Source organism: Arachis ipaensis, chromosome B2, assembly GCF_059453495.1.
Source record: "Arachis ipaensis isolate K30076 ecotype BB chromosome B2, ASM5945349v1, whole genome shotgun sequence".
In the NCBI taxonomy this organism is placed as follows: Eukaryota; Viridiplantae; Streptophyta; class Magnoliopsida; order Fabales; family Fabaceae; genus Arachis; species Arachis ipaensis.
Genome location: NC_142437.1, coordinates 24,328,206 through 24,400,294, shown reverse-complemented (window position 1 = coordinate 24,400,294; position 72,089 = coordinate 24,328,206). Strand labels below are relative to the sequence as shown.

Genomic DNA, 72,089 nt, shown 5'->3' with positions numbered 1-72,089 from the left:
AATTTTTTTTCCCAATATTTGTGTAGTGTCCTGGAGATGTGGTTCTTGACCTCTCTAACTTGACAAATCAGACAATTAAGCTTGGAGGAGGTCTATATCAGGTATGCTATAGCTTTTAAAAAACAAAAATGCACTTCAAAAATCAGCCACCATGTATCTGTTATAAGCTTCTTAGAAAATTAGCACGCTACATGCCTCCAATGCACACTCTCACTTATTATGGTTCTTTTTTTTGTTTTTTTTGGGGGGGGGGGGGTTAATTTTGAAGATTGAAGTGTAAAATTTCTCTATTTGGAAGTGGCTTTTCTTCTTCTGATAGTGGATATCAAGATTAGGGACCTGACAACAGTGAAATTGGTGGGATTTTTACCTTTTTATTTGATCCATTAGAGCTTCACTATGCATAGTAAATGATGTAAATGTCACTGTAATAATGTGAGTACTTAGGCAGTTTTTGTTCTTACCATCTTTTCCTGTAACAATTCTTCTAGGACTGTGATGCAATTTCGGTAATGAAGGCTGGCAAGCTAAGGTTCTCGAAACCTAATAAATATTGGGTTGAAAGTTCTCAGAAAAGGGTGAGTGTGATCTTGTTGTTTGATGTTGTATATGTGTCTGTAAAGGCATGCCTTCTGATTTTCATGTTTAATCCTTAGAATGATGATTGCCCAGTATTATCGGTTCACTTCATTTTGGGATTTTTATTTTGTATACTTTCTCTATTTTTGTCAAACATTGCTATACTTTATGGCAGAAAATCAAGCATGTGTTTCTTTAGTTACAGCGATTTGTTTATCTTGCTTCTTTTAATAGCTAGGTAAATCTGATCTGCAGAAAGAGTATTAAGCCGGTTCATCTATTGTGGTTGTAATTCCATTTATCAGTGTTAACTTTTATTTTTGTTGTGTTTGAAGTTCATCATTTGTATGAAATTTGTGTACAACTTTCTGTCTTGCTTGCTTTGGATATCCTTTATCATGCTTTTATCACGATTTGCTGCCACCCACAAAATTTGGTTATAGCTTAAAAACATTGCTTAATTTTACATTTTCCACATGGTGTCTTTTTGATACTCATATCCATGCATGTTCTTCTAAAAGCTTAATAGTTGAATAGAGGCATTTTAGTGATTTTATAACTAACATGCCATTTCACAGAGTCTATTGGAGTTGAAGCTTAAGTAATGCATATGTTCACTTTAACTTCTTTGAAGTTTAATTTATATATTTAATCTTTTTTCAAGAATGGTAGGCAACAATAATTGAGTTCAAGATTAATTGGTCACAGAGACTTTGATACTATGTCATGAGTCATCTCTTGGTTTAGGCTGTAAGCTAAAGTCTCAAGAATGAATTTAGTATGTAATAAAGTTAGTACTTGTTTGCATTCAGCCAGTAGACTATCTCCTACTGCATTTGGATTTCCTTTTTTTAGTTATCTCATGTCAGTAAAATTTTATATAAGTTATCTTCTTTTTCTGTCGTGCACAGAGTAATAAAAATTTCTATCTGCAAATAATGAAACAATATATTTTCTTGTTTAAGATTCTAGATTTCTGATCATGTTATTTCTGCAGTATGTGCCCCATGCAGAAGATTCTGTCCTTGGAATTGTTGTAGACTCTAGATCAGATGTAAGTTGACTTTCTGCTGTTATCTTCAAGCTTTTAGGTCTTTTAGTTTGCTAGTCAAACTGCATCTTTTATGATTGCATATGTCCTCCCACCATCATTTTCCATGCTTCAAAGTTTAATGTGAGTCAATTCTTGAGCATTTGTTTCTGATTGCGAGTCTTAATCCATTATTCTTGAATAACTCGTAAGAAAAGAAAATTAACAACATCATGGTGGTGGTCCCCTTTCATTGGAATTAGTTTCCAGATATTATCAGGTACAGGTTGTTTGCAACATTATTAGTTTTCTGTGATTTATATTTCCTGTCATATACAATTATAACTTGCTCGATTTTTTTTTTTTGTCAATTTACTCTTGTTTCTCATTTTAGGAATTATTTTTATATGATATAAAAATGTGAATACTCTTGCAGAACTTTCTTGTAGACATAAAAGGGCCTTCATTAGCATTTCTGCCAGTGCTTGCATTCGAAGGAGGAACCAGAAGAAATATACCCAAATTTGAGGTATGTGTAAAAATGCCTGTGATTTTATTACGAGAAGTAATCTTCTCATTGAACTGTTGTAAACTTAATCGGTTTGTGCAATTTAATTTTACTTTCTTTTGCAATTGAGGACCTGTTTCATGTGATTATGTAAAGCATAACATATTTAAGCTTGATCCTCAGTCTGAGTTTTCAAGTGCTGACCATTATATTACTACTTTCCTTATAATTATTAACAAATTTACGAAATAATTAAAATATTTATGAACAATTGGTACAGCACACACTAAGTATGATTTATTATATTGAATATCAATATATGCTCCTATATTATTTATGTAAAAGATTACATACACATTTAGAGATCAGAATTACTCAATGTAGGAAGGATAAGGACAAAATTGAATTTCTCTATACTAACTTTTGGGCACAAGCAACTGTGATTAGTTGTGGCTGAAAGAGAAAATTAAATATTTGACTGAGTTAATTATTCAGGAGTCTAACTCCTAAGATTTGATCAGCAACCATGATAGCTTGGTCATAATTTTGGTAGCTTTGTCACAATTCTTTTCTTTTCTTCAGAGTGATTTTAGCACTAGTACCAAAGAAAGATGGAACAACCAAAGGAATAGCAAGAATCTTATGTAGTATGGAGCTTTCAAGCCATCATTGTCATCATTTTTGTAGATGATGGGAGACCATTACTAGTGGGTGATATGCAGTGTGTTATGTATTTCTTTGTAGAATAATTCCTTTGGCGGATACTTAGATACATGATTTCTTCTAATGGAATATAGGATTGCTTCTACTCTTGCACCTTGCAGCATCGTATACATTGCCTCTTGTCATATTTATATAAATACAAGAATGAATCAGCATTTCAATTTCATTCATGTTTGAAAGACATGTCAGGGTGCGATATGAACTATGAACAAAGAGTACTTTATTAGCTGTACATATTGTGCTAGTATTTTGCACAAATTACCAGTGTTGTGATAGTTTGAAGTTTGAACAAATTTAATAATTCATTCTTCGGAAAATGTGTTCTACCTAATATGTTAGATTCAATCAGCTAGTAACATATATTAAATGCTGTTCATTTTCCTGCTGCCTTCTTTTTTTTATTGTGCTAGTAAACTCACACTTGGAACTGTCATTTTTCCTATTAGTGATAAAAAGGCGTATATATTGGCTAGCCAGTTGTATTTTGCATATTGTGTTTTTCTTGTGCCTAATGCTTCCTTTTGCAGGCAGGTACATTGATTTATGTGCGAGTTGTGAAAGCAAACCCTGGAATGAATCCAGAGCTGTCATGTACTGATGGTTCGTAACATATCCTCAGACTATTTTGGTTGATACCTTTTGTCAAATTTTTTGGGAGTTGGTTTAAGTTTTTTGTTTATGCTTATTTATCTATAGTGTTTTTTTTTTTTTAAAAAATTTCATTTTGGTGTTTGTTTAGCAACCGGGAGAGCAGCAGAATATGGTGCCTTGAAAGAGGGTTTTATGTTTGAATGTTCAACTGGCCTCTCAAGAACGTAAGTCTCATTGTCGCTGCCATTTCGTCCATTATTTTCACATATCTTGACGTGACAGTCGTCTCATTTGCAGGCTTCTCAGCTCGCCAACATGTCCTGTACTAGAAGCTTTAGGGAAGAAGCTGTCTTTTGAGATAGCAGTTGGTTTAAATGGACGTGTTTGGGTATGCATACTCCTCTACTCTCATTGTGCCCTATGTTCCCATTTGATGCTATCTGTTGTTTTTTTTCCCACCATGTTAGGCTACTCTTGTGAAGAGACATTCTATTCTAATTTCAGATTTTCTTTTTCATATAATTGTTGCATTTAGGTGAATTCAGCATCTCCTTCTACAACTATCATTGTATCTAATGCAATTATGAACTCAGAGTCGTTGAGTGGGGCTCAGCAGAGAATAATGGTTGAGAAGCTGTTGCAAAGGATCCAGTAACAGTGCTGTTCATACATGAAAAAGCTAGGTTTCTGAATTTATTTTAGGTTCCTTAATTTGGTGTAGATTGCACTTCTTTAACTAGTAGTTTATGATTTAGTGTAATGTAAAATTTCTTCCCCGTTCAAGTTTGGGCTTAAAAGAGGTCACGTATATTATAGGCACCTAGCACAGATGCACTTGCATATTCAATTTTGCTTAGAAGTCTGAAAATGTGATAAACTTTGAGGATTTTTGGGGGCTCTTGATCCAACGGTTGCAGAAACAGCTATGAACAAACCCATTTACAGTGAAGATTATTCAAGGTGTGTAGTGCAACATAAACTGCAAAATACATGTGTTGACTTAAGAGATGCACGGTGCAATTTAAAATTAGAAATGCAACTTATTGAAGCCCAAGGCCCGAGTCTTTCACATAATAAAACTATTAGAAACTTTATTTATTTACTCTCTTCAAAGTTCAAACCAGTCAAATTCATGATCGCATTTTTTTTAAAAAATTAACATTAAAGTCAACAGACTATATAATAACAGGCTTGCTACACATCTATGTAACTATGTAACCAAGTTGGCCCAAGCTTAAATAGAGTCACGCGCATTAATAAAGCGTGAAAACACGCGTTCGAAAACCCCTTTGTTACTTTGCACTCATTATGAAGAAACGTTATCTCTTCTTCAACACGAAACTGCTATACGAAAACACTCATTCTCTTTAAATCTCTCTCAAAATCAAACTTCAGTCACGTTCTCTGGGGAAACTACTATTGGAGAAGAATCGCAACAAGATTTCGCTACAAACAAGCAAAAACGAACGAAAACAACAACAAAGACTACCAATGGTATGAGAAAAACTACTGTTCATTTGAAATCTTGCAATGTAGGGTTTCTCCTAGTTGTATTTTAGGATTACTGGATTGATTTGCTTCGTTCAGTAGATTAACGTATTGTGATTGCATTTTTACAGTATAACTAGGGCTTTGCGTGAAGAAATACTATTCATAATAATTTAAAGCTTATGATGATTTATTCACCACATGGATTGTATTCGGTTTGGTGAGCTTGGTTATTCTCATTCACTTCATATTTAGTGTGTTCAGGGTTTAGGCTTTATTCTGATTGCATTTTTACAATATAACTAGGGCAAATTTGTTCTTATTTTCATTCAATTCAGTGGATAGTGTAACTAGGTCTTTGAACTTGATTGTTACTCTATTCAGTTAACTTCTATTGCATAAAGAAATACAATTTATAATAATTGAAAGCTTATAATGATTTATTCACCACATGGATTGTATTCGGTTCGGTGGGCTTGGTTATTCTCATTCACTAGTTATTTAGTGTGTTCAGGGTTTAGGCTTTATTCTGATTGCATTTTTACAATATAACTAGGGCTTTGAATCAAATTTGTTCTTATTTTCATTCAGTTCAGTGGATAGTGTAACTAGGTCTTTGAACTTGATATTTACTGCATGCTTGTGCTTTTCAGTGTATTGCCTGAAGTATTAACCAAATTTTTTCATTACAGCAAAACACAACAACACAATGGTGAACAGGTTCTCAGTGATTGCAATCAGTGTATTTTCCAATACATTACGAACACCAAAAAAACACAGTGAACCGAAATTAATACACTGGTCGAACCGAAAGTTACGAACACACTGTACAGAAATTCAGAGAGCTAATTATAAAAAAATGTTTCTATCAGTATTCAGTTTCAGAAACACTAAACTCTAACCCCTAAACCCTAAGCCCTAAACACTAAATCCTAAACCCTAAACCCTAAACCCTAAACCCTGAACCCTGAACCTTGAACCATAAACCCTAAACACTGAACCCTAAACCCCTGAACTCCTGAACCCTAAACCCTGAACCCCTAAACCCTAAGTCCTAACCCCTAAACCCTAAGCCCTAAACACTAAACCCTAAACCTTAAACCATGAACACTGAACCCTAAACCCTGAACCTATAAACCCTAAACCCCTAAAACCCAAAACCCCTAAAATCCTAAACCCAAAACCCTGAACCCTGAACCCTTAAACCCTAAACCCCTAAACCCTAAGCCCTAACCGCTAAATCCTAAGCTTTAAACCTTAAACCCTGAACCCTGAACCATGAACCATGAACACTGAACCTATAAACCCTAAAACCCAAAACCCAAAACCCAAAACCCTCACCCCTAAAACCCTAAAATCCTAAACACTAACCCCTAATCTAGGTTTCTAATTTTAATTTGTTATCTTTTTTTTCCTGAAAAATACCCCGAAAAGCACGGTAAAATATTTTAGAAAAAAGAAAATCCATCCAAGAAAGAGTTTTAAAACTCCACCAATGTAAGTTAAAATTATTTATGTTACTCTTTTAGATTCTTTTAATAAGTTTTGTTTAATTAATAACACGAAAAACATGTTTAAATGTAACTAGCACTACACCTGAGTCCCGTTTCCCAGAACAAATTTTAATTATTCAATATTAACCTTTTCATTGTTTATATTCCTTAGAAATTAATACACTAGACGAATCGAAAAACTGCATATATCAATATAGCAGAAAACTAATTATAATAAAATATTTCTACCAGTTTTTAGTTTCAGAAACACCTGAACTCTGACATTTATATTAATAAAAAATTAAAATGCAGTGAACTGAAATTTATATTAATAAAAACTAAAACTCCTATAATTCTCTCTGGGAAAATGCATATCTAATGCATCGTAAAGAGTGGAGCTTGACTGAATCGATGATCCACAATCTAAAAGGTTCAACTACAAAAGACATAATTAATCGTATATTAGCAAATGCACAAATGAATTTTTACCTAATCGAAAGCAAGTCAATTTTACCTCACTTGGAGCTGTCTTTTTCTTTTTCTTTGTGGCATTTGAGATCTTTTTTTCCAGGTTTGATCCAAGTCTGTTCTTGGGCCGACCTCTTGTTTTGACGCGTGGCGGGATTTGAAGGTCGTTCACCTCGCTCAATGTCACTTCTTCGTGGGATAATAAACTTTTTTCTTTGCTTCTCTCTTGATATTCTTGCGTCTCCGCCATGACCTTGTCAAACGCTCGGTGCAGAATTCCGGTCAACTCCTCGGACTCAGATGCAAATTCGCATATATTGTACGATCGAAACAGCAATTCGTCGAATCTCTTACTTCTTGGCTCCAATAGAGGCTCATCTTGGCTGCTCTTGATGTGTGTGCCTCCTCTTTATGTTCTTGCTCCAGCGTTCCAATATGTATTTCGGTGCAACGTTATCCACTCGCTCAAAGCTTAGGACGCTCAGGGAATGGCGTCACAAATATGCCTCTTGACTCGAACAGCAAGCACTGGCACTTTACCTCTCATGATACTGCGTCGTACGTGACCAAAAACTTGTTGAATGTCGAGTTAGAAACCTACTCTACGACTTCGTATGAAACCTAGGGTGGAATGCATTGATCTTGTGATACAGCTCACTTTACCTCTGAATTGTGCTTGAACTTCCCTGAACTTCTTGTGGGTATACACGTGTTGAAACTAGGCCTCTATTGCTAATTTTGTTGCACAAGGTATTACGGTGTGAAAATCTGCAGCATCGAATTCTCTCTCTGTTTTCTCTCTGCTTGCTAGGCAATTGTCGTATTGCTTCACGAATTGTCTCAAGAAGCTGTTACGTGTAATGAACTTGTTGAAAAATGAATGCATGCTCTCGCTCCTTTGTGTGCTTCTCATCCCGGCCCAGAAGTGGTGATCCAAGTAAACTGAAATCCATATATGCCAATCCTTGTATAGCTCTGCATAACAAACAAAACCAATATGGTGTGGTGAACCGAGAACAATGCATGTTTTGAAAAAAAAAAGGTATGGGCATGAAAATAATTCGAATTGAAACCTCGGTTACCTGACAGCCACTTGTTGCCTTCAAGGCCGTACTTTGTGATGAAATCGTTCCAGTTTCTATCAAATACGTCTTTTGTGTATGAGTTTCAAACAACATAGCTCATCTCTTGATTAATTTTGTCGTGTTGCTTGTAGCCGTTTAGTTTGTTTGGGATATTCTTCATGATGTGTCAGATGCACCACCGGTGAATTGTTGTTGGCATGCACAGCTCAATTGCCCTTTGAATCGATGCGCATTGATCGGTAAGAATGCCTTTTGGTGCCTTCCCTCCCATACAACGTAGCCAACACTCAAATAGCCATTTGAATGATTGGAAGTCCTCATTTTTCATCAGTGCGCATCCGAGAAGTGTCGACTGGCCGTGGTGATTCACGCCCATAAAAGAACCTAAAACCAAATTGTACCTGCATAAATAAGCACACCCAGACCGTGGTGAACCGAAAGATGTACACGCACTGAACATGAAAATATATGTGACTGAACGAAATACCTGTTTGTGTTATAGGTGGTGTCGAATGAAATCACGTCTCCAAAATACTCAAATACGGCCCTGCTTCTTACATCGGCCCAGAATGCATCTTTAATGCAGTGATGGCCTTCAAGGTTGAGCTCAAAGAAGAAATTTTGGTTCTTCTCTTTCATTCTTAGTAGGTACTTCCCAAATTCTTTGGCATCGTCTTCTTCAAAAATATTTCGTGCTTCCCTTGTGATGTAATTCCTCACATCTTTTTCTATAAAACTTAATTCACGGTGGCTGCCAGCTGTTGCCACAAATGATTGGTAAATTTTGCTCGGTCTGATTCCAGCTTCCTTGTGGGTTTCGATGGTGCGACGCACAAACATGCTAAGCTCCCTGTGTTGTTTGAGCATCTCTGCCCGGTCTGGACAGCAAGGATGTGAGTGATTTAGAACAACTTTGGAAATTGTCCAAAGACCGACGTCCTTCATTATGTGTACATAAAGCCTGGCTAGACAGTTTAACCCGGCTGAGGGGTTTATCTTTAGAGTTGGAGATATCTTGGATTTCCATCTCCCCTCTCTAGTACATACGATTAGTTGATTCTTAATTTTATCTCCATCCCGAGTCATGTTCTTTATTTTGGTAGAAAAACCGGCAAGTTTGGAATAATGTTTATAGAACTTTGCAGCTTCTTCTAGTGTCTTAAAAATCATCCCCACCTTTGGGACAAATTTTTCATCCACAACACAGTTGGTATGCACGGTGAACCGAAAACGTCATTACGGTGAAACAATTATTTAGTACTCAGTGAATAAAACATAATACAATATATATGTTCCTCTAATCTTTTTTACATACTCCTTTCTACATACCGAGCCGAACACGTACTCATGGTGAAACAACTTTATAGTACTGAGTGGACAAGTACTGAGTGAGCGAAACATAATCCAGTGTATTAAAATAAATTCAAACTCCTCTATGCTTACCGAACCGAACAGATACTCACAGTGAAATAATTGTATAGTACTTAGTGAACGAAACATAATGCATTATACAAAAGCAAATTCGAAACACCTCTGTCTACAATTTAGATATTATCAATTCAATTCAATTCAATTCAAAGTCAAAAACACCTACGTCCATTGAATTCAATTTAAATAAAATTAACAATCGCATTCCATTCAATTCGATTCAAAATTAAACAATCCAAACCTCATCAGCATGATTCATTTCAGAAGAATAAACCAGATCGTTCTCATTCAACTTATTTGAAGTTGAATAATTCATTGATTCCATTCAGAATTGTAAATTGAAGAAGAAAACGAAGAAGAAAAAGAACGACGAAGAAGAAGAAAACGCGAACAGTGAAGAACGACGAAGCTTATTAGGTTGAAGAACGAAAACGCGAGAAGAGATTTACGTTGAAAAAGATTTATCACGCAGTAGGTTGAAGCAGAATGTTTACGTTGAGAAAGGTTTATCACGCAGTATAAGGTTTACGTTATATGAGGCGCGTGTATAACAAATGACTGAGGGAGGGAGGAATGCGCATGCTGAGGAAGTTACTTGGATAACTTGGATAAAAAAATCACATGGATGTAGAGCTTTTCTAATAATAATATACTGCCGCAGTCATGAAAAAAAATTTAAATCGACGTTTCTTCTGTTTTTTTTTTAAGAAATTATATTTTGCTTATTGTATTTCTATTTTCTAATTCAAATATTAATGTTGCTATGGTGCACTGTAATTTAGATATATTAATTTTAAGAATTTAATTTTCGTTCATTATTATTTTATTAGTGTAAAAGAAGAATAAATGTCCAAATTAATTTTTAAGAAATTTTAGATTATTCTCAACAAATTTTTATTTTCAAAAGTCCTTAAGAATTATTTCTATTGGATAGGTTAATCTTTGCATCATTTTAAAGGCAAACTAATTTGTTTTAGAGTGTATTCTTTGAAAATCTAATTATTTTATAATATAATTTATTAGGAATTTATTTGTCCAACACGCATGTAGAAAAATTGATTCAAAGCGACTGAGGGATCAATTTGTCCAATGAGAATAATTCTCAAGGACTTTTAGAAAATATAAATTTGTCAGAGACTAAAGTGTTGAATAAAAAATTCTACAGGAACAAATGAGTATTTACTCGTAAAAGAGTTACCATAGAGCTTAAATCTTATCTCTTCTCATCCATTATTAATCCTAAATAAAAGTTACTAATTTTTAAATTTATTATTTAAAATATAATCCAAATTTGGGGTGGCAACACGTACCCTACCCGCGGATTTTCAAGCTGACCTCATCTAGTCAGGTAGGGTTATCAACCCGATCCGCAGCGGATAGGGTAGGGTGTAGGTATAGTTCTCGTGCAGGTCGGGTAGGATGAGGGTTCAGTCTCAACCCTACTCGACCAACTCGCACCCTATATATGTACATGTTATATACTTATATAAAAATATGTCTTAAGTGGATGTTGAACCAAAAATCTCTCACTAAATACAAAAGATTCTTAGCCACTAAAAAAAAATTATTAACTAGTAATTTAATACTTTTTCTTTTTTACATAAAAGTCAGTTCTATTTTAAATTATTATCAAATTATATAATAATGTTGTATATTTTTTATAACCTGGGAGTTGGATCGGGTATCCGCGAATTAAAAACGGATAGGATTAGAATTGGGATATTCTCGACCCACAAATAAAATAAGATTGAATTTATATAAAAATTTCAACTTACAAATCGGGTTAAAGTTGGTTATAAACCCTACCCTTGTATACTCATTGCCATCCCTGATCCAAACGCAAACATGATTCAACTACTTTATAAAATTTTTACACTTTGTATTAAAATTAAACTCTAAAGCGATTTATTCTATATCACATGTGCCTAATATTTTTATCACTAAAAAACATACATAAACATAACACGTGAATTAGTGAATAGATCAATTATTATCATTTGGATTGTTTTATCGGTTGAGAGGGAACATCAAGATGACGTGAAGATAACAAGCTCTTATCTCCGAGAAAGAAGAGTCTGTAATTGATTTGTTTGTTCATTTATGATTTTGACATATTCACATGTTCATGTTTTTTCTCTTTTAGACTCAAGCTTCTCCTAATTCCTAATTCTTTCACGTGAATCTCACTTTCATTTCATTTCCCTCACTCTCTCTTTCTCTCTTCTCATATCACTTTTCTTCCTTGTCTTACATTTCCATGGCTACACAGGGAAAAGTAATCACCTGCAAAGGTATATCTATATATATCTTTTCTCCTTTTCACGTGAATTGTGATTCATTTTTCTGTTGTTTATACATGAATGAATTGAAATGAATGAGCGAAACATGATTTAATTGTTGTTGTTGTTTGTGAAGCTGCTGTGGCTTGGGAACCAAACAAGCCATTGAGTGTTGAGGATGTTGACGTGGCACCACCGCAGGCTGGAGAGGTCAGAATCAAAATTCTCTACTCTGCTCTCTGTCACACAGATGCTTATACTTGGAGTGGCAAGGTATCACTATCTTTTCATTTTATCTCAAATTCTTGTTACTTTGGTATCTAATTACTCACTCATTCTTGAATTAAGTGTATCTTTCACTCTTTCGATTCATCGAAATTTTGATGCTGTGTCTAGATACATTAACTTTTTAACGGATCAAAAAGTTAAAAGGGACAGTTAATTTGAGAAGGAGGGACTAGTTGCTTTTTGGTTTTCTTTTTTTTTTTTTTTTTTATTTTATGGGATCTGATGTATGTACAGTCAATGGTGAACAAATTAGGAAAAAAGTTTCTCTTTATCTCTATTTTGTTTAGATTAATTTTGATGTATTGTTAATATATTACAATGATTGATATGAGTTGTGACTTTACTATGCATTGCAACAAGTTTATAATATCTATGATGCATGTAAGTTAACCTACCGTTTTGACTGAACATAATGGTGCCCTTTGATTCAAGTAGGTGAACTCATTTAGTGGGTAAGGGCATTGGTGGTGTTTGTTGTATTTGCTCTGATAGAATGTTATAGTATGATTGGTTCATGTGTGTGTGTTGAAACTTGTTGAGAGGTACCAGAATCAATTTTCGGGGAGGAATATTAATTTTGGTGATATTCTATTACTTCTATCCAAAATTCTAGGAGAAATGAAACTTTTTTACTCTATCAGAATCACTTTTACCCTAAAATCTATTCTACCTAAATCAATTAATTGCTTTTGCAGGATCCAGAAGGTCTATTCCCCTGTATACTTGGTCATGAGGCTGCTGGGTATGCAGAGATTTATTTGGATTAGAATACATTTTAAGCTACATGATTAGAATTAAAAGCATAAACATTGGAATGCTTAATTGTTGTTAATAGAAGTTCTACGTTTTGGTATAGGATTGTGGAAAGTGTTGGCGAAGGTGTTACTTCAGTTCAGCCTGGTGATCATGTCATACCCTGCTACCAAGCTGAATGTGGAGACTGCAAGTTCTGCAAATCCGGCAAAACAAACCTCTGTGGCAAGGTCCGTTCGGCCACCGGAGTCGGCGTCATGCTGAGCGATCGCAAGAGTCGTTTCTCCGTCAATGGAAAGCCTATCTATCATTTCATGGGAACTTCCACATTTAGTCAATACACTGTTGTTCATGATGTTAGTGTGGCTAAGATTGATCCCAATGCACCTTTGGATAAAGTTTGTCTTCTTGGATGTGGGGTTCCAACTGGTAAGTTAGTTATATCCTCTATGGAATTTGTATTGAGATCTTGCAACTTTTAGCATATCCTTAAAGTGCATTATCTGTGAGTAGTATAAGCTGCAACTAGTTTCATCTTGATGCATGTTGAACTACACAGATTCCTGATCATAATGGTTGCAGAATAAAATCTAGATTGTCCCACAGAATAAAACGCTTCGAAATATATCTTGAGAAGCTCTTTAGAGTGATAGCACAAGTGGCTTTAGAGGCTATTAACACCTTTGATCCCTTTGGATCCTTTTTAAAGAGGCTGCTGCTGCAATAAAGGCCTTTATTAGTATTCTGCTCTTAAAAGAGTGAAGGACAGATCTTAGAACCTAAAATTCTACCAACCCTCTCGTAGATAATTATAACAAATTCCTCTTTTGTTGCCATACAAATACATTTCATCGCTAGCATAACCTTGTTTGTAAATATTAAACAGTGAAATGCTATACAAGACTTACTCCATATTCTTCACTTAATTATCCTTATATGACTATTATTCAACACATAAATATTTTGTTTGATATCTTAAAACAATGTTTTCAGTCTTATCCTTTATCTCCCTCTCTTTTGAAATTGTATACGAACCAAGAAGGCTTTGAAGATCATATTTGGGATTGATTTTTCGTCATATCCTTTGTTAAGCAAATATTTCGGTTCCTATTATCTTGTCAATGTCCCCTATTGAGAATTCTGCTTTGAAATTATGTTTGGTTGACAATAATTTGTGGAATTTGATGCAGTGTGATGGCTTTTCTTATTAAACTTATGTTGGATTTTTATAGTTTATGCTTAATTCACATTTTGAATTTGATTAATTTGGTAAATTTAGGCCTTGGAGCTGTTTGGAACACAGCAAAGGTGGAAGCAGGTTCAATTGTTGCTGTTTTTGGCCTTGGAACTGTTGGTCTTGCTGTAAGTTTCCAAAAAGACAATATTAGATTTTGCAGTGTCTCCATCAAGCTTCTATATATTATGACTCACAATTATACTTGATAGGTTGCGGAGGGTGCAAAAGCTGCCGGTGCATCACGGATTATTGGCATAGATATCGATCGCAATAAGTTTGAAAGAGGTACATACTACATAATAAAAAATTGCTTGACGTGATTTTCACAAAATCTGCCTGTTGTTGTAGAGTGATCTGGTTTTGATATCTCCATATTGTTTGACAAATATGTTTCCAACTTTTGTGTCTTCACATATAACCTGGTGTCTGACAGTACAATTGAAACAAAATTTTAGGCCATCTGACAAAGGACGAAAAGTAAATAATTCCATCCCCCCCCCCCCTTTCCCCTGCATCCCCCTTCGCACACGAGTCTACGCAAAAGAATTTCATTTTCAAATTGGAATCTATGGCCATTATATGAGTGATATAATTTCTCTATTGGTTTGTATTATATTTTATTGGTTTATTCCTTCTTTTGTAATAGTTGTAGACTCAGTATAAGAATCATATTTTTCAATTTGTAAATCATTTGATAATTTTTTGAGTCGTGAATCAACCATTTCGTATCGTATGATTCAGAAACAAATTAATAAAATATAGAAATAGTAAAATGACATATGTAGATCATAAAGAAAACAATTAAGAAGTATAAGTTATGTTCAATAAATACAACAAAAGTCTAGTAATGTATTAATAAAACTTCAAATTCTTTTGCTTGCTCTGAGTTCTGGTTCTATTCAGTTTCTATTTGAGAAAGGACACGATGAAGATAGTGTTCATCTTATAAGTTTCTTACTGTTATTGAACTTGTTATAGTTTTTACTTTGCAGCAAAGAATTTTGGAGTCACAGAGTTTATCAATCCAAAGGAGCATGAAAAGCCAATTCAGCAGGTCATAGCTGATCTCACAGATGGTGGAGTTGATTACAGCTTTGAGTGCATTGGAAATGTCTCGGTGATGAGAGCTGCTTTGGAATGCTGCCATAAAGTGAGTGCTGCTAATACCTCATTGTTAGTTGCATTGTTCATATAATCACATTATGGCCACTGTAAACAAGAAAAAAAAATAACTGTTAATGTTTGGTTCTGCATTTGTAGAATTGGTTCTAGGTGAATGAATTCCGGCAGAACTGATTTTAATGTAAAGTGATTTGTGTTTGATAGTTCCTCTAGAAGTGATTTTGAAAGAGAGAAGAAAGTTTTACATGTTTCATTGTATGTCAATGATACTATATGGATTGGATGATACCATAGTATTCCATTATAAATTATGTTTACATTTAAGCCATAAGAAAACATATGTTTCTTGTTGAAAATTTCAGGGCTGGGGTACATCAGTAATTGTAGGTGTTGCAGCATCAGGTCAAGAAATATCGACTCGGCCCTTCCAGTTGGTGACCGGGCGAGTCTGGAAAGGAACAGCTTTCGGAGGCTTCAAGAGCAGGTCACAAGTACCTTGGCTTGTTGACAAGTACATGAAGAAGGTAAAAGGTTTTTTTAACTAGTGTCCTATTTTATGCATCAAAATCATTTAAACCAATATACTTGAAAATGTACAATGTGTTTTTAGTTTATGATATAGATATTAGTAAATAAATTACATTTCATACCTTACTATATTGATTGGTCTACACTTGTTTGCAGGAAATCAAGGTTGATGAGTACATTACACACAGTTTGAACCTTCCTGAGATTAACAAAGCATTTGACCTTTTGCATGAAGGAGGGTGTCTCCGTTGTGTTCTTGCATTGCATGTATGAATTGAGGTGTTATGCTGATTTCTGTGTTTTTTCATGAGTGTAAAATTTGTAAGATCATTTTCATGGCTTTTTAATAATAAATTTAAAATATGAATTGTATCTTCATTTATCTCTTTTCGAACTTGTATTATTTCATCAAGAAGCCTTTGCAATGTTAATGATATCGTTACAACGAAAATCCTTTTGCACATGATACAAAGTTCATCACACACTACATATAATTTTCTTTTCACTTTTCTTTTCTTTACAAAAAAATGACATGTTTTGTACTGGTCTCGATTATAAAAATAGCTATATGTTATTTGTATTCATTTTGTTTAAGATATTGGGGTTACGTATACTGTCTGAGCAAATATTTGTATTCATTTTATTTAATATAATTGTTGCATATACTTTCATGAGCAAATAACTATTTTACACTTTTAAAAGATTACAATTTAGGCAAAAGACTCTAAAAGACTAGAATGATAAAATCACATTCTAAAGATATGATCTATTTGACAAAATGAACCAAACATCTATAAGTACATAGATAAATTGACTGAACATTTGATTTGGTTTGTCAAATGAAACATATTTTTAGGATCATTTTATCATTTACATTTTTTGAGGTTTATTTTATCAAAATAATCATTTTTAAGAAGTCAAAATGATTTCACTCTTATTTTTTTCGGTGGTATGTAGAAATGTAGAATGCACTTGAGAATTAAGATGAGTGGCAGTGTGGCACATCCCATCTAAATTAAAAAAAAAAAGATATATGAAATTGGTGTACGAAACAAAATAAATATACAACAATGTGTTAGTTATCATTATCATCATCACCTATCCAGAGAGATATCCGACATCCAAGTTGCTTTAATCAATACAATAATTATATAGGGCCCCAAGAAGCTCTGGCAATTTATATTTTGGGATATACTTCCATTTTATATACAAAATAAATTAATATTATCTAGAACTCAATGGATTCCAACTAATATGCTTTATTGCTATCGTCTCATTTGTATATTTATGAAGAAGTCCCTCTCCAAAGACACTATTTTTTAAAACCATAAAACACATTATGCATATTGGATCGTGGACCAACATTAACAATTTGTAAAATAAAGATGGTAAAAACAAAATAAGAGAGAAAATAAGATGATTCTATTATTAATACTTTCTTATAGGTATTTCTCAATACAAATATTTAGAATGTATAAACACACTCTTTATAGTAATGTACTCGCTATAACAATAACTGATTCTCAATTTAGAAGCAAAACTCACTTCTTTCTCGTCTAAGCCATAGTATATGCTGCTTCAGCTTGATGTGTCCTTGAATTGTGAAAAGAACCAACAGCAAGTATCCACTTTCGATATAAAATAAAAAATTTCATGGCACTAAACCACTTGAACTCATGAACTAAGTTCACAATAAAGACAACATTAGATAAATACAACGCATTTGATTAACTAATCTCATGAAATTTTCTAACATTTATATTTTCTAAGTTAGTCCTTGTTCAAGTACAAAGATACATTAAAAGATCATTCAAAACTTTATAAACTAGTCCTCTTCTGTTCTAAAAATAAAAAGTTTAATGAGAAGTATGAGTCAACTAAACAGTAGATCAAGTAAAATTAAGAATGCGTTTTGCAGAATCCAGTGTGTTAAGTAGTAGCATAGCAACAGTCATAGGTCCAACCCCTCCGGGGACAGGGGTAATAATGGAAGCAACCCTAACAGCTTCTTCAAAGCATACATCACCAACAAGACGGTAACCGTCCTCATAGCTAGGATCCTGCAACACTTTAGCTTTGTAAGATACTCAGTGATGAATCCAAAAAATTTTGTCTAGTGGGAAACAAATATATATCGCATAACAAAATAAATTTCATAGTAATCTATTATTAATATATAAAAGTAGATATATAAGTTTACCCACATTACTTCTAAGACATGTTTCTCCTCCTACTAATGCCATGTCAACAATGTCGCTTACTTGGCAAAAATTTTAGAATCAACCACTCAATTTTTGCCAAATCACCTATTATTTCCAAATCAGCAAAAAAAATAAACTACACAAAAAATAAAAAACACCGATAATTAGAAATTAACCTACAAAGACATTGAATACATATCCCTATATTTATTATATCTTACGTTATAAACAATACGATAAGTTTATAACCCCCAATGATTAATTTCTATAAATAACTCATTAAATGTAATAAACATCCATATTACAAATGTCATAATAATATTATTAATCATAATAAATTTTATGTTACAAAAATTCAAATTTCATACTATTTGACCTAAATTTATTTCCGAACTACACAACATCTCAAACTTACTCAATGAAACATCATTCTTTGGACAATATTACCAAACAAACAGACAATTGGTGTATCAAAGTTTGCGTGGTTCGTCTATGAAAAACATTAACAACCACAACATCCAACAATAAGGTAACCCTATATACTTTTCATAATTTCATCTATCAAATTATTAGTTACTAACCCAATACTTATTTCAGATCAAAGTGCTACAACAATTTTTGTACTATTTGATAGTGAAGAAAAAAAAGTATTGGGCACAACTGCTTCAAATCTAATGACACTTCAGAAAAGTAATGACATTGAAACACCGCCCCAATTGAGAAATTTGTGCAACCTTACACTTATATTTGAAGTCAAAGTAAATGATTTGAATCTCAAAAAAGATTGTCAAAGACATTTGTTCGAACAAAAATCAACACCCATTACAACAAATAAAACAGGTAATACTCCAGAAAAAATTCACTTATTCAAGACATCATTTTTGTTTCTAATTTAAATTATTCATTGATTATAGGAACCAACTTCGCCAACACTAATATCATCAGACAAAGATCACATATCCATCAAGAGATTAAGGGAGAAAGAAAATCATACAAATTCAAGACACATCTTCGGAAGAAGAACATACATGCAAAGATGGAACAAACAACACAATAGAAAGTGCATACAACTCAACAATTCATAAAAAACATGCCTTCACAAGAATCTACGACAGAAAGAAGAAAGCAACTCTAACAACAACCAATAAAGAAAAAGAAAGACGAGCACTACATAAGAAGACTAAGTCCATCAACAAAAGCAAATGCAAAAATCAAACCATCAAATAAAAATGTCACTTTGTACAATTCTAACATTCAAATCTTTTGTACTACAAATTATTTTAATTAAAACACCTTTCAAATTTAACTTTAGTTTACACATTTAATTTAATTCTACAAAACATAGCAATTTTTAATATTTATTATATACTATCATTAATTTATCGTCCCGCACATCGCGCGGGTCTCATTCTAGTTTAATATAATGGGGGCAAATTTAATAACATAATGGGGGTAAATAAATATTATTACTATATACTACTCACAAATTTTTTGAATTCTAGTGGGGGCACTTGCTCCCACAACATTATATATACATCCGTCACTGCGTGATCATTAATCTGTTGGGTTTTTCCTGTATCTCGTTAAAATTATAGAATAATGATACGCTTTTGTTATTTGTGGTAAAATCTGCCATTTGTAATGTTAACCAAAGTTATTAATTTTTAAGATTTACAAAATTTGTGATCAAATCTCAACTACTGATTATATAAAGGATACCAGCGTCCTTGTACCGTAACAAAGATAAGATTGTGCATTAAGCCATGGAAACAATTAAAAATTTAAAATGTCTTCACCTAACAACTTATTACTTTTTTAGAAAAGATTGTTGAAGTTTTCATGACAAGTTGGTCAATTGAAACTTTTGAATGCAGCAGCTGAAATATGAGAAGTTATTTGATGGGGATTACTAACTCACCTCAACAGGAGTTGTGCCGACATCAATCACAACTGCACCAGGTTTTATCCAGTCGCCACGCACCAAATTCGGCAGTCCAGCAGCTGAAACTACAATGTCAGCTTCACAAGTGACCTGTTTCGAGTTTTCTGTAAATGCATGTACAACGGTGACTGTGGCATGGTGTCTCTGCCAGCAAAGAAGATGATATCATTATGTACAAGAAGATGAACTAAAGAAGCCACCATGATCGATTCAGACATTCAACTGAAATAGATTCTTACCTGCAATAACAAGGATGTCGGCAAACCAACAATATTACTTCTTCCGATTACTACAGCTTTCTTCCCCGTAATCTCCACACCAGCTCTAAGCAATAATTCAATGCAGCCTTTTGGAGTACATGGAGTAAATAGTGGCTCCCTTCCTGCTATTGCGAGATTCCCCATATTAAGGGGATGAAAGCCATCGACATCTTTCTCAAGGCATACAGCATCCAAAACTTTTTCCTCATCTAGATGCTGTACTAAACATTATTGCAACAAGTTAACAACAGAAACTCTAGAAAATTCTAGACATCTCTTCTAATCCTCAATTGTTTTAACTATTTACTTTGAATGTACAGAAAAGACAAACAATAAAACAATATTTCACCTGTAAATGACTCCCAAACAACCAGATGAAGGTTACCATTGAATTATTAATTTATTGTATGATTAGAATTATATTTAACCAGATGAATGTTACCATTGAATTATTAATTATTATATGATCAGAATCAAATTTTCATAATGTTAATTAAAATTTGCATTATTTTACATAAAAGTGGCATCAAATAAACTAAAGTTCCTACTTCATTTCCCATGATCAATTTTGACAATAGCATCAAATTCTGTTTCTGTACGTGCATACCATTAAGGATGTTTTGTTTTTAAGAAATTTGGGCTTGTATGATATATGAGGAAGTATCAGTGGGTTGGGTGCATTGTGATTTATTAATGCAATTTGGGTGGATAATGATATGTGGTAGTGGATAGTGGACACCTCAAGTTTGAGAACTAGAACTGAAGTTGGGTTAAGGCATATCTATGGTGATTGTTAGAACTGGTGCCAGCGAAGAAGGAAGTTAGAATAACGGGAAATTAATCCGTAATGGCTGAGGTTTCAATATCAAGCCCAAGCCTGAAATATGTACTTTATGTATTAACGATTAGGTATTAACAATGAAAATTTGCAATAATATACAGAAATAGGACGCTTGGGAATATAGGATCCCTTAGCCCTCCTAAATGGTCGGACACTGAAAACTACGGGTCATTTTGGCAATTGTTATTTCCAATCACCCAAAACAAACCAAATTCTGAGAATTCTTATTCTATGAATACTGCTTCAGCACAGAAGATAAATTCTTTTGACATCAACAAAGAAATGTACAAGAAGATCAAAGTGTAGCTAACTTATTGAAGTCAAAGATTCAGAAATTACTTTAGGTAGAGGAAGCTGCACAAGAATGCCATGAATTGATGGATCCTTGTTATATTGCATGACAGCATTATGAACTTCTGCTTCTGCACAATCAGTGGATAATTCAGTCACCATAGACCTGATTCCAACTTCTTCACAAGCCGTTACCTTATTGCGAACATAAATTTGAGATTCCCTTCTCTCGCCCACCAAAACTACAGCTAATCCAGGAACTTTTCCGAGGCATTTCTTCATTCTTCTTACCTCATCAGCTATTTTTGACTTGATTTCCATTGATATCAACTTTCCATCAAGCACCACAGCATTCTGTTCATTAACTGAGGCAGACATCAATTACAATGGGAAAATTGATAAATAAAGGGCAGAAGAAGAAGCAATATGAGCTACAAGAAGAAGTAAAGAATCACAAATTTTCAATCTATTCATATTTGCAGAATATTACCATCCTATAAAGAATAGATTGTTCATGTTGCTCCTTATTACAAAACACATAGCAAATTGCATTCAAAGTTTTGTTTCATTTCTTATCCCACTGTTATGTAAACTAGTCATAAAAAAATGGTTCAATGAGCTAGGAAAAATCCAATTTCAGCAAAAATGAGGAGTGCGTGAAAAAAAGGGAAGCAAAACAATGTAAGAAGAGATGAGTGGTGATGTTTAAGCTGAAATGTTTAAGATAAATTTTACTCCAAAACACCCATATTTTTCTCATTGAAGTAAAAAGTGCAAGAGATTAACGAATAGATAAAAATTAGGCCTTCGAAAGACATGGCATCCATCAAATCATCTAAATGCTAGAATTTAACATCCAAAGAAATAATGATAAATTCAATGTGAACCAAGTGAATAAGATACTTACAGCTTTTATGTACTTCTGGAATATTCTGACAATAAGACTTGGGAGTCCAGATATCACGTATGTCCAGAGAAGCAAGCGGTGGAGACAACAAAATTTGATCCAATTGATGATCAACTTTCAAGGTCTGTAGAGACCTTATCTTTTGTGGATGACATTTTCTTAGAAAATTATGCCATGTAACTGCCACTAACCCCATTTAATACTCGTCAAGTTGTCATAAACAACACTATCGTCTTCCTGAAACAACGTCATTCAAGATTTATTCTTCCTCTTTCTTTTTGACTCGTTTACACGAGGTTTGTCTCTGACAAAGTGTTTGGAAAGGTTAAATGTAATAGAATAGAACTATGATGCTTGGAATTCAATTTGGAATAATTATGAAAATGAATTAAATCCTATATTTTGATAAAATTTTACCCTTTTAAAAATAGAACATTAAATTTTAAATGCCTATCTGACTATCTCCATAGCTGAAGTCTGAAGAAAATGTATGCAACACAAAATCAACCAGAAAGATTTAAAATATGGTAAATAAATGATGACTCCCTTATACGAAAGCTTTCTTCAAAGATTATTTATCAAGTTTAACGTTAAGCAGTAAAATATATATTCCAGAGCACAAGAACGCATTAGCGCATGCATTATTATATATGAAATCTAGAATAATAGAGGTGTCAATAACATTTGAAGAGCTCAAACATCACTTTAGTGACTTCTAGTCCAGTCCAACCGCTTTGTTCTATCATTATCATTATTTTTTCTTTTAAATAGAAACACAACACAACAATGAAAAATAATTAAATTCTATAAAGAAAAAATAACCTCCGTAGGAACCTGGACATCAAACCTGAATAATCAAACACGAGTAGAAACGAATTTTATGACTATCTTATCTTAACAATGCTAAAACAAATAGACGCCAAAACAAATTTACAATTTTAACGCACCAAAAAAATTACGACCTCAATTAACTTTGGAATTCAACCAATTAGCAACAAATTGAGAGCAAATAACTAGGGATGAGAAAACTCACAGCAGCTGCAGCAGAAGGAGGCGTAGAACAGCAACAGCAAGAATGAAGAGTGAAGAGCAAAGATCCACACGCGAGGAAGGATTTTCCAATAAGGCAGTGTCATTTTACTTTTAAGTATAATAATTTTTCAAAATCAATATTTTTGGCATATCTAATTTTACAAGGGCGTTTTTAACCTTTTCAAAATGTATAATACCTTATTAGTATGTGTGTCTCAACTCTCAACTCTTTTATTAGGTTGTGCTTGGAGGGCAGGCTAAGACACAATTAGAATTTGGTTATTTTTACTTGATTGAATTCACTTATCCTTATTCTGTTAATTCCTCAAAAAATTAAAGATTAGTATAATAATTTTTCTTAAAATTCTAAATCAAAACTTTTTTTTAGGATCCTTTATAATAATAAAATATAAATATTAAAATAATATTGATTGACTATTTGATTCAATTTAAAAGTTTTAAGTTAGCAATTATTATTTTTAATGATTTTTTTTAAATGTAAATTAATTTTTTAGTATGAACCATCTTGTTAATTATTGTAAAAATCATAACAAGAAATAACATTAAGATTAAAAAAAAAAGATATATATGCTTAGTTTTATAATAGAATAATATCTACCATAATGTATTTTACATGCAATATTATAAGTAATCTATGTGTCATAAGCTAAATGTAAAATGACTTTGGTATTAACTTTATATATAAAATATAAATAGATGAGAAAGATTTTTGTATATTGGCAAATACATTTTCTAAAATTTCGTTTAATTTTAAATCCTAACTCACGTCTTTTCTTTCGCAAACAAAAATTTTCCTGTTAGACTATATTCGCATTTATTTTAATCGTATTTGATACTAATATATATATTTGGTATAAAGTGTATAAAATTAAATTTTGTTTTAATATCTTATTTGATTTAAGATAAATATAGATAAATCAGTAAATTTATTTAAATATTATTATTAATTAAAAAATAAATATAAAATTATTGTAAAATAAATAAGAAAGAGGTAATAAAATAAAATATAAATAGAAAAACACAACTATTAGTATTTACCAATACTATTATACTATAATATATTAATATTACACTAGTAGCATACAAAGAAGAAAGTAAAGAAGTGCTTTATATTGTAGTGTATATAAAAAAAAGAGAGAGGGAGAATATTTGTTTTTATTATTGCTGTCTCTCTCCCGAGGTTTTAGCCTCCTATTTATATACGTATAACATGTTTACATTTTCAACTTTTTTTAATGTTCCTTTAATGTACTTCATCCTTGAGAATATGAGCCCTACATAGGAAATGGGCATCCACATCCCATTCTTATCGCAACACTCCCTTTGGATGTCCATTTAGAAATATGCCTCGTTAAAATCTTACTAAAAAAAAACCCAATAGAAAAAAAAAAACTTTAGTGAAGGAAAAAGAGTATAATATTCTTGTGACGGAGACTGCCTCATTAAAAACCTTGTCAAGAAAAATCTAATGGGAAAAAACCTAACCAAGGAAAAAAGAGTACAGTCTCCCCCTCTTGTCGACATCATTTAATGTCTCGAAATCGGCGCATCCCAATCTCATGTACCAATCTTTCAAAGGAGGATTTTGGGAGTGACTTTGTAAAAAAAATTTGCCAGATTGTCACTTGAGCGGATCTGTTGGACATCAATTGTCCCTTGATTTTGAAGATCATGAGTGAAGAAAAATTTGGGAGAAATATGCTTTGTTCTATCACCTTTGATGTATCCGCCTTTAAGTTGAGCAATACATGCTGTATTATCTTTAAACAAGACAGTTGGAGCTATCTTAGATCAATTAGTCCACATGATGACAGAATATATTGAATCAAACTCCTGAGCCAAAAACACTCGCGACTTGCTTCATGAATCGCTAGTATTTCAGCATGATTAGAGGATGTTGCTGCAATTGTCTGTTTTGTGGACCTCCATGATATAGCTATTCCACCATATGTGAATAGGTATCCTGTTTGAGATCTCCCTTTATGTGGATCAGACAAATATCCTACATCTGTATAGCTAACTAGTTGTGACTTGGATCCATAGGGATAAAACAATCATATATCAACTGTTCCATGAAGATATCGAAAGATTTGCTTGATTCCACTCCAATGTCTTCTGGTTGGAGAGGAAGTATACCTTGCTAGTAAATTCACCACGAATGATATGTCAAGTCGTGTATTATTAGCAAGATACCTTAGCGCTCCAATGGCACAAAGATATGGTACTTCAGAACCAAGGATATCTTTTTTCTCTTCTTTAGGATGGAATTGATCCTTTTCCACATCTAAAGATCTTACGATCATTGGGGTACTTAATGGATGTGACTTATCCATATTAAATCTCTTCAAGATCTTTTCTGTGTATGTTGTTTGATGAATAAAGATCCTATTTTTTGTATGCTCGATCTGTAGGCCGAGACAAAATTTAGTCTTTCCAAGATCTTTCATCTCAAACTCTTCTTTTAGAGCTTTTATAATTTTTGGAATCTCTTCAGGAGTTCTAATGATATTTAAATCATCAACATACACAGCAATTATAATGAATCCAGATGCTGATTTCTTTATGAAAACACACGGGCAGATATCATCATTCTTGAATCCATTTTTGGCCAGATACTCAGTAAGATGATTATACCACATTCGTCCAGATTGCTTTAGACCATATAAAGATCTTTGCAATTTGACTGAGTATAATCCTTGTGAATATTCATTGGATGGTTTAGATATTTTTAATCCTTCAGGGACTTTCATATAGATATCACGATCTAATGAGTCGTATAAGTAGGCTGTTACCACATCTATTAAATGCATATGTAGTTTATGATATGCAGATAAACTGACCAAATAACACAATGTTATCGCATCCATTACAGGGGAATATATTTCTTCATAATTTATACTGGGCCTCTGTGAAAAACCTTGTGCTACAAGTCGAGCTTTGTAGCGTACAACTTCTTTTTTCTCATTTCATTTTCTCACAAATACCTATCGGTATCCAATAGGTTTTACATCTTCTGGTGTACGGACTACAGGTCCAAAGACTTCACGTTTTGCAAGTGAGTCTAACTCAGCCTTCATGGCTTCTTTCCATTTTGGCCAATCATTTATTTGTCGATATTCTTCGACTGATCTTGGCTCAAGATCCTTACTTTCATGCATGATATTTAATTCCACATTATATGCAAATATTTCATTGACAATTGTCTTATTTCGGTCCCATTTCTCTCCTGTAAAGACATAATTTATCGAGATCTCATCATTTTCACAATTTTCAAGTACCTGAACGTCTTCTGGCGTTAAAACTATATCAGAATTTTGGATAACTGCAGGTGTCTTTACTATGTCTTTTTCAACAGGAATAATATTTACTTCTTTTCTTTTTTGAGAACTTTTTCTTTGGAATCGATAGGCCTGCCATGCTTCTGGCGTGAATTTGTTTCAGTAGCTATTTGTCCGACTAGGACAACAATTCGAATTGGGACATTTTTCGCTGGTATATAAGATTTGGTTATCCTCTTTGTATCGAAAAATGCATCATGCAATTCATTTGCTATTCTTTGCAAATGTATAATCTTTTGAACTTCTAGTTCACATTGCCCTAATCGAGGATCTAAATGCATCAAGGATGATGCATTCTAATTAAGTTCCTTTTTAGGAAGCTTATTATCTCCCCCTGATGTTGAAAATTTTGATTCATCAAAATGACAATCCACAAACCGGGATTTAAATACATCTCCAGTTTGTATCTCAAGATAACTTACTATAGAGGGAGGATTGTTTGTTGGTTGGGAACTATACTGTCAACGAGATTATTTGTGTGAAATTCCTAACCAACGATAATCCTCACATCAACAAACTTAGGAATTTCACACAAATAATCTCGTTGATAGTATAGTTCCCAACCAACAAACAATCCTCCATCAAAGTTTAATTTTTGGTTGTCACAAGTCCAACCCAATAAAAGTGACCGAGAGTATTAGTCCCAGGTTGTTCTCCCGAGGAATCACAATCGAGTGCTCAATTATTGGTTATGAGTTTCAAGGGCTTAGGTTGATAAAACAAGAAATTAAATGACAAGAAAAAAAATCAAACAAGTAAAGATAACAAATACTAAAAAGAGACATTCATACCAAGGATTGAGAATCAAGGCTTTCTATCCTAATCATTAATTATCATACAATAGTTAACAAGAGCTAATCCTATTTCGTCATCTCCAACATAGGAAGAAGGTATAATGTTATCTTCATATTGCGAGAAAGTCAAATAGAACTAGTTAATCCCAATCCATAAGTGATGTTAATGGACACAAGACTAAGTAATCACTCTAGATCACCAACATAAGTTGGGTATTAATGACTCAAGCTTGCTCAATTTCTCTTTCCAAGCCAAGAATGTTAAAAAACTACTCTAACATCCAACCAAACATTTTATCAAATACTTGGAAGGCATAAAGAAAAGCATCATAAAATTGCAAGAATAATAAAATCTACTACTACCCAATATAAAAAATCAACAATATCAACTAATTAAGGAAAGCAACATTAACATGAAATACCTCAAATTACATTAAAGGAAATTGAAATTGACAAGAGTATTCATAATATAAAAATAGGCATAAAAGAGAAATTAACAAGAGGAACTAAGGGAATTAAAGCAAAACAACAAGGAAAAGTAAAGGAAACTAAATCAAAACAAGTAATTAAACCTAAATCTAAGATGAAAATAAACTAAGAATCCTAATTTCTGGAGAGAAGAGGGAGCTTCTCTCTCTAGAACTAACCTAAGGCATGCTTCCTACACTACCTAATTGCTCCTCCCTTTGCTCAATCTTGAATTCTACATCAAATAGCCTCAGAAATGAGTTGGATTTGGGCCTGGAAAGCTCAGAAATCACCCCCAGTGTTTTCACTTTAATGAGGTCACGTGACCAACATCACGCATGCGCGTGGACGATGCATGCGCGTCGCTGAAAAATTTCCTCCTCACGCATACGCGTGGGTGACGCGTGCGTGTGGCTGGCATATTTCCTCCTCACGTGTACACGTGGATGACACGTGTGCGTGGCCATGGATCCTCCAAATGCTTATTTCTTCATGAATTCTCCACTTTGCATGCTTTTCTCTTTACTTCTTCCATCCAATCCTTGCCTTATGAACCTGGAATCACTCAACAAATATATCAAAGCATCGAATGGAATTACAGTGAATTAAATTTAGCTATTTTAAGGCCTAAAAAGCATATTTTCACTCTTAGTACAAAATTAAGGAGAATTACAAAAGCATGCAATTTCATTGAATAAATATGAGATAATAAGTTGATAAAATCCCCTAAATTCAACACAAGATAAACCACAAAATTGGAGTTTATCAAACCTCCCCACACTTAAACTAAGCATGTCCTCATGCTAAATTCAAGAAAGAGACAAAGGATATCAACATTTATTCAATGCAAACTATCTATTTGCACTCTATCTAAATGCAATCTATCTAAATGAATGCACTACTTGGTCAAAATAAATCAATTCTCAAGAAAACATATATGAACATAAGGGCTAAAGCAATAGCAATCAAATCAAATCCACAATTGAATTAATTTATTGAAAAGATTTTACACACTTGCAAGAAAAGAGATGATCATAGGTGAAAACATGTAATTGAGCAATCGAACCCTCACCGGATGTGTATCCGCTCTAGTCGCTCAAGTGTATAGGGTTGATTCACTCAATTCTCCTATAATCATGCTTTCTAAGATTTTTTTTTCATCTAACAATCTACAATTATTCCATGCATGCATACAAATATCATGAGGACTTATCCATAGGTTATAATGGGACTAGGGTCAAGGTAGGATTGTATATGGTTAAGTGAGCTTGAAATTTGAATCTTTGATTGACTTAACTCCCACCTAACCTACAACCTATACAATTCAAAGCAAACCTAACTACCCATTCTTCACTTTTTCACATACTCATGCATTATCTTCAATTCACATTCCATATGCATTGTTATTATTATTGAGCTTCACTTTGGGGCATTTTGTCCCCTTTTATTGGTTCCTTTTTCTTTTTCTTTTTCTATATTTTTTCTTTTATTTATTTATTTATTTATTTATTTTCTTTTTTTTTTCAAACTAAAATATATACAAGAACATCAATGCATATGGTTTAAACATTTAATGCATGAGTATGTACCCAATTCCCAATATTTTTATTGAACTCTCAAAATATACTTTTACCTCAACCAATGTTCCCAATTTCACAATTGAATGATAAACACCCTCACTAGCCTAAGCTAATCAAAGATCCAAACAAGGGACATTTATTGTTTTTCGCTTTAAGGCTTGTAATGTGCTAAAATTAGGAACAAAAGGGTTTAGCATAGGCTTAAAGTTGGCTAACAATGGAAGATAAAAGGTAAGGCCATTTGGGTAAGTGAGCTCAATGAAATGATGGCCTCAATCATATAAGTGCATTCATACATGAAATAATGGACATAAAGAATCAAACAAATCAAAGATTACAATCATAGAAAGAGAATAATACACGCAAGAATGAAAATAGTGGTTATATGATATAACCACACAATTAGGCTCAAAACTCACATGCTTATATGTTCTTAGTTCAAAAATCATGTTTTACAATGTATAATTTAAGCAAGTTCCAAATTTTTTTTTCAAATCAATTGGGGTGCCCTATAGATAAAATCCTTGGAAAATTTCATTATTTTGACTAAGCTTATTATATATATATATATATGCACACTAATAAAATGCAACTAAAAATCCTAAAAGACCTAAAAAAATGAAATGTGAAAGTGTTGGGATTAGAAATTTGTCACCCAAAAATGGCCGATCGGTCGGACGACCTCCCCACACTTAAAAGTTTGCACCGTCCTTGGTGCATTCAGAGATGAGCAAGGGGGCACGGCGACTTTCCAGATTGCCACCTTCAACTGGTGGATCAACTGGTTGTTGCATGTTCTTTCTTCCGCTTCCGTTTTTGCTTATAATGTCTCACCCATGAAAAATAGAAAATAGCACTGTAAGATGAGAAAATGCAAAAGCAAGGAAGCGTAAATTGTTGGAATGAGGTAATAATCACTAGAATTGAGTGAGTGAATTAGTGTGACATTGATAAAAAATAGGTGTGTGAATTCTAAGATTGCGCGCGGTTTAGAACTTACACCCTAGTATTTAAAAGCCATGTCACAATTATACAAAAGAAGGGTGCACTTCACTCATTCTAGTGTGCTTGAAATACTTCAAAGTAACTTGTAAGTTAAGACAATCAAACAAGCAATAAAGAAGTATAAAAGCATTCAAGCAAAAATCAAGCAATTGTGAATTGGATAATGAATGTACATTGATTGATGTACAAGTAAACTTAGTGAATAAAGCGAGATATAAAACTTACACGTCAATTAATGACACACTTTAAATTTTGGTTTACATCACCTGGTGGACATAGAATGGAAAACATGGTTGCTATGCAATGTAGTTAGAGGTGAAAATCAATCACATAGCAAGCATGACCCATATAGCTTGAAAATTTTAAAAGGATGTCTCTAGGTGAGCTTACAATCCAATTTCGCAATTGACACATTATGCCAAAATGACTAGTTTCAAATATGTGTAGAGCACATACATAAACAATTAATGGTTGACATGTCATTAACGCGTAAGCATAACATATAGATGCATATAATCAAGAAACACAATGCATTAAGGTAAATGCACAACATCCAATCATTAACAGATTGCTTATTCAAAGAAAAGAATACAAATCACATGGTGGTCAAATCATGCAATTCAAAAAGATTTAAAAAGATTTAAAGGCAATTCTCATGTGCTTGGTGTTCTAAAGATATTAAGCATGAAGAATTCACAACCAAGCAACAAAGTATAACCTCAATTAAGAACTCCAACAATGAATATGAACAACAATGATTCTAACATAGCATCCTATCAGTAATCAGCAGTAATAGATAGCAAACAAGATTAATAATCTAACACTTATCATGAAAAACAGAAGATTAAACAAAAATTAAACTAACTAAATAATTAACAAACTAACTAACTAAAAGAGATGGTGATGGATGGTGATTGGTAGTGTTGGATGATGGTTGAAAGAGGAAAAGAGAAGAGGATAAGGGAAAAAAAGAAAAGAAATGGAGAGAAGAGAAGAAAGGAAGTGGGTGAAACAGGGCAGGGGGTCACGTATACGCATCAGGTCACACGTACGCGTGAGTGGCAGAAATGCGGTGCGACGCGTACGCATCGTCAATGCACACGCGTGATAAGAGAGAAAAGAAGATGACGCGTATGCGTGGGTCAAAATTGTGCTAGAGGCACAACTTCAGCACACTACGCGCACAACTCTCTGAAATTTGTACTGCACCTAGAAAATTTGGGGATCATGCGTACGCGTGGGTGACGCGTACACGTGAGGTGTTGGAAACTTGGGGGTCACGTGTACGCATGGGTGATGCGTACGCGTGGCTGGGTGCTTTGTTTTTCAAAATTTTCCAATTTCTTGCACCAAACCAAGCATTCCAAACCTCCAAACAGCTACCAAAACACCATCAAACCTTATTTAACATACTAGACTACTAAATGAACCAAACAAACAAAACTAAACATGAAATTAAACCTATTTTAATATGCAACTAAGAAATATATACAAGAGTATAAAAGGAAGAAAACTACCTAACAATGGCAACCCAATTCATTCATTGATTATATATACAAGAGAATGGAAAGAGTTTACCATGGTGGGGTGTCTCTCACCTAGCACTTTTATTTAAAGTCCTTAAGTTGGACCATTGATGGGGTGCTTGTCAAGGTGGCTTGTGCTTGAATTCATTCTTGAATCCCCACCAATGTTTGCATTTCCAATATCTACCAGGATCCCAAATTAGGCGCACAAGGCCTTTAAGTAAGCTTGAGCAAAACACAAGGCCCCAAGAGTGTTGATTGTTGAAATGAATTCCGGGGTCCCAAACCTTGTTCTTGCACCCATCTTCTTGTAGACTACCATTGTTCAATCTGGGTGACAAGATTTGTGAATTTTCATTTAGGCACCCAAACACCTTCCTAGATCCATTCAATGTAGCACTACACCAACCATTGTACTTAGGCTTTGATAATTCAACCATCATGAACCTTTAATTGTGATGCCTACCACTAACCAACTCTTTCTTGCTTTTCATGCCACAAAGAGCTCTAAGTTGACCATCTGTTTCAAGCAACCCATATTCAAGTGGAATAAGAAAGCTAAGGGATATGAATTTTACCCACTTGAATGGTTTAAAGGATGATGGTAACTTGGGAAGAGAGACCTCCCCACACTTTGACAATGTGAAGTCTATTCCCTTGTGCTCTTCTTTGACTACCTCCACCTCTTGACAAGCATCTTCCATATCCACTTCTTGACAAGGTTCTTCACATTCAACCACTTTCTCACCAACCTCTTCTAGCTCTTCTCCATTCTTCATGTCACAACTTGGAGGTAATGTGGAACTTATCTCAACATCTACCTCAATTTTAATGGAGGAAGACTCCTCAAATACCAAAGGACCATGTGTTGGTGGGGAATCATCATCAAGAGGAAGATTTTTTGCTTGCTCACTTTCTTTCAATTCTTCATCATTCATCATATGCTTAGGAGGTTGCGCACCCTCCTTGACATTGCTTTCAAGCTCAATGGAAGAAGGCTCAATAGAATCTTTGAGGTGCTTTGTTAGTGAAGACAAGAACTCATCAATGATTGAGTCCAATTCTTGATCAACCTCTCCTAATTCTTTAACCATTCCTTCCAGCTCAATTGTCTCAACTTCCTCCCTTGGTTGCGATTCTTGCTTCAACTCCTCTTCTTCACCTTGAAGCTCCAAATTCACTCCATCACTATGCTACTTAGTTGATCCTCCACATTCATCAATGGGAGTACTTGGGATGCATAAGCTTAGGTGGGAGGCCATGTGGTTAATGGCTTCCGCCATGGTAGCAACCATGACTTCTAGCTTCTTTAACTCCTTTTGCTTCTCTTATTACCTTTGGATATAAGAGCTAATATTCCTTTGTTGTTCTAGCATGATGGCATGGATCGCTTCATCCATTGAAGGTGATGGTGGAAGAGAGGGTTCATTGTTTGGGTGAAAGGGTTCGTAATTGGAAGGTGGTTCATCTTGGTAAGGGTATGGAGGTGATGTATATGAATTGATGGTTCTTGAGATATTGATGTTGGAATGGTGGTAGCTTTAAGCATGGTTCATATGGTTGTTGGTATGGTAGATATGAGTTAGGATCATATGGGGTGAATGGTGGTATGGGGCTTGTGAGTGAGGTTGTTGAGGGCTATGCTGAGGGAAGGGGTCGTATGTATGTGGTGGTTGTGGTTGACAACCACAATGAGGGTCACCACATCCATTAGGTCGATATGCATTAGGAGTTGGATTGTATGCATAAGAAACCGGAGGAGGTTGTTGCCATGAAGGTTGTCTATATGCTTGAGGCTCCTCCCATCTTTGATTTCCAAATCCTTGATGCAAACCTCCATTGAAGTTTCCATTTCCATTTTCTACAACATAGTTTGAACCAAACTCATAGCCAAAGTGATGAGAATTCATAGTGAAAAGGAAAAACAAAAACAAAACTATTAAGAGATAAAGAAGCAAGAACCTAACTAGTGACTCAAACAAGCAAACAAACATAGAGCAAACCTATTCACACTATCAACATATATACAATAACCAATAACAAGCACACATTGCAATTCCTCGGCAACGGCGCCAAAAACTTGATGTGAGGATTATCGTCGATTAGGAATTTCACACAAATAATCTCGTTGATAGTATAGTTCCCAACCAACAAACAATCCTCCATCAAAGTTTAATTTTTGGTTGTCACAAGTCCAACCTAATAAAAGTAACCGAGAGTATTAGTCCTGGGTCGTTCTCCCTAGGAATCACAATCAAGTGCTCAATTATTGGTTATGAGTTTCAAGGGGTTGGGTTGATAAAACAAGAAATTAAATGACAAGAAAATAAATCAAACAAGTAAAGATAACAAATACTAAAAAGATACATTCATGGCAAGGATTGAGAATCAAGGCTTTCTATCCTAATCATTAATTATCATACAATAGTTAACAAGAGCTAATCCTATTTCGTCATCTCCCACATAGGAAGAAGGTATAATGTCATAATTTTCAACTTTACGCAGATCCCATTGTATTCCGGAAGCCCGAAGCATCGGTCTTGATAAACCCCAATTAATTACTTCCTTTCCACTAACAATGCCTATTCCCTCAACCCGTTCTAAAAAAATGGGATTTCGCATAATAAGTTTTTGATATTCAACAACCCCTGTTAAAAAATAATCGCAGAAATCCAAACATTTATCTATCCAACCATGAGGTAGATCGGCCGCGACTCCCCCGATATCATATTGAGAGAAAGTCAAATAGGACTAGTTAATCCCAATCCATAAGTGATGTTAATGGATACAAGACTAACTAATCACTCTAAATCACCAACATAAGTTGGGTATTAATGGCTCAAGATTGCCCAATTTCTCTTTCCAAGCCAAGAATGCTCAAAAACTACTCTAACATCCAACCAAGCATTTTATCAAATACTTAGAAGGCATAAAAGGAAAGCATCATAAAATTGCAAGAATAATAAAATCTACTACTATCCAATGTGTAGTGACCCTCAATTTTAAAAAAATATAAATATAAATAAGTTATAATTTATTTTATAAAATTAGAGTTCCTTATTTTTAGAAAATTATTTTACTATCAGTAATTGAACTAATTTTATAACAATTTAAATTCAATCAAATTCATATTCTTATATATATATATATATATATATGAAATACTAATTCTAGTAATTTATAAGTAATGAAACTTATATGTATATCTTAATTTGAGTAATTGATATTTTAATTTAAAAGGCGGCAACCATTTACTTAACGGAAAGTCGTTGTATATATATATATATATATATATATATATGTAATATATAGTTATGAGTATCATTAGCCTTATTATATCATTAGCTTTATATATAATAGTATCATCCGAAGGAATAAGTAACATTTACTTTATTATCATTATTATACTTACGCCGCCATATATATATAGTATACGAAGGAATGAGTAGTGAGAGAAAAGAGTGATAGAGAGAGAGAAGCGTGAGAACGTAAACCTCTTCTAACCTTTCAGCTTCGATTTCTTGCAATCTGTAACCCCAATAAAAAATCTAATCCGGTAAAAGTATTCGTATCCTCCTCCTCTACACGTTGGCACCACTTTTGGTCGGTGGAAGTTGACGGTGACGTAGCTCCTCTACCCCCTGAGTTCGGCCAACGGGAGTTCTAGGAGACACAGACGATTCTGGACGTTTTCTTATTCGATAGCTCGGTCAGAAAGTTTCACCTGAGCTTCGAATATTTTGATTCCATACGAAGGTATATTTTGGTTTCTCGTAGTTAATGTTTAATGTCACGTGAAAACTTAGGCTAGAAGACCTTAAGATAGGAATGAACTGAATGTATAATTGATGGTTTGTGTATATGGTATAAAATATGTGGTTTAGCTGTTGTTAATAATTTGTTGTTGAAGTTGGTTGGTTTTGGGAAAAGATTTAATATTGGTATTTGTTTGATTTTGAAATAATTTGTTACTGGAAATGATTTGAATGACTGAGGGGTGTTTGGTTTGGTAGTTGGGACCTTTGAAGGGTGGCAGAAATTCAAGTTTTAGAGGAGATACTGCCAAAATTTCTATAAGAATTGGAGTTTTGATTTGAAGTGTTATTTTAAAAAGGAAAGAGATTATTATGTGGCTTGTGTATTTGAGACTATTTGTTGACCCTCTGTCGCAAGATATGATCAGGCACTTTAACTGCCCAGATTTCCCCATGGGCATGCATATATATATAAATATTGAATATTATATTTGAGCTTGGAGTTTGACTCCATGAAATAATATGTTATTGACCTTGGAGTTTGACTCCATGGAATACTATATTATTGAGCTTAGGGATGTGCACACAGAGGAACTGTCCAATGGTTAACTACCAGGACATGTCGGGTTGGCTGTATAACTGACAGATGAGACTCGTCAGCCATAGGACAAGTATACATCATATGCATTTTTTGCTTTGTTTGAGTGTGCATTGTTTTAGTTTGCTTAACTGCTTAATTCTGCTTATCTGCTACTTGTTCTACTTGCTGTAAATGCTTCTCTATCTGTGTTTTTCTTGCTTGAATTGTATGTGTATGTTTTCTGAGAAATCCCTCTTGACGGAGGTGTGGGGGGGGGGGGTTGTTCCACCAGTGTCTCGGAGGATTGGAGGAGTCAGAAAGTGAAGTGTTAAGTTAAAGTTAGATTTAGAACTTTAATACCTTAGATAACTTACCTAATTTCTAGTTTAGTTGAACCCTTAAGCTGAAATCTGAGTGTCGAAGTTCTAGGAATGCCTCTGGCTCTCTAGACGCTCAACGAGGTGCCTTTCGACCTGCATCTGAAAAACAACAAAATATATATGGAATGAGAACCGGAGGTTCTCAACATGGTAAAGGTGCCCACATAGTTAATATAAAAGGTCCCGGGAGAGTCAGAGGCATTCCTAGAACTTCGACACTCAGATTTCAGCTTAAGGGTTCAACTAAACCAGAAATTAGGTAAGTTATCTAAGGTGTTAAAGTTCTAAATCTAACTTTAACTTAACACTTCACTTTCTGACTCCTCCAATCCTCTGAGACACTGGTGGAACAACCCCCCTCACACCTCTGTCAAGAGGGATTTCTCAGAAAATATACACATACAATTCAAGCAAGGAAAACACAGATAGAGAAGCATTTACAGCAAGTAGAAGAAGTAGCAGATAAGCAGAATTAAGCAGTTAAGCAAACTAAAACAATGCACACTCAAACAAATCAAACAAATGCATATGATATATGCCTGTCCTATGGCTGATGAGTCTCATTTGTCGGTTATACAGCCAACCCGACATGTCCTGGTAGTTAACCATTGGACAGTCCCTCTGTGCGTGCATCCCCAAGCTCAATAATATAGTATTCCATGGAGTCAAACTCCAAGCTCAATAACATAGTATTCCATGGAGTCAAACTCCAAGCTCAAATATAATATTCAATATTCATATATGCAAGCCCATCTGGGAATCAGGGGAGTTAAAGTGCCCGGTCACATCTTGCGACAGAGGGCAACAAATAGTCTCAAAAGCACAAGCCACATAATAATCTCTTTCCTTTTTAAAATAACACTTCAAATCAAAACTCCAATTCTTATAGAAATTTTGGCAGTATCTCCTCTAAAACTCGAATTTCTGCCACCCTTCAAGGGTCCCAACTACCAAACCAAACACCTTTCAGTCATTCAAATCATTTCCAGTAACAAATTATTTCAAAGTCAAACAAATACCAATATTAAATCTTTTCCCAAAATCAACCAACTTCAACAACAAATTATTAACAACAGCTAAATGATAAACCACTATTTTATAGTTTATCTTGTGTTCAATTGAGTGGTTTCATCAAGTCTTTGCCCACTTATTCATATGATTTGCATGATTTTACAATTCCTTCCTAGTTTTGTTCTATGGTTGAAAACTTGCTTCCTATAAATCTTTAATCTGTGTATTTTAATTCTCCTTTATACCATTTGATGCCGTGATCCGTGTGTTAAGTGTTTCAGGGCAGGATTGGCTTAGAGAATGGAGAGGAAGCTTGAAAAAATGGAAGGAACACAAGAAACTAAGGAGATAACCAGCGAGTATCGACGCGCACGCATGGCTCATGCGAGCGCGCGATATGGAGAAATTTGCAGCGACGCGTGCACGTGCCTGATGCGTACGCGTGGATTGGAGTTTGCATTGAGATGCGTACACGTAGATGACGCGTACGCGTGACACACCAAAACGACCAGCGACGCGTACGCGTGACTGACGCGTACGCATGACATGCGCGATCTGCAGAAATAACAGAAAATGTTGGGGGCGATTTCGGACCGAGTTTTGACCCAATTTTCGGCCCAGAAACACAGACTAGAGCCAGGGAACGTGCAGAGACTCAACACGCATTCTGATTAGCATAGTTTTTAGGTTTTTAGATCTGAATCTAGAGAGAAATTACTCTTCCTCTAGGTTTTCTTTACATTCATAGTTTATTAGTTTTATGCTTTTGCTTTTGGATATTGAAGAGTCATCACCTCCGTTGAAGATACTATTCTAGTTTGTTTTCTTATTCCCTTTTTATTCCATATTCTTAATTCTTGTTTAGAGTTACAATTGGATTGTTTTTAGAATTTATTAATGCAAAGGATTACTTTTATTTTTAATTAATTTGTAGTTATTGTCTATCATGTCTCTTTTATATTCCCTACTCCCAACAACGAAGATGGTATTCATGTTGAGGGAGTAGACTCACAACTTGACATGGGGGTTGATTAAGAGGAGACACTTGAGTTGAAATGCTCAAGTGATTAGTTAAATTAGAAGTTGTTGGCTAATTCTCTATTTACTAACGCTAGACCTTCCCAAGGGAGAGGACTAGGATTTGTGAATAAGAGTTAGCTCAATCACTTGACTTTCCTTTATTTAGTAAGGGTTAACTAAGTGAAAATAACAACCTCTTTACACTAAACTTGAGAAAATTCCAACAAGGATAGAACTTCCAATTAATCATTCCCCCAGTCAAGGCCTTTTATTTTGAATATTATAAATCTCCTTTAATTTTCATTGCTTTAATTTACAATCATATGCTTGTGCCCATTGCCCAAACTCAAAATTTTCCAGAAAACTCCTGATTAATAAATTAGTACCCTTTTGTCAACTCGTTGGGAGATGACTTGGGACTCATACTCCCAGTATTTTTATTCTAAATTTTTGTGACAACCTTTCTAAATTGAAGAGGCGGATTTTTGCTTGTTAAGAGCTATACTCACAACGTGTTTCCTAAATTGATTTCTTAATCGGCCAACTTTCGCCACCCATCACTAAACCACACATTTTATACCATATACACAATCCATCAATTATACAGTCAGTTCATTCCTATCTTAAGGTCTTCTAGCCTAAGTTTTCACATGACATTAAACATTAACTATGAGAAACCAAAACCATACCTTCGTACGGAATCAAAATATTCGAAGCTCCGGTGAAGCTTTCTGACTGAGCTATCGAAGAAGAAAACGTCCAGAATCGTCTGTGCCTTCTAGAACTCCCGTTGGCCGAACTCAAGGAGTATAGGAGCTACATCACCGTCAACTTCCACTGACCAAAAGTGGTGCCAACGTGTAGAGGAGGAGGATACGAATACTTTTACCGGATTAGATTTTTGATTGGGGTTACGAATTGCAAGAAATCGAAGCCAAAAGGTTAGTGGAGGTTTACGTTCTCACGCTTCTCTCTTGGTCACTCTTCTCTCTCGCCACTCATTCCTTTGTATGTGTGTGTGTGTATATATATATATATATATATATGGCGGTGCAAGTATAATAATGATAATAAAGTAAATGTTACTTATTCCTTCGAATGATACTATTATATATAAAGCTAATGATATAATAAGGCTAATGATACTCATAACTATATATTACATATATGTATACGTATACAACGGCTTTCCATTAGTTAAAGGGCTGCCGCCTTTTATATATATACTAGTTTTAAGAACCGTGCCAAGCACGGGGACATAAAAAAATGGCTACTGAGCATAAAGAACAATGTCCAGTTGTTGCAATATTCAACAATAGCATATTCGTAGGAATTAACATAAGTATTAAGGATACGGAATGCAAATAACATCTTGAGAAGATGACCAAAGAGCCACACAACAAACATACCATTCAAGGTAGAATGGAAGGTAGTAAGCCGGTAAAAACCTTTCTATAGACAATATTAATAGTATGATTTGAGACTGTGCCGTTAGAGCCAACAGATAATATCTTCAGTCCAGAATGCATGCTGACCCGAGAGAGTGCAACATAAAGCTGACCATGAGTGAAAACAGGTCTTGGAAGATACATGCCAACAGTTGACATTATTTGTCCTTGGGACTTGTTTATGGTCATCGCAAAGCAAAGCGCAACCGAAAATTGTCGTCGAGTAAATCTAATCGGTAATGTCTCATTATTAGGGGCCATGTTCATTCTGGGAATAAAGACAACCTCACAAGTATTACGACCTGCTAATATGACGCACTCAATGACATGGTCGCCGAGACGTCTAACTTGCATTCGTGTACCGTTGCATAGTCCATTGAATTGGCCAATATTGCGAAGAAGCATCACAGGAACACCAATTTTAAGAACTAACCTGTGTTGGGGAATTCCAGAATAATTCAACGCATTCAACGACTCTATGCTCATTGTATATAATTCAGATTCCAAGTGACCATCTTCATTAAGTAGTGTATCAGAGCTCAAGTAAACTCTCTCGTTGCCAGGGATCAAAGACATCACATGATTGTTAACTTCAGTAATAACATCAAGTGTTGGTGCTAATATATTCCTGCCCTTAAAATAATCCATGCTAGAAGAATGGAGTAAAATGTCAGGATAAACAAACAACACCAAATCATGCAGACGCAGAGACTCAATATCCAACAGCAAGTTGTTGGGTATTCTAATAACTGATTCGCCATCGGTACTGTCTCCGAGTAACCTGTCACCTATTTGAAGCAGCCAGTCAGCAAATTACTCTAACTGTACATTGTGGATATCTTGCGAACCACGACCTAGCCTCATGTTTTCAGTCAATTGCAACACTTGGAAACATTGCCACAGGTTCGAAGCTTTAATACACGAATGAACAATCTCCTCCTGGGAACCACGAGGAATCACAGGCAATATCTGACGGAAATCACCTCCTAGAACAACAGTTTTTCCACCGAATGGAGCATCAGGATTATATCCATGATCAAAACGAAGAACATCCTTAAGGTACTTGTCGAGCGCTTCAAAGCAAAATTTATTTAACATAGGTGTCTCATCCCATATAATTAATTTTGCAGATGAAATAAGACGCGCGAGGGGTGTGCCTTGCCTTATATTACAAATGGAGTCTTGGTTAACACTGAGTGGAACCTTAAAGCGTGAATGAGCAGTTTGCCCATTAGGCAACAACAGCGCTGCAATGCCACTGGATGCCACGTTGAAAATAATATGACCCTTCGACCTTATTGAAGCAGACAGTGCATTCCATAGAAAAGTCTTCCTAGTTCCACCATATCCACAAACAAAGAAAAAACCACTAGTGCCACGACTGAATGCATTGGCTATTGTGTCAAACGCAACACACTGGCCTCGATTCAAGTGGGAAACCAAATCAACAGAAATACTTGCCAACTCTGTCTTATCCAAATTGAGCTCATCAAAGAAGACTGTGTCGGGAGGTTCAGTCAAATCCACTGAATCAAGAAATGGCATGTCAGTAAATTCTTTTAGGGTCCTACAGTTCGACTGCAGAAGTTTTTCAATTTTGGCAAGCGTGGTGGACTTAATCTCATCGACGGAACGCTAGAAACCTAAAAACAAAATAGAAGAGAGTTACATCGCAAACAATTTTGCCATGGTAATAAAGGAAAAAGAATAAATGCATAACACATAGCAGGAGAATGAAAAAAGGGTAGTTTTTAAATTGCTTGGTATGATTTTGGCGAGATAGCAACATAATAGTAAAAAAAATGCAAAGTTTACCCAAGTTGTGACTTTCGTAAAGCATCGAGCTGTCCGCACAATGTTGCCAACATTGTTCCCACACCATGTCGGGATGGACCATGTTATTTGACATCAAATGCATTGCAAACAACTTCCTGATATAATTCGGTGAAGCCCACGCACTGGCTTCATTAATTGCATCAATAAATTCTCTATTGTCTTGTAACAACCCTAGAGCATAATAGGCTTCTTTGAATGTATTGTACACAATGCCACCAACAGAACGGACATCAGCAAATGTCTGGCACCCTTTTTGATAGTTTAATAATAAATGAAGGTAGTACTCCTCTCCATGTGAGTGAGGAATATGTGTGAGATGACCAATCATATGCCCTTGCTTTCGCGGCTTCCATATATGCCCCTGCTTATCCCAAACAAAAAACGATGGAATCTTCGCATAGGTAAGTGTACGGGCCACATCAAAATCCTTGTTAGCCTTAAACCAGCCGATAAACATACTATCCTTTGAGACTGCAATCTCGATTACATTCTCAATAAGCTGATGATCTTTGTACAAAACATTCTGTTCATTCGGCAAGTGGAATGGAAGGCGAATGATGTTAGGCTCTTTGAACTGAATCTCAAACCCGAATAGCCGTCAGGATGCCTCACAAGCAGATATATATCGACAATCATAGTAGTTTTGGATTTCATCCACAGTGACAACGGAATCAGCTGAATCATGTGATCGGAAAAACGAAGTTGAGACACGGTCATTACCTTTGTGGACGTACTTAAACAAATACTTAATAGCAGACGTTTGGCAAGTGTACTCGACATTTATGTGACATCCATACTTAAGAAGCAACGTTGCATTGTACGAGACAATAAACCGATTGTCGACGTCAACATTTCTCTTTCTTGTTGAACGGCCATTATCTGACCGTTTATACTTGGGAAAACCTGCACTGTCTATGGCTGTTTTCTGACGGAATACCATTGGATAGAACTTGGAACACTTCCCATTAACCATACACGGGCTGCTCGTGTTTAAAACCCCACAGGGTCCATGAACCATGAACTTCTGGACTAACCTGTGTAGCTTAGGTTGCGTGTGTTCGTCGGGTATCTCAGCTGAGATATGATGGTCAATATCATCGGATGATCTAGGCTTCTCGTCTGGCTGAATAAACAATAAAATGTGACAGTGGGAAAGGCCACGCTTCTGGAATTCAACTGTGTAAACAACTAAGACAAAGAAAATGGAAAAAAGAATAGAATATGTTAGGAGACAAATAACAACTGACAGAAAAAGGACTAATCTGTGAGGGTGAACTTGAAGACAGTGAATGAAAAACCTTACTTCCTTTAGGCTTTCCAAATATAGACCCATCCTTTAAGTCTTTTAGTAAGGCGTCTAACTTGATCTTGAAAAACCTAGATATGATATCCGGCATGTCACTTGGCTTTAATGAATAGTTGGCAATGCAATCTTTAATCTCGTTCCAGTCTAGGTTACATGTGATAGTAATAAAATAGCTAGGATAACTGGCAAACCTGCAAATAGCAAATGCATCTTTGCAATTTTTGTACATGTACCGGGGACCACCGACAAAGGACGACGGCAGGATAACTCGTTTGCCAGTTCTGGCAGCTTGTGTCTCACCATGAATCAGGCACTCATGAAGCCCCTACAGTTGATGGGAGCGAAACTTGTTCTGGTGGAACCTGTGATATTGTAGTCTATCAACTTCTACCATAGTGTAACTATCAACCAAAAATTGTTGGAACAAACGTCTTGACTTGAGAAGAACTTACGACTCCTATTCCCTCATTTGGATTCGAAAAGATAGAAACTCCCTCATGCTAATCGTTTCGCGCTTATGTAAATGTTGCTTAGATCTTTCTTCAGATATTAAGATGACACTCCAAAAACCATCTTCTCCGTATGGAAATAACAAGGGGTATTGTAGGGCAAGGTACTTGGGATGATTAACGTCAATGCGTTTTAACTGATTTGAACGCGTCTGAATAATAGCGTCCCTCGCAAGGTTTTCTGTATCAAAATCACCTACAATAAGAGCTGCAACTTCAGACGCTGATGGTAGATTATATCTCCTACCATCCGTATTCCTCTTTTTAATAAGACGAAGCTTTAGCGGAGTGGTTGAATCTTCAGCGAACCTTTGCCTAGCATATCGGAAAGACTTAGCAAGAGAATTGTGGGAATCAAGCATGTTGCTAAGGTCGGCCACAATTGTCTGATCAATAAAATTGTGTTGATAAGACTAGCTACAGTAAACAAAAAATGAAAGACATAATGATAAATCAAGGTCACACCCGAATAAATAATATGATACACATATTAAAATATCAATGGTTGAGCAATTCGCAATAATGGTCAATGAAACCTACTCACCCAATTGCGTCAATCCTGTTCTGGACTTTATTTTTTGTATAGAGCTGTGCAAACTTGGGCTTGCTAGACTGTTGTGGCATCAAACTTCCAATAGAATGGTAATTTTGGTCACTAATTACAAACATCGGGGGAGCGGATCCCTTGTTAAGTGTGTACTGAATCTTCCAAGCCATAGATGTGAAGGAAAACATACCATTGAAAGCCCTGATATGTTTTTGATAATGCATAACTCGTTCATTATCACCATCCAACAACACCCTCAACAATGGAGGCGGAACCGGAAACAAAGGGAGGGTGACTGACGATCGGATTCCTGTCAGTAAAGAATTTTTATAAAAACAATCACATTGTAAGTATAGCTTCTAAACCAACAGAGAATCCTTTTGTACAAAAACTTAGTTGTCACTAAAGCAAACCCAATAAAATTTATAACTGAAGTATTGAAACCTCGGGTCGTCTCTCAAGGAATTGCAGGGTAGTATGATTTATTATTGGTTATAGAAAATTGTATATTTTTGGGTTTTTGAAATAGGGAACAAGTAATTTAAATAGCAAGAAGAATAAATTAATAATTATAAAGTAAACTCTTGGCAAGGTATAAGAACTGAAAATCCTATCCTAGTTATCCTTATCAGGTATGATGGGAATTGGATTTTTGCTCCCACTTAGTTAACCCTTACTAAATAAAGGAAAGTCAAGTGGACTGATCAATTTGATTCCTCAAGTTCTAGTCAACTCCTAAGGAAAGACTAGCTTTAGAGAGATGCAAATCAATCCGCAATCCTAATTTCCAATCAACGGCTGAGTTTGATAACTCAAGCATTACTAATTACTTAACCAAAGCTAAAAGGAAAAATAAATCTAAATTAAATTGAAAGCATCATGAATATAATAGAACAATCGTTAATCTGAAATACCTCAAATAATATTAAATAGAATATTCAAATCTTGACATGAAAAGGTTCATAAGCTAAATTGGAACATTAACAAGTAAAAGCATTGGAATAAATAAAAATAGAAGAGAAACATTAATTAAAGGAACATTGAACCTGGCATTGAGGTAGTAATCATAAAATAAAATAAAAGGAATCCTAATCCTAAAACTTGAGAGAGAGGAGAGAGCCTCTCTCTCTCTAATAGCTACATCTAAAACCTAAAATTGTGTATGTTGAATGTTGTAAAAACATCTCCCTTCGATTCCTCCGTTCTCTGGCTTATATTCTGTGTTTCTGACTTGGATTTGGGCCGAAAAAGGGTCCAGAAATCGCTGGGGGTGTTTTCTGCAGATTCTTGTACGTGGCATCTGTCACGCGTTCGCGTGGGTCACGCGTACACGTCATTTGCGTTCTGCTCAAGGCACGCGTCCGCGTCAGTCACGCGTTTGCGTCGATGCCATTTCGCGCTAGGCACGCGTTCACGTCATCCATGCGTTCGCGTCACTGCCCTTTTCTTCAAAACTCCATTTTTTTGCTTTCCTTCCATTTTTGTATGTTTCCTTTCTGTCTTTTAAGCCATTCCTGCCCTATGAGACCTGAAAATACTTAACACACAAATCACGGCATCGAATGGTAATAAGGATAATTAAAATTAATACTTTTAAAGCATAGGAAACATGTTTTCACATATATCATAAAATAAGGAAGGGAAAGTAAAACCTTGCAATTCATATGAATAAGTGGGTGAAGAATTGATAAAAACACTCAAATTAAGCACAAGATGAATCATAAAATAGGGGTTTATCAACCTCCCCACACTTAAACAATAGCATGTCCTCATGCTAAATCCAAGAGAAAGAGTAAGGGTGGAATGGTGGAATCTTATGCAATGCAATCTATTCTAAATACAAACTACCTAAATGAATCATGCAATTCTAATTACTATCCACCTACATATATATAGAGCTTACATGTGGTTAACTTGATTCATATTTTCAAGGAATCATATAGCCAAGCCTATATCATGTTAAAGCACTTTCATAATTGAGTTGGGTTAAAATATTTCACAAGCTTGCAAGACAATTAAATAATTAAATATGGATATATGGAGATGAGGTATTGAACCCTCACTGGATTTTGTGTTTACTCTCTAGTCACTCAGTATTTGGGGTTAATCACTCTATTCTTTTCTATTCCTGCTTTCTAAAACTTTGTTCTTCATCTAACCAATCAACAAATATACAATGTATACATACAAACATCATGAGGTCTTTTTGAAGGTTGTAATGGGGCCAAGGTAAAGGTAAGGGTATATATATATAAGGCTAAGTGAGCTATAAGTTGAATCCTTAATTAGTCTAAGATCTCACCTAACATATACATACTCTATAAAAGTTTAAAATTATCCTGGTTTGCCCAATTTTTTCACTTTTGTGTTACATACTCATGTACCAAGTTTATTTTGTTTTTACCTCCATGTGCATTGATTCCTTTATTAAACTTATCATTGGAGCGAATCTGTCCCCTTATTTAATTACTTAAATAAATTTTTTTTTGAAACATAAACATAACATTTTCAATGCACATGGTATTTTCATTTATTTTGGTTTCATATGAGTATACTCCCAAAATCTTGATTATTTTATTACTTTAATTTTTTTCCTATCAACCCATGTTCCCATGTTTCCCCACACTTAGTGAATACACAATCTCTATCTTAAGCTAACCAAGGATTCAACTTGGGATTTTTAATTTGTTTTTCTGCTTAAAGCTAGTGATGTGGTTATAGAACAAAAGGGGATTAAAAGGTTTAAGGGGGTTAACAAGGGTGATGTAGGAGGTAGGCTTATTTGGGATAAGTGAGGGAAAATTCAAGTGATGGCCTCAATCATATGCGGGTATGTATCTACATTCTATATTGGACATATAGATTAAAACAAGGTAAATATTACAAGCATAGAAAAGAAGTGCGAAACACACAGGAATGAAATTTATGGTTGAATGTAATCATACAATTAAGCTCAAAAACTCACGGGTTGTGTGTTCTTTGGCTCAAAAATCATATATCAATTATGTATGTCATGCAAGTAGAAATCAAGAGTTCTCATTATTCTCAATGTGAATCTTAGGATGGCTCTTAAAAACTTAGTGTTCTTTCTTGAAAAAATGTTGTTAACTAACTCACATTTGTATATACCCTTCCTCCAAGACTTGAATCAGTAAGAGCGGATCTTGTAACTTCTGAATTGCACCTTTCCCAAATGTCTGCAAACTTCTCCTCAAATGGAGGTGTCGAGTAAGGCACTTCTCTCCTGTACTGAATGCTTCCTTATTCACTCTAATCCTATGCCTCCCCATTCCTTTATCAAATCACGTCAAAGCCCGGAGTGGATTCTTCTCCGCCGTATAGCTTCCGTCCTACAGCGGTCTTTTCCCTTTCATTTTCTCTTCCAGTTGGTTGTACCCTTTACACTCCCTTAAGAGTTACTGTCATCTGGATGAAGAGTAAGAGGTTTATGTACTACTAATCGGCTCCTTTCCTCTTTCCATCGACAGGTAGGGTTGCCCACGCTAACCCCTCTTGATCATTGTAGGCCTAAGACTTACCTCTACTGGTGCTTCAAAAGGTTCGATGTAATTGACCTAAGAAGCCCTTTGAACGCGCTCTAGTATATATATATATATATACAGTGTGTGGATTGTTGTGATTCTGTTATACTAAAGTCTATAGTTTACTCTTTTTATTTTCAATTAATCCAAGCTATCGTATGCTAAAAGGGTAAACTAAACTAATTAATCCATATATTCTATATCACAACTTAATAAGCTAAAAGTGCAACTAAACTAAATATCTAAGATATATATATAAACCAAAGTGCAAAATGCAGAAATAAAGTAAAAATACAGCAAAAGAAAAAATGTGCAAGTACTGGAAGATAAGTAAGATAGGACAAAATAAAAATAAAAATACAGAAAAATAAGCAAAATAGGATAAAAGAGAGTCTGAAAAGTGGTTCACCAAAATAAAGTTCGCCAGAGATGGTGACCTCCCCACACTTAAATAATAGCATCGTCCTCGATGCTCACTCAAGTTGGGTGTGAAGAAGTGTCATCTCCGGAAGGATGTGCAGTAGGTGTCTCTGTGGTGGTCTAAGGATCTGTAATTTGTATGAGTGTCGGAGGGTTTGCTTGCTGAAGTGGAGGCTCTGCCTGTAGAGGGATCTCGGGATCAGCCGGCTGTATTTGACGGGGCTCCTCATGGTGTGGCGCAGCCTTCTCAGGTCTTGCCTGCTCAGCCTCTGCATGTGCCTCCTCCTCATGATCGTCCGCCTCCTCCTCAGATGGCTCCGAAGGGGTGTCAGGCTCGGAGGGGATGTCGCTGCCGGATCGGATCATCAACTTTAAGTACTCATAGCATCGCTTGTTGCGACGCTCCATACGATCCAATCGTGCGAAGAGTCGGTGCACGAGGTGATAAATTGGCTCTGACGTAGGTGGAGGTGCTATAGTGGCGGCTGAGGCAGTGATGATAGGATTTTCTGTCGGTAAAGAAATTCACAAATATATGATCGCGTTGTAAGTATAGCTTCTAAACCAACAGAAAATCCTTTCGTACAAACGTTTGGTTGTCACAAGTAACAAACCCAATAAAATTTATAAACCGAAGTATTCAAACCTCGGGTTGTCTTCTCAAGGAATTGCAGGGAAGTATGATTTATTATTGGTTATGGAAAATAGTATTTTTGGGTTTTGAAAAGGTTTGAACAAGAGAAATAAATTGCAGGAATTAGTAAATCAATAACTAAGAAAACTCTTGGCAAGGTATGAAAATTTGGAAGTCCTATCCTAGTTATCTTTATCGATGGTGATGAGAATTGAGTTTTAATCCCACTTAGTTAACCTCTAACTATGAAGGTAAGTCAAGTAGATAAATCAATTTAACACCTAAAGTCCTAGTCAACTCCTAAAGAAAGACTAGAGTTATAGGAATTTAAATCAATCAGCAAAGATAACAATTATCAATCACAATGAGTTTGACAACTCAAGAGTTACCAATTAATCAACCAAAGCCAAAAGGAAAAAATCTAAATTATTTAGATAAATAAAGGAAAGCAATCATAATTCTGAAATACCTCAAATTGCATTAATAAAAAAAAATCAATCCAAACATAAAGAGTTCATAAACTAAATTGAGAAAATAAATAAAAAGAACATTAAACCTGAAATTGAGAAATAACCATAGACTGAGAGGAATCCTAATTCTAAAAATCCAAATCCTAAATCCTAAGAGAGAGGAGAGAGACTCTCTCTTTCTAAAACTACATCTAAATTCTAATAATTGTGAATGTTTTGTCTCAGTTGTTTGGATGCATTCCCCCACTTTATAGCCTCTAATCTGTGTTTTTTGGGTCGAGAACTGGGTCAGAAACAGCCCAGAATTCGCTGGTTGCGAATTCAAACACGCTGATTTTTGCAGATGCGATGCATTTGCGTGGAGTACGCGTTCGTGTCATCTAGAGGTACAGCCACTATAATAAATTATATATCAAATCAAATTCCCGGACGTTAGCTTTCCAAGGCAACTGGAACCGCATCATTTGGATCTCTGTAGCTCAAGTTATGGTCATTTTAGTGCAAGAGGGTCAGGTTGACAGCTTTGCAGTTCCTTCAACTTCTTGTATTCCTTCCACTTTTGCATGCTTCCTTTCCATCCTCTAAGCTATTCCTGCCCTGTAATCTCTGAAAACACTTAACACACATATCAAGGCATCGAATGGTAATAAGATAAGATTAAACATATCAAAATTAAGACCAAAGAAGCATGTTTTCAATCAAAGCACATAATTAGGAAGGAAAATGTAAAACCATGCATTTTGTATGGATAAGTGTATGAAAGATTGATAAAATCCACTCAATTGAGCACAAGATAAACCATAAAATAGTGGTTTATCAACCTCCCCACACTTAAACATTAGCATGTCCTCATGCTAAGCTCAAGAGAAGCTATAAAGGAGTGAAGAGGAATGGTAAAATTGTGAAAATTAGTAAAGCTAATTTTAGAAAATATATAAATAAATAATAACTAAATAAAATGAGAGGTAATAAACAATCTTAGTTTATAACCTTGGAATTTTAGTGGTTGAAAAAGAGAAGAATTATATACCTCTAATTGACGGATGGTTCATATTGAAGAGACTCACCTATAAATTGAGTTTTTCTTTAATTCATTTCAATCAAGTCATCCAAAGAGAATAACATAATATTTCTTTGAGTAGTTTTCTTCTATATATATAGAGAGAAGTGTGTTTTCCTTTTGTCAAGAGAGAGTGTTATTGTAGTCTCTTTGTGATAGAGAGAAGTTGTAATTCTCAAAGAAAGTTATTCAATTGTTTCCATATTTTATACAAATTTCTAATTTTTCATCTCTATATTTTGCTGTGTCATTTGTCTGGTACCTAACAGTGGTATCAGAGCCAAAGGTTGCTGATTAATATTTTTTTTCCGCTGCGAGTTACCGTCTAAAAAAAATGGCAGCAAAGTATGAAATTCCAAAATTCAGTGGGAGTAATTTTTCCATATGGAAATTGAAGATAAAAGCTATTATGAGAAAAGACAATTGCGTGACAGCAATTGAAGAAAGACCCACTGGAATTACAGATGAAAAATGGAAGGAGATGGATAACAATGATGTTGCAAACTTACACTTGGCACTAGCTGACTCGGTTTTATCAAGTGTAGCAGAGAAAAAGACAGCAAAGGAAATTTGGGATGCTCTCACCAAATTATATGAAGTCAAGTCACTACACAACAAGATATTCTTGAAGAGAAGACTTTATACTCTTCGAATGAGTGAGTCCACATCGGCAACAGATCACATCAACAATCTAAATACGCTATTTTTCCAACTCTCATCGTTGGAATATACCATAGCGGAAAATGAACGTGCAGAGCTCTTACTTCAAAGTCTACCAGATTCATATGATCAGCTTATCATTAACTTAACTAATAATGTTTTGACTGATTATCTTTCTTTTGATGACATGGCTGCTGCGGTTTTTGAAGAAGAATCTAGGCGCAAGAATAAGGAAGATAGATTAGAAAGCTCAAAACAAGCAGAGGCTTTGTTGATGACAAGAGGAAGATCAATGGAGCGTGGTTCCAGTGGGAGTCAAAGTAGACCAAAGTCACAAAGTAAGAAGCAAGTCAAATGCTACAATTGTGGTAAGAGAGGGCACTTCAAGAAAGATTGTTGGAATAAGAAGAGTATAGAGAAGGTTCCAGAAGGATCAAGTTCTCAAGGATGTGTTGCGAGCACCTCTGATGATGGAGAAATCCTGTATGGCGAAGCAACAATTGGTTCTAAAGGCAGCAAGCAGCTCACTGATGTTTGGGTTGTTGATTCAGGAGCAACATGGCACATGACTCCTCATCGTGATTGGTTTTGTACATGTGAACCTGTCTCGGAAGGATCGGTGTTTATGGGAAACGATCATGCCTTAGAAATTGTTGGAATGGGTACTGTCAAAATAAAAATGTTTGACGGTTCTATTCGTTCACTTCAAGGGGTAAGACACGTGAAAGGCTTGAAGAAGAATTTGTTGTCGATTGGGCAATTGGATGAACTTGGATGCAAGACCCATATTGAAGGTGGGATCTTGAAAGTTGTTAAAGGAGCTCTTGTGGTAATAAAAGCAAAAAAGATTGCAGCAAATCTATACATGCTTATGGGAGATACTTTGCAAGAGGCAGAGGCATCAATTGCTTCATCAAGCCAAGAAGAAATGACGATGATATGGCATTGCAAACTGGGCCACATGTCAGAACGAGGCTTGAAGATTCTTGTAGAATGTAATCTCATTCCCGGGCTCAAATCGGTAAACTTACCGTTTTGTAAGCACTGCGTTACAAGCAAACAACATAGATTGACGTTTGGTAGATCAACTGCTCGGAGCAAGCACATATTGGAGTTGATTCATTCTGATGTGTGGGAATCGCCGGAGATGTCCCTAGGAGGAGCAAAATATCTTGTATCATTTATTGATGATTACTCTAGGAGGCTATGGGTGTACCCGATCAAGAAAAAGTCAGACGTGTTTGCGATGTTCAAAGAGTTCAAAGCAAAGTTAGAACTTGAATCTGGAAAGAAGATCAAGTGTTTAAGGACAGATAATGGAGGAGAATATGTTGATGGTGATTTTCTAACATTTTGCAAGCAAGCAGGTATTCAACGACAATTCACAGTTGCATATACGCCTCAGCAAAATGGTGTAGCAGAGCGAATGAATAGGACTCTCCTAGAAAGAGCACGAGCTATGTTGCAAACTGCAGGTTTAGCCAAGTCTTTTTGGGCAGAAGCTGTTAAAACCGCCTGTTATGTGATAAATCGGTCACCATCAACTGCAATTGGGTTAAAGACACCAATGGAGATGTGGCAAGGTAAGCCACCTAATTATTCTTCTTTACATATATTTGGTTGTCCTGTGTACGTGATGTACAATTCCCAAGAAAGAACAAAGCTAGACCCAAAGTCTAGAAAATGTATATTCTTGTGTTATGCTGACGGTGTTAAGGGGTATCGCCTGTGGGATCCCACTGCCCGCAAGGTAGTTGTCAATAGAGATGTGATATTTGCAGAAGATGAATTGCAAAAAGAACAAGAAAATGACAGCACTATTAAAGAGATAACCACTGTTCAAATAGATGAAAAATGCAGAGAAGGTGATCTTTCTGAAGCAGAACCACAGCACGAAGAACAAGAAGCAGAGGCTAATGACATAGAAGTTCGTCGATCCACTCGACAAAGAAGAACACCATCATGGTACTCAAATTATGTTTTGACAAACCATGATGCATATTGTCTTTTGACAGAAGATGGAGAGCCAACAACTTTTATGGAGGCTATGCGCAATCCAGACGCTTCTATGTGGATGACAGCAATGCAAGAAGAAATTGAGGCATTACATAGGAACCATACCTGGAAACTTGTTGAACTTCCAGCAGGTCGGAAAGCCATTGGTAACAAATGGGTTTACAAGATCAAACGAGATAGTAATGATCAGGTGGAACGATATCGTGCAAGATTGGTTGTCAAGGGATATGCTCAGAAAGAAGGTATTGACTTCAATGAAATATTTTCTCCGGTGGTGAAACTAACTACTATTAGAGTAGTTTTGGCTATGTGTGCTGCATTTGATTTACATCTAGAGCAATTAGATGTAAAGACTGCTTTTCTTCATGGAGAACTTGAAGAAGAGATATATATGCTCCAACCAGAAGGTTTTGAAGAACAAGGAAAAGAAAACTTGGTTTGCAGGTTAACTAAATCTCTGTACGGTCTAAAGCAGGCACCAAGGTGTTGGTACAAGAGATTTGATTCTTTCATTATTAGCCTTGGATACAACAGACTTAGTTCAGATCATTGTACTTATTACAAGAGGTTTGGTGATAATGATTTCATCATTCTACTGTTGTATGTGGATGACATGTTGGTGGTAGGTCCCAACAAAGATCAAATCCAATAATTGAAGGCACAGTTGGCTAGGGAGTTTGATATGAAAGACTTGGGACCAGCAAACAAGATTTTAGGGATGCAAATTCACCGAGACAAAAAAGATAAGAAGATTTGGCTATCGCAGAAGAATTATTTGAAGAAAATCTTGCAACGCTTCAATATGTAAGAATGTAAGCCAATTTCAACCCCACTTCCTTTGAATTTCAAATTATCCTCAAGTATGTGCCCTAGTAGTGAAGCAGAGAGGATGGAAATGTCTCGAGTACCGTATGTATCAGCGGTGGGAAGCCTTATGTATGCCATGATCTGTACAAGGCCAGATATTGCTCAAGCAGTTGCGGTGGTAAGTCGATTTATGGCAGATCCGGGTAAAGAGCATTGGAATGTTGTTAAGAGGATCTTGAGATACATCAAAGGGACCTCGAATGTTGCATTATGTTTTGGAGGATCGGAATTCATTGTCAATGGATATGTCGACTCAGATTTTGCAGGTGATCTTGATAAATGAAAATCTACTACAGGATATGTATTTACACTTGCAGGAGGAGCTGTGAGCTGGCTATCTAAATTACAGACTGTTGTAGCTTTATCTACTACAGAAGCTGAATATATGGCAGCTACACAAGCATGCAAGGAAGCTATTTGGATCCAAAGGTTGATAGAAGAACTCGGGCACAAACAACAGAAGATTTCTATGTATTGTGATAGTCAGAGCGCCTTGCACATTGCAAGAAATCCTGCCTTTCATTCAAGAACAAAACACATTGGAGTACAATATCACTTTGTTCGGGAAGTAGTAGAAGAAGGAAGTGTTGATATGCAGAAGATTCACACTAAAGATAACCTAGCAGATGCCATGACAAAACCAATCAACACAGAAAAGTTTGAATGGTGTAGATCCTCATACGGCCTATGGAATACATGAGCAACATAAATTTTGAAAATTTATCAAAATTAGCTTTAAGTGGGAGATTGTGAAAATTAGTAAAGCTAATTTTAGAAAATATATAAATAAATAATAACTAAATAAAATGAGAGGTAATAAACAATCTTAGTTTATAACCTTAGAATTTTAGTGGTTGAAAAAGAGAAGAATTATATACCTCTAATTGACGGATGGTTCATATTGAAGAGACTCACCTATAAATTGAGTTTTTCTTTAATTCATTTCAATCAAGTCATCCAAAGAGAATAACATAATATTTCTCTGAGTAGTTTTCTTCTATATATATAGAGAGAGAAGTGTGTTCTCCTTTTGTCAAGAGAGAGTGTTATTGTAGTCTCCTTGTGATAGAGAGAAGTTGTAATTCTCAAAGAAAGTTATTCAATTGTTTCCATATTTTATACAAATTTCTAATTTTTCATCTCTATATTTTGCTGTGTCATTTGTCTGGTACCTAACAAAAATGTATGAAATGCAACCTATCTATATGAATGCAACTACATGCTAAGATGTTTCTACCTACTTGGTGAAAAGTAAATAAATCCTTCAAGAACAAATATGAATTGGATTTCACTAATTCAAATTATAAAAATGAAGTACAAATAGACTTGCAAGAAGAAGATAGCTCATGAAAGCCGGGAACAAGGAATCGAGCATCGAACCCTCACCGGAAGTGTATACACTCTAGTCACTCATGTGTTTAAGGTTCGATTCTTTCAGTTCTCTACTAACCTTGCTTTCTAAGGCTTGCTTTTCTTCTACCAATCAACAAAAATTTAATACATAAGTACACATATCAAGAGGTCTTTTAAGGGTTGTAATGGGGTTAGGGTTAAGGTAAGATTGTATTTAGCCAAGTGGACTAAAATATGAATCCTTAATTAACTTAAACTTTTCCCACCTAACTTAAGACAATCCATGTAATCAAAATACAAAACCTAACTATCCATTAACCATGTTTTCCACATATTCATGCGTTCTAATTTCAAGTACAGCTCATATGCATTGCTTTCACCATTTACTTTGAGGCATTTTGTCCCCTTTTTCTGATTTGCTCTTTTTTTTCTTTTCTTTTTCTCACTTCTTTTTTTTTCTTTTTTTTGTATTTTATATATATTTTTTTCTTTTCTTTTATTTTTCTCAATGCATATGATTAAATTATTGGATGCATGAATTATGTCCTAAACATTTCTTTCACATTTTCAGAAAATTCTAACATACTCAATTCTCAAACCAAATGTTTCCAAACCCAATTTTCCCACACTTAAATCATAAGCACTCTCACTAGTCTAAGCTAACCAAGGATTCAAATTAAGGACATTATTGTTTTCCGCTGAGAGTTAATGATGTGCTAAAATAAAGAATAAATGGGGTAAAATAAGCTCAAATTGGTTTGCAAGGGATAATGAAAGGGTAAGGCCATATGGGTATGTAAGCTCAGTGAAACAAAGGCCTCAATCATGTAAGTGTATGCATACATCAAACCATGGAAATATAGAATTAAGCAAGACAAAGATCACAATTTTAGAGAGAACAACACACACCAAAAATAAAATATTGGTTGATAAAATGCAACCAATCAAATAGGCTCAAAATCTCACTGATTTTGTGTGTTTGAGCTCTAAACCATGTTCCAGTATAATATTTCTTCAAACAAGTTTAACATTAAATTTTATTCAAATTAGTGAAATGCTCTAAAAAGTTTCTTGAAAAAGAAAATATTACTTTAACCAAGTGGTAAAATATGCACAAAATCAAACAAATATGTAATCAAATATGCAAATGAAATAATGAACAAACAAGGAAAATAAATATTGGTGTTGAAATAAGAAATAACTAACCCACGGAAGTCGGTATCGACCTCCCCACACTTAAAGATTGCATCGTCCTCGGTGCATGCAGAGATGTGCAAGTGGATGGGCTGCTACAACTGATGCTTTTCTCTAGAGATTGTGCAGATGGACTTGTCTGTCTCCCCTTTTAGAAGTTTTCCTTTTCCCTTCTTTGGTGGCTAGCCTGAAAGAAGAGGAAAAAGAAGAAAAAGTAAATAAAGTCTGGGTGGGTTAATGCCAAATAATGAGGGTCTCAATTACATGGTAGCTACAACATGTAAGTGAAAAAACAATAGAAGCACATGGCATACCAGTGGTGCAAAAGTTGCAACAAAGGGGAAGAGACAGCAGATAATGAAGGACAATATAAATGCATGTCAATACAAAAAGGAACACAGATATCATAAAAGATTGGCGTTGACAGATAAATATCATCTAACAGTGTAAAACAAGTCACTAAGCACCAAATAATACCAGAAAAGATATAACAGCTGAATAAGAACATTTAACACCAATGGAAAAATAATAAATTTAGAAAAGAAAATAAAAATATGTGCAAAATTAAAATGCAATGAGTGAGAGTAGGCAAATAAATTAAATAAAATAGAATGGAAGTGAAGAAGGATGATGAAGAAAAATAAAGTAGGAAAGAAAGAAGAAAGAAGAAAAGATAGAAGAAATTAGGATTAGAGAAGAAAAGATAAGATAATTGGCACTAATCTGGATAAGTTGTGCGGTGCAGGCGACGTGAGCGCGTGGGCCATGCGTTCGCGCGGAAAGCACTTCTATGAAGTGACATGGACGCGTGGGTCACACGTTCGCGTGGAGTGATTTGTGCCATTGGCGCGAGGGCAGCCTCGCGGTCGCACAACTCTCTGTTTTAAATGCATTTTGCCAAAAATCTGGGTGACGCGATCGCGTGGGTGACGCGATCGCGTGAATGGCTACACTTCCAAAAGGACGCGGACACGTGGGTGACGCGTTCTCATGGTGGGGCTTGTGCTGCTAGCACTATTCCAACCCCACTCCATCATAACTCTCTGCCATACACCCCTTTTACGTTGATTTGTTGGAGCACGCGTTCGCGTGGGTGACGCGGACGCGTGGGAGGCTATTTTTTTAAATGACACGGCCGCGTGGGTCACGCGGACGCGTGGGCATGTTTGTGCCTAAAGCGCGCCTCCAGCCACGCTTTCGCATGACTTTCTGTTTACTTTCTTTTCTTCACAACGCATTGGTGACGCGGACGCGTCAGCGACGCTGCCGCGTCGCGTTCGTATTTTTTTTTTTTGTAAAAAAAAAGCAGAATGCAGAATGTAGATGCTTATGCAAAATTTATGAATGACCACTAATAAAAATGAAAATAAAATAAAATAAAACTAAGAATAAAAATGAAAGATCATACCATGGTGGGTTGTCTCCCACCTAGCACTTTTAGTTATTGTCCTTAAGTTGGACATTTGGAGAGTCATTTGTTATGGTGGCTTGTGCTTGAACTCATCCAGGAATCTCCACCAATGTTTGTGATTCCAATGGCCTCCGAGGTCCCAAACTAGGTGCAGAAAGCCTTCAAGCAGGTTAAAGCAAGTGACAAGGCCCCAAGAGTGTTGATTGCTAGACTGAATTCCGGGGTCCCAAACCTTGCTTTTGCACCCGTCTTCTTGTTGATCATCATGATTCCATCCAGGTAGCAAGCAATCTGAATTCTCACTAAAGTAGCCAACCAACTTCCTAGACCCATTCAGTTGAGCTTCACACCAACCTTTGCATTTAAACCTTGAGCTTTCCACCATATTGAATCTTGCATGACGACTCTTACCACTAACCATCTCCCGCTTGCTCTTAGCCACAAAGAGCTCTAAGCTGACCATCTGTCTCAAGCAAAGCATATTCAAGTGAGCTAATTAAGGTTAGAGATGAGAGATTTACCCACTTGAATGAAGGGATGGATGGTGATAGCTTTGGGGGAGAGGTCTCCAACAACTTTGGCAAGGTGATTTCAAGCTCCATTTCCTTGTGCTCTTCCTTGACAACTTCCACCTCTTTGCGAGCTTCTTCAATTCCAACCTCTTCCTCGTGGTAGCTTTCTTCCAAAGCAAACTCTTCTTTATGGCTTACTAAGGGCATGAGAGGTTGTGCTTCCTCTTCTTTAATCTCCATCTCTTGATTAACCTCTGCAAAATCTTCAACCATGATATGCCTTGGAGGTTGTACACCCTCTTCAACATCAAATTCAAACTTCTCGGCAGAATCCTGTACAGTTCTCGATTTCCATGGAGGTTCAGCATCTCCTAAATCTTCAACCATTTCTTCCTCTGCAACTATTATGGCTTTCTCCACTTGTTCCAATACAAAGCCATGTTCCTCATTGTCCATCGAAGTTTCTAGTGTCTCCTTCATGCTACGCTCTTCTTTTGATTCTCCACATGCAGCCATGGGAGTACTTTGAGTGCTTAGATATTAAGAAGCTAATTTATTTACTACCTCGGTTAAGGCAGTTGCGAGTTCCAGTACATCCCTTTGCATCTTCGCTTGCCCTTGAAGAAGACCACGAAGGAAGTCATCCATTGGAGATTGGGGTGGATATGAGGGTTCATTATATTGGAGAAAGGGTTCATAATGGAAAGGTGGTTCTTCTTGATAAGGATATGGAGATGGTGAATATTGAGGTGGTGGTTCTGGGTGTGGTTCATATGGTGGTTGGTGTGGTGGATATAGGTTAGGGTCATATAGTGGTGTTTGGTGGTAAGGGGCTTGTGAGTATGGTGGTCCAGAGTTGTGTTGAGAAGATGGTTCATAAGCATATGGTGGGACTTGTTGGTAACTACAAGGGGGTCCACCATAGTCATCATTTTGGTATGCATCACAGAATGGTTGTTGGTTATAGTGCATTGGAGGGGGTTGTTGCCAAGAGGGTTGATCAAATCCTTGTGGCTCCTCCCATCTTTGATTCTTCCAACCTTGATGCCTATTTTCATTATAGTTTTCATTCCTTACAACAACATTGGAACCAAACTTAAAGCGATGGGGGTGAGAACTCATAATAGCAAATAAAAATTAAAAACGAAAATAAAAACAAATTTAAATTAAAAGGTTATTTGAAATTTGAAATTTGAAATTTGAAATTTGAAATTTGAATTTTTAAATTTTGAATTTTGATTTTTGAATTTTAAATTTTGAATTTTGAAAAAGTCAACAATATAAGATAAAGATTTGAAAAAGATTTAAATTTTGAAATTTGAATTTTGAATTTTGGAATTTAATTGAAATTTGAAATTTGAATTTGAAATAAGATAAGATAAGATTTTGAAATTTAAAACTAAGATAAGATAAAAAAATTTTAAAATAAAAATCAGAAAATTTTTTTTTTATAACTAAATAAAAACCAATAACCTCTTAATTTACGAAAAAGCAAAAATAAAAATAAAAATAAAAACAAATCAAAAAGCAAATATTTGCAATAACCAATAATAAGACACACGTTTGCAATTCCCTGGCAACGGCGCCATTTTGAAGAACGAAACTCTTGCGCGATCTAGAATTTTCACAAATAAGTTCCCGTTGTAAGTAAAGCTTCTAGTCCGACAAGAATTCCTTTCTTACAAAAGTTTTGGTTGTCACAAGTAACAAACCCAATAAAATTTATAAACCGAAGTATTCAAACCTCGGGTCGTCTTCTCAAGGAATTGCAGGGAAGTATGATTTATTATTGGTTATGGAAAACATTATTTTTGGGTTTTGAAAAGGTTTGAACAAGAGAAATAAATTGCAGGAATTAGTAAATCAATAACTAAGAAAACTCTTAGCAAGGTATGAAAATTTGGAAGTCCTATCCTAGTTATCCTTATCGATGGTGATGAGAATTGAGTTTTAATCCCACTTAGTTAACCTCTAACTATGAAGGTAAGTCAAGTAGATAAATCAATTTAACACCTAAAGTCCTAGTCAACTCCTAAGGAAAGACTAGAGTTATAGGAATTTAAATCAATCAGTAAAGATAACAATTATCAATCACGATGAGTTTGACAACTCAAGAGTTACCAATTAATCAACCAAAGCCAAAAGGAAAAAATCTAAATTATTTAGATAAATAAAGGAAAGCAATCACAATTCTGAAATACCTCAAATTGCATTAATAAAAGAAAATCAATCCAAACATAAAGAGTTCATAAACTAAATTGAGAAAATAAATAAAAAGAACATTAAACCTGAAATTGAGAAATAACCATAGACTGAGAGGAATCCTAATTCTAAAAATCTAAATCCTAAATCCTAAGAGAGAGGAGAGAGCCTCTCTCTTTCTAAAACTACATCTAAATTCTAATAATTGTGAATGTGTATTTCTCAGTTGTTTGGATGCATTCCCCCACTTTATAGCCTCTAATATGTATTTTTTGGGCCGAGAACTGGGTCAGAAATAGCCCAGAATTTGCTGGTTGCGAATTCAAACACGCTGATTTTCGTAGATGCGACGCGTCCGCGTGGAGCACGCGTTCGCATTGCCTAATAGTACGGCCACTATGGTAAATTATATATCAAATCGAAGCCCCAGACGTTAGCTTTCTAAGGCAACTGAAACCGCATCATTTGGATCTCTGTAGCTCAAGTTATGATCGTTTTAGTGTGAGAGGGTCAGGCTGACAGCTTTGCAGTTCCTTCAACTTCTTGTTTTCCTTCCACTTTTGCATGCTTCCTTTCCATCCTCTAAGCCATTCCTGCCCTGTAATATCTGAAAACACTTAACACACATATCAAGGTATCAAATGGTAATAAGAGAAGATTAAACATATCAAAATTAAGACCGAAGAAGCATGTTTTCAATCAAAGCACATAATTAGGAAGGAAAATGTAAAACCATGCATTTTGTATGGATAAGTGTATGAAAGATTGATAAAATCCACTCAATTGAGCACAAGATAAATCGTAAAATAGTGATTTATCAGGCAGCAGAAGATGTAGCTGCCTCAGCAGAGGCAGTGAAAAATGGAGGTCTATAGCCCAGAGCCTGAAACTTCCTGCTGTGAAGGATAATCTTCTTGCAGTCGGCGGCGGTTGGCTTCTCATCTGCGAGCTCCTAGGGCACCTCAACACGGCAGCCTAGCTGAGTAATCAAGTATGGAAAAGGGAGGGCGCCTCTGACATAGACTCTGGCCATGTAATACCAGATGAATCGGGGCAGATATAAGTCCTTTCCCTCCATCACACACCAGATGAGGGTGATCATGGCAGCTGGCACATCTGTCTCATGAGTGCTCAGCATCACATAGTTACTCAGGATCTGCTGCCAAAGCCGAGCCTCATCATTCAGGTAGATAATCTTTATTCCTTTTGGGGCCACTGTGGACTTGCCCGTGACCCATGGGACAGTAGGATCAATGGCTATAGTCCTCTTGACTGCGTCCCAGTCAAATCGCATGAATCTCATATCCTCTTCAGCCTTTTGGTAACCATCTGGCTGATCTGATTTAGGTAGGAGTTGGAGGATTTCTTCTATTGCTTCCTCAGTAACCAGAATTTGCTTGCCTCTAAGCTGAACTGCATCCAGGGACGTTTTGAAGTAGTTATAATAGAGTTTTCTGACCCAGGATGAGTTGATCTCAGTCAAGTTTCTCTCCAAGAAGAACTAGCCTCTCTGTTTAATTTGGTCTAAAGTGTATTGTTTGAGTTCTTCTGGAATTTTGAGTGTCCTTTCTAGGTATAAGTTCCTGGAAGTGGCAAAAACTGGGTACTTCAGTTCACAGTATTTGTTTGCAAATGTTTCTGGGTCAGTGGCAGGCACCAACTGATCAGCCTTTTCCTACGGGGTGAAATTCTTTTCTTGCCAGGAATCATCGTGGAGGATACCTAAAATAGTGCTGGAGGATTCTCCTCTTTTCCATTTTCCTGTAGTTGCTTTGCCTTTTCCCTTACGTTTGGGATCAGACATCCTGAAAAGCAGAAGTTGCAGGATACAGTTTAAGAACTAAAGCAGGAAAACAGGTAAGCAAATAGGATTTATCAATATAAGCATAAAGGCAAAAGAGCAATAGAAGCATGAAATGAGTTAAATATAAGTAAATTTTGGACTGTATGCAAGTGAAAAGTCTGAGAGTAAAAATCACAATCCAAAATATATGATATGTGGAATTCTTGTTAATTAGGAAAAAACAGTAATTATGCCTTGAGTTAGAAAGTTAAAGTAGTTAGGTAAAAAGAGAAGTTAGAAAGTTAAAGCAGTTAGTAAGTAAAAAGAAAGTTAAAGTAAGTGGCATGATAATGGGTTTCCTAGTTAACAATAAATTCACAAACTTGAAGAACAATCAACTCATATTCAAGCAAAGATTGCAGTTTATTGATGATAATTTATAAAATTGCAAAAGGAAAAAGAAATCATCAATAATGCAAGTTAGTAATCCAGGAACCAGAAAGAGTGAGAATGCAAGCCCATTCATCCATGAATTGGCTAGCTTGAAACCAAATAACGCAAAACTTGAAATTGCCAAAACCAATTCATGAATGGGAGTTGAGTGAAACAATTTGCTGAAAAAAAAAATTTGGGCAGCATTCCGGCTAAAATTGGATGTTCCTGGGTAATAAACAGCAAGAAAATCAGTTCGTATGACATTAAATAGTGCTGAAAAGATTAACAATTAGCAAGAACATTAAAGAACAGTGTAACAGCAACAACAAACATGAAAGAACAACATATGAACAGCATCATCATCACAGCAAATTCAGAATTACGAATCAGATAAAAACAGGTAGCAAGAACGGCGCAATTATTAGGCCTAAATCCACTAACCACATCCTAGCTACATAACCACCTAAAATCCACTACGATCAAGCATCTCTAACTATCCTAATTTGAACAAAAATAAAAAAAAACTAACTAACTAATCAACGGGAAAAAGGATTCAGTGTTCGGCGGAACCTGGTGGGCAGAGTAACAGAATTAGGCTACAGAGAGATGGTGTTGGTGGTGGCAGTGATGCGGCAGTGCTAAAAGGCGGCGCGGTGGTGGTTCGGTGGGGGCAGTGGTGGCTGTGTGGTGGGTGTGGGTTGAAGGGGGTTCTGGGGGAGGGAAAGAGAAAAAGAGGTGAGGAGGGGAGGGTTGGGGGCGTGGTGGCCGGCGGTTGAGGGCGGCGATGGTGATGGAAGTTCGGCGATGGGGCGGGGGTGTCACGGAGGGGGAAGAGTGGAGGGGAGAAGGAGGGAAGAAGAAGAGAAGGGGGGAGTGGTTCCGGCGAGGGCGGCGCGGCAGGGGTGGTCGGCGATGGTGGGGCGGCTTGGTGAGGGAGGTGGTGATGATATGGTGGTTGGGGGGGGGGGGGGAAGGAAGAGAGAGTGCAGAGGGGGCTGGGGGTGGGTTTGGGGGACGCGAAAGGAGTAGGGTTTCGCGTGGGTTGGGGTTAGGGTATTTGAATCCACACGGACGCGTGGGTCACGCGAACGCGTGGTTAGGGCAAAAAGGGAAATGACACGAATGCGTCATTGACGCGATCGTGTGAGTCAGGTAAAATGTAAGTGACGCGTACGCGTGAAGCATGCGAACGCATCGCTTAGAATTGTGCTAAACGCACAGTTCCAGCGTCGTTTTGGCGCAACTCTCTGTTTCCAATAGGGTCCATAAAATCCATGCGACGCGTACGCGTCACTCACGCTTTCGTGTGGGGTGTGTGTAGTGCAAGTGACGCATTTCCGTCAGGGACGCGAATGCGTGGGCCAAATTGTGCTAAACGCACACCAGCTGCACGATTCCAGCCCAACTTTCTGGGCGTTGGATCTTTACGCCGATTTCTAATCGATGCCCACGCGTGGCCTTCGCGCTCGCGTGGGGTGTTTTTTTTTATGCAGGATGCAAAATGCAAAGGTAATGTAGATGCTATGAATAATTCCAGGTTCAATGAAGATATTATAAAATAAAACTCAAAAACAAACAAAACAAAATGAAATCAAAATTGAAAAAGGAACGATCATACCATGGTGGGTTGTCTCCCACCTAGCACTTTTAGTTAAAGTCCTTAAGTTGGACAATTGATGAGCTTCCTGCTATAGTGGATTGTGCTTGAATTCATCCAAAAATCTCCACCACTGTTTGGAATGCCAACAGCCTCCGGGGTCCCAGACAAGGCACGTAAAGCCCTTGAGCAAATTTAAACAGGTTTTAAGGGTCCCGGGGTGTTGAATGTTAGACTAGATTCCAGGATCCCAAACCTTGCTTTTATATCCGCCTTTGTCTCGATCTACATTTTTCCAGCCGGGCGGTTTGGAAGTTGTATTCTCACCAAGATGACTAAACATCTTCCGAGACCCATGCAATCGAACTCGAAACCAATCCCTACACTTCAAAGTGAAGCGTGGAACTTTGTTGAATCTTACATACCAGCCTTGAGCACGAACCATTTCCCTTTTACTCTTAAAGCCGCAAAGAGCTCTAAGCTGGCCATCTGTTTCAAGCAAATCATATTCAAGTGGAAAAGTAAAGATAAAGGCTAAGGATTTTACCCACTTGAAATTTGTATTGGATGGTAATGGCCTTGGAAAAGCTGTTTCCAGTGGTTTTGCAAGCTCTACTCCCTTGTATTCTTCTGTGAATTCTTCCACTTCTTTGCAAACTTCTTCAAGTTCAACCACATCTTGATCAATGTCTTCGATATCTTCCTCATCACTCAAGTCATAATTTGGAGGTTGAGAGAAGTCTACTTCCGCATCATCTTCGTATTAACTTGGGAAAGATTCTTCAATCTCAGAGAATTTACTTGCGGATGCAAGTTCATTACTAGGAGAACTTGACTCGGAATTATCATTATCAAGGAAACTTGCTTCTTGAGTTGTTCCATCCAGTTCTTCATAAGATGACTGCCTTGGGGGTTGTGCACTATCCTCCTTAGCATCAATTGAAAATTTCTTGACGGGGTTCTCCACAAGTCTGGATTCCCATGGAGGTTCAGCATATCCTAAGTCTTCAACCAATTCTTTTTCTTCGATAATTTCGTCTTCCTCCACTTGTTCCAGTACAAAGTCATGCTCCTTACTGTCCATTGGATTTTCTAGTATCTCCTTCATGCTGCGTTCTTCATTAGATTGTCCACATAAAGCTATGGAGGTTCCTTGAGTGTCCGAATGTCGGGAAGGTAATCGATTTATCGCTTGATTCAATTGGTGAAGGGTGGCATGAAATTTTTCCACTATTTCCTTGAGACGCTTCCTTGATTCTTGGGTTGATTGATATGGACATTGTGCATAGGGAAGTGGTGGTTCTTGGGAGTAATTGGGTTAGAATTGGGGTGGATAAGGGTTAGGGTCATATGGAGGTGAATGGTGGTAGTTGGCTTGTGAGTGTGGTGGTTCAAAGCTGTGTTGAGGAGGTGGTTCATAGGCATATGATGGGGCTTGTTGGTAATTACAAGGGGCTCCACCATATCTATCATCTTGGTATGCACCTCGGAATGGCTCTTGACCATAGTAAATTGGTGGGTGTTGGTTGTCACGAAAGGGTCCACCATAACTATTGTCTCGATATGCATTGTTGAATGGTCGTTGTCCATGGTACGTTGGAAGGTGTTGTTGCCTAAAGGGTTGATCAGATCCTCGTGGCTCAGTCCATCTCTGATTGTTTTGACCTTGATGCATGTTCTTGTTATAGCTTCCATTTCTTTCAACAATATTAGAACCAAACTAAAAGCGTCGGGGGTGAGAACTCATAGTAACTAATAAAAATTAAAAACAAAAATAAAAACAAATAAACAGGTAAAAGGAAATATTTACAATAACCAATAATAAGGCACACAGTTGCAACTCCCCGGCAACGGCGCCATTTTGATGATCGGATTCCTGCCAGTAAAGAATTTTTATAAAAATAATCACGTTGTATGTATAGCTTCTAAACTAACAGAGAATCCTTTCGTACAAAAACTTGGTTGTCACTAAAGCAAACCCAATAAAATTTATAACCGAAGTATTGAAACCTCGGGTCGTCTCTCAAGGAATTGTAGGGCCGTATGATTTATTATTGGTTATGGAAAATTGTATATTTTTGGGTTTTTGAAATAGGGAACAAGTAATTTAAATAGCAAGAAGAATAAATTAATAATTATAAAGTAAACTCTTGGCAAGGTATAAGAACTGAAAATCCTATCCTAGTTATCCTTATCAGGTATGATGGGAATTGGATTTTTGCTCCCACTTAGTTAACCCTTACTAAATAAAGGAAAGTCAAGTGGACTGATCAATTTGATTCCTCAAGTTCTAGTCAACTCCTAAGGAAAGACTAGCTTTAGAGAGATGCAAATCAATCCGCAATCCTAATTTCCAATCAACGGCTGAGTTTGATAACTCAAGCGTTACCAATTACTTAACCAAAGCCAAAAGGGAAAATAAATCTAAATTAAATTGAAAGCATCATGAATATAATAGAACAATCATTAATCTGAAATACCTCAAATAATATTAAATAGAATATTCAAATATTGACATGAAAAGGTTCATAGGCTAAATTGGAACATTAACAAGTAAAAGCATTGGAATAAATAAAAATAGAAGAGAAACATTAATTAAAGGAACATTGAACCTGACATTGAAGTAGTAATCATAAAATAAAATAAAAGGAATCCTAATCCTAAAACTTGAGAGAGTGGAGAGAGCCTCTCTCTAATAGCTACATATAAAATCTAAAATTGTGTATGTTGAATGTTGTAAAAACATCTCCCTTTGATTCCTCCGTTCTCTGGCTTATATTCTGTGTTTCTGACTTGGATTTGGGCCGAAAAAGGGTCCAGAAATCGTTGGGGGCGTTTTCTGTAGATTCGTGTACGTGGCGTCTGTCACGCATTCGTGTGGGTCACGCGTTCGGGTGGTTTGGAGTTCTTTCTTCTCACGCGTACGCGTCGGTCACGCGTACGCGTCATTTGCATTCTGCTCAAGGCACGCGTCTGCTTCAGTCACGCGTTTGCGTCGATGCCATTTCGCGCTAGGCACACGTTCGCGTCATCCATGCGTTCGCGTCGCTGCCCTTTTCTTCAAAACTCTATTTTTTTACTTTCCTTCCATTTTTATATGTTTCCTTTCTGTTCTTTAAGTCATTCCTGCCCTATGAGACCTGAAAATACTTAACAGACAAATCACGGCATCGAATGGTAATAAGGATAATTAAAATTAATACTTTTAAAGCATAGGAAACATGTTTTCACATATATCATAAAATAAGGAAGGGAAAGTAAAACCATGCAATTCATATGAATAAGGGGGTGAAGAATTGATAAAAACACTCAAATTAAGCACAAGATGAATCATAAAATAGGGGTTTATCAGTGACCTTCCCACTCATACAACAAATAGCAAATAATATTGTGGTATTGGCTCCATCTTTCGCAAGGCGCTCGTGCATCCACATGTTCGTCCCGCAAAAAACACAGCTTTGCGTGGGTAACCCAATTGACCAAACATCTAGTGGACATAGGAATAAATCAAAATCAAGTGATGCAGGTGTGCAAGAATCGGTCAAAGTATCGAGAAACTCGTAATCATAGTCATTGAGAATAACACCTGGTTCAGCAGCAGATGCATCAGAAGCTTGAACTTGGACATCGCTGGCCTCATGCAGATGAGAATTTGTGAACTGGGACAAAGGGGAATAGCCAACATGCCTGCGTATTTTATCAGAACTAGTTATCAATTGCTTGAGTAGAATTTGAAACAATTAAAAGAATGTGGGTTAGTGAGCGGAACAATCCGCTTCAAGAGCTATGCTCAACCGTGGCTGCCGTTTAGGCTCGGCAAACGGTCCCATACTAATGATGAGCAAAAGCGCACCAGCTAATGCAGAGAAATCGTTTCATTGCAGCATAATTCCACGCGTCAGAGTTTCAAGAGAAACGGCTAATTCAGGCATTACTTACGTGGTACGTGTTATGGAACACTTCTGTTTGTCCCCGAACCTAGAAATGTTGCATTGGGGCGAACCTGCAAGGAAAACAGGGTGTTATCCTCGGACGGAGAAGCCAATACCATGTTGTGGGGCCAGATAAAAAAAAGGAAAAGAATATAAAAAACGAAACAAAACAGCACAAGTGATCACAACAACTAAGAGATATCAGCGGTGACTAATGCACGTGGGGGGAATATCCTAACATTCCGTGCTGAGCCAATGAACCAAAGAATAAATTAACAAAGAGAACCAACTTCGAATAACAAAGTAAAGCTAACATTGCACTGCAACAACCGTGGCGGATGATTTTTCCGGCACACCCATAATGGTCTGGGGGGACTCATATATCTGTTTGTTAGGATCAACTGCAACAACAGAAAACACAGTTGAAAGTTTATAAATCATAGATAAACAAATCAGGAGATCAACGACCTTAGGTGCACGCAAAATTCCCAACATAAGTTCACATGTTTCTTCGTATGAAGAGAGTGGATCATGCACAAAATGAAAGATAGCAAAGAAAAAATGACGGCGAACATCGAGCGAATTAACCAATGGATAACCACGAACAAACCATTCTCGGGGCCGGATGGACTCATCAACACGTTTACTCGACGCCTCTTATGAATCAGCAAATTCATCCGCTGTTGCCGTGCGAATTTAGCTTGGGGGTCCATGGAACCAAGCCAGGGGAAAGAAAGTGCAACCCTTTGGCAAAAGGCTAGATGTGGGGAAGAATTTTGAGATAGGTGTTCAAAATGATTTCAAATAATTGCAAAATTGGACACAGCTTGGCAAGCCAGGAATGACAACACACAACACTAAAAGTCAGCAAAGAATGGCAAGCCGAGGGAAGACCGAAAGATCTGCATCAGAAAAGATATCAAACTTGGACAATAAAACCCACCTATGCTCAGCCGTTTGGTCAGACTTTGACCATGAAGTAACAGAAACCACTTCACAAAGGGAAAAGATCAATTTGGCATCTCGCGACTCAAACAAATTGAAAATACAATGAGGCCAAGCCATATTCAACTGATCACCTCAAAATGACAAAAAAAAAAAAAAAAAGAAAGGACGAAGTTAGCTGATAGGGGCAAATTGTAATAGCAAAAATATACTTATTTGTAACATAAAAAGGAGTACTGGAACATGGATACATGAAACCCGTTAAACAAAAGTTCGGTATGACTACTCAGCACATAGATTCTATATCTAAGGGTAGCAAACAACGAAAACAAATGCTTAGTGAGTTCGGTCTACAAACAAAGGTGTCACAAGAAAGAATTAGAGTGAATTTTTAGAGGATAGTTGTAACGCATTGTATGTTTACTTCATCTGCAAAAAGGGCCTTGTAACTTATTATGCAGAATCAAAGGAACACTGTGAAATGTGCATTGTTCATATAAAACCTATGATAATAATATTTGAGAATTTTCTCAACATAAGGGGAAATCTCTTTGGTAAAAATATCATATTTTAATAGTTTGAAATTGATTCTTTCATATCAGATACTAATTTGAATCCAAACTAATTTTATCTACCTCATAGAATATGACATTCAACTGTTGGGCTAAAATTTGGAGTGTTGGAGCATGCATCCATGTTTCTAGTTTGTAGGTAGATGAGATTTTTCATTGATCTATTCTGCTTTGTTACAATTTATTAGTGCCACCATAATTAATAACAAACTGATGTGCAATCCAAAACCGAGCAGAAGGCAGGACAAAAACATACAACAGAAGGATAAAATCCACCATTGATAAGATATTTTTGCTTATAAATAAGCGGTGTTATCTTTAAATGAGTGGAAAATTAAAACCGCTTGATCTATTTTATCTCACCTCAACATCTTGAATTCTTGATAAACCTCTAAGGTGTAAGCATAGAATCTACATAGACAATATAGTAAAAATGGGCTTTCTATTTAAAGAGAAATCTTTTGGCATTAATGAGAAAATGTAACTACTAATAAATATTGTGTGTCTTCATAGAGTAAAGAGGATCTCGCAAATTCTATTGCGACGTGTGTATGAAGTACATGAGGCTTATTCAAATTTAATAGTTCGAATCATGTGACATTATGGTTGGATGGGAGTCTGTTTAACTGATTTACATTTTTATACAGCAGCAAGGAAATGTGAAACTTCTTGTCGTGGGCAACTCTGGCATGTGTTCTGCTGATTGGTTATTGACTGCGTTTAACTAATGTTCATGATATTTTGAAGGATAGTAGAAGAAAACTATGCATTCAACTAATGTGTAAGAAGCCCCGGGATACACATTGCAAGGAACCACTTGGTGATAAATCTATCATCATGTACAGCACAGATACATCAACGTGGGAAAGCGTGAGATGTAACTGAAATGGCTTGCCATTGATGTGATGACGAAACTCCAGAACACTAAACACTATCAATAGTAATTAGAAAATAATTAACAAAGAGAATACGCGAATGAGCACCCTGCTTCATACAGAGGTCACATGCTTCATACAAAGATCCATTAGTCAGGTAACCGAACGGCGTTCCTGCATAACTAATTTCGGAAAAAATTAGCTTATCCTCGACTAGCAGCTACAGTAAATAACAAACTACCCAGGCCATAGGAAAGCACGGTGAATAAGCATATCCTACCGTGTAATTTCATATTTAACGTCGTACTTTCATCTGGTTGCAATGAATGGCAAAACACAAAAACAGATAAAAAAAAACACTTAGATGTTCACCATATCAGTTATATTTTGGTTACCAAGTGCAAAAGTGACATAACATATGAAAGAGAACACAATACCATATAGAAGCATAAATTGACCATCCTATAAACTAACGGTGGTATCATTATGTGGCATCTCAATCCAAACCAGACCAATAGCCCAATCAAGATCGGCCAGTATATCTAACCTTGTGACCGGTCAAACTAATTAATAACGACGAACATGAGACAATGCAAGCAGCATCTTTAGGTGAGATACACCTCGCTGATGTAAACATGAAAAAATAAATGACAATTTTAAATGTAACATTATGAAGGCTAACCAAGCATAACAGTAAAGTTCATAAAACGAAAGATGCAGAGCGCTTTATTTAACACCGAGCAATTTGGCTGGCTTTATTTTTAATGAGTGCTCTGGCATGAAGGGATGACCGGCTCAGATATCCTCGGCAAAATTATCGTTGGCATTCCATGGCATGAACCTCTCAAACGTAGGCAATAGACTCTTGGATGCAGTGAAGGAAGCACGGGAGGAGCTGCTATCATCGGATCTAATGCAGATATGCTTCACAGGTGTATGTGTAACCATGTGGTCAACGTCTACCTCACAAATAGTTGCGGCTTTGGAGCTCGGAGGGTAATGGAACCAGGAACGCCGCCGATGCTCCCAGTTCGAATCAATTCACCACTGCGATCCCCAGGGGCTGGGGTCACCTTCTGCAATGCGTCCTGAGACACATGAGAGTCAGATTGGAAAGCACTATTGATGCGTGCGCATCATGTTGTGTTTTTCTATGCTTTTTCATATAAGAAATAAATACATAATGCTTAATTATAGAGAGTTTTGGTGCTTAAATTGAATATTGTTTTGATCCTTTTGATTTCATGAATTTTGTAGGAATTAATAGAAAAAGAGGCAAAAAGCAAGTAACAAGTTCAAAAGAAGAAAAAAAATGTTGATACGCTTTGAAGCTTAGGACACTCATTGGAATTTTAGGCTACGCTTTTGAAAGTGTGACCTCTAAAGCGTGGCCCATGAAATGTGGCCATGA

General features: G+C 36.1%; 4 protein-coding genes and 2 pseudogenes across 6 annotated transcripts in view; 2 read left to right on the top strand and 4 right to left on the bottom strand.

The window, feature by feature from the left end:
- The window catches only part of LOC107625118 (uncharacterized), a 4,786-nt gene extending 406 nt beyond the window's left edge, over positions 1-4,380 (top strand). The window contains exons 2-9 of the mRNA XM_016327696.3: positions 27-101; positions 492-578; positions 1,577-1,633; positions 2,046-2,138; positions 3,368-3,440; positions 3,580-3,655; positions 3,729-3,819; positions 3,967-4,380. Of these exons, the coding sequence (XP_016183182.1) occupies positions 27-101; positions 492-578; positions 1,577-1,633; positions 2,046-2,138; positions 3,368-3,440; positions 3,580-3,655; positions 3,729-3,819; positions 3,967-4,086 (672 nt within the window). The 3' untranslated portion in view covers positions 4,087-4,380. The remainder of the gene's footprint in view (positions 1-26; positions 102-491; positions 579-1,576; positions 1,634-2,045; positions 2,139-3,367; positions 3,441-3,579; positions 3,656-3,728; positions 3,820-3,966) is intronic.
- A 2,360-nt stretch (positions 4,381-6,740) lies between these two features.
- LOC148573329 (protein FAR1-RELATED SEQUENCE 5-like) lies at positions 6,741-8,910 on the bottom strand (annotated as a pseudogene).
- Positions 8,911-11,366: 2,456 nt separating this feature from the next.
- Positions 11,367-16,051, top strand: LOC107625117 (alcohol dehydrogenase class-3). Its single transcript, XM_016327695.2, has 9 exons — positions 11,367-11,684; positions 11,809-11,945; positions 12,656-12,702; positions 12,817-13,142; positions 13,993-14,075; positions 14,160-14,235; positions 14,943-15,100; positions 15,435-15,596; positions 15,757-16,051. Exons 1-9 carry the CDS (start codon positions 11,651-11,653, stop codon positions 15,871-15,873), a joined length of 1,140 nt encoding a protein of 379 aa, XP_016183181.1. The 5' UTR covers positions 11,367-11,650; the 3' UTR covers positions 15,874-16,051.
- Positions 16,052-17,334: 1,283 nt separating this feature from the next.
- LOC107625116 (Amino acid dehydrogenase family protein) lies at positions 17,335-23,307 on the bottom strand. 3 transcript variants are annotated; one of them, XM_016327694.3, is made up of 6 exons: positions 23,076-23,307; positions 22,043-22,279; positions 21,184-21,500; positions 19,983-20,219; positions 19,720-19,887; positions 17,335-17,660 (listed from the first exon to the last, which is right to left on the bottom strand). In XM_016327694.3, the coding sequence occupies exons 2-6, from the start codon at positions 22,236-22,238 to the stop codon at positions 17,490-17,492; spliced, it is 1,089 nt and encodes a 362-aa protein (XP_016183180.1). In that variant the 5' UTR covers positions 22,239-22,279; positions 23,076-23,307; the 3' UTR covers positions 17,335-17,489. The 3 variants fall into 3 exon arrangements, with proteins under 3 accessions (XP_016183180.1, XP_020971332.1, XP_088361190.1); XM_021115673.2 differs by having other exon boundaries at positions 22,043-22,346; positions 23,076-23,196; XM_088505064.1 differs by lacking the exon at positions 17,335-17,660 and adding an exon at positions 17,802-17,906.
- Positions 23,308-39,964: 16,657 nt separating this feature from the next.
- On the bottom strand, positions 39,965-40,864 carry LOC148573328 (uncharacterized; annotated as a pseudogene).
- A 49-nt stretch (positions 40,865-40,913) lies between these two features.
- LOC107627031 (uncharacterized) lies at positions 40,914-44,013 on the bottom strand. Its single transcript, XM_088505735.1, has 6 exons — positions 43,760-44,013; positions 43,140-43,333; positions 42,444-43,024; positions 41,880-42,359; positions 40,984-41,635; positions 40,914-40,939 (listed from the first exon to the last, which is right to left on the bottom strand). Exons 1-6 carry the CDS (start codon positions 44,011-44,013, stop codon positions 40,914-40,916), a joined length of 2,187 nt encoding a protein of 728 aa, XP_088361861.1.
- Between the last annotated feature and the right edge of the window lie 28,076 nt (positions 44,014-72,089).

Coding starts and splice junctions, on each gene's coding strand:
- LOC107625117 (XM_016327695.2), top strand. CDS start 11,651: ATGGCTACACAGGGAAAAGTAATCACCTGCAAAG. Junction 13,143..13,992: donor TGGATGTGGGGTTCCAACTG/GTAAGTTAGTTA, acceptor TGGTAAATTTAG/GCCTTGGAGCTGTTTGGAAC. Junction 15,101..15,434: donor CTTTGGAATGCTGCCATAAA/GTGAGTGCTGCT, acceptor TGAAAATTTCAG/GGCTGGGGTACATCAGTAAT.
- LOC107625116 (XM_016327694.3), bottom strand. CDS start 22,238: ATGGGGTTAGTGGCAGTTACATGGCATAATTTTCTAAGAAAATGTCAT. Junction 21,501..22,042: donor TCCAGAAGTACATAAAAGCT/GTAAGTATCTTA, acceptor TGTCTGCCTCAG/TTAATGAACAGAATGCTGTG. Junction 17,661..19,719: donor TCGGCACAACTCCTGTTGAG/GTGAGTTAGTAA, acceptor AAAGTGTTGCAG/GATCCTAGCTATGAGGACGG.
- LOC107627031 (XM_088505735.1), bottom strand. CDS start 44,013: ATGCTTGATTCCCACAATTCTCTTGCTAAGTCTTTCCGATATGCTAGG. Junction 43,025..43,139: donor ATTTGGAAAGCCTAAAGGAA/GTAAGGTTTTTC, acceptor TCTTTGTCTTAG/TTGTTTACACAGTTGAATTC. Junction 42,360..42,443: donor GATATATATCTGCTTGTGAG/GCATCCTGACGG, acceptor CCGAATGAACAG/AATGTTTTGTACAAAGATCA.